General features: G+C 44.3%; 3 protein-coding genes across 6 annotated transcripts in view; 2 read left to right on the plus strand and 1 right to left on the minus strand.

The window, feature by feature from the left end:
* Positions 1-7486, plus strand: part of shroom1 (shroom family member 1) — a 30920-nt gene extending 23434 nt beyond the window's left edge. For all 3 annotated transcript variants that reach the window (XM_030362223.1, XM_030362224.1, XM_030362225.1), the window contains exons 5-9: positions 499-1155; positions 1338-1892; positions 2715-2811; positions 3515-3787; positions 6490-7486. In XM_030362223.1, the coding sequence (XP_030218083.1) occupies positions 499-1155; positions 1338-1892; positions 2715-2811; positions 3515-3787; positions 6490-6750 (1843 nt within the window). In that variant the 3' untranslated portion in view covers positions 6751-7486. The remainder of the gene's footprint in view (positions 1-498; positions 1156-1337; positions 1893-2714; positions 2812-3514; positions 3788-6489) is intronic.
* Positions 7487-11437: 3951 nt separating this feature from the next.
* On the minus strand, positions 11438-14546 carry sowahaa (sosondowah ankyrin repeat domain family member Aa). The gene is made up of 2 exons (XM_030362226.1): positions 12834-14546; positions 11438-12787 (listed from the first exon to the last, which is right to left on the minus strand). Exon 1 carries the CDS (start codon positions 14399-14401, stop codon positions 12857-12859), a length of 1545 nt encoding a protein of 514 aa, XP_030218086.1. The 5' UTR covers positions 14402-14546; the 3' UTR covers positions 11438-12787; positions 12834-12856.
* A 1081-nt stretch (positions 14547-15627) lies between these two features.
* Positions 15628-51856, plus strand: septin8a (septin 8a). Of its 2 annotated transcripts, none has more exons than XM_030362227.1 (10): positions 15628-15963; positions 21791-21905; positions 23924-24119; positions 25932-26118; positions 33882-34043; positions 36670-36766; positions 41312-41480; positions 42530-42662; positions 44112-44281; positions 50204-51856. In XM_030362227.1, exons 1-10 carry the CDS (start codon positions 15934-15936, stop codon positions 50367-50369), a joined length of 1425 nt encoding a protein of 474 aa, XP_030218087.1. In that variant the 5' UTR covers positions 15628-15933; the 3' UTR covers positions 50370-51856. The 2 variants fall into 2 exon arrangements, with proteins under 2 accessions (XP_030218087.1, XP_030218088.1); XM_030362228.1 differs by lacking the exon at positions 50204-51856 and adding an exon at positions 45177-46296 and having other exon boundaries at positions 15654-15963.
* The last annotated feature ends 20233 nt before the right edge of the window (positions 51857-72089 follow it).

Consider the following 72089-nt stretch of genomic DNA (forward strand, 5'->3'; position numbering starts at 1 on the left):
GCCAGTTCAGCCAGCATTCTTTTCTTCTAGATCGGAACCATAATTTAAAAGGAGAAGCTCTCCTCTCATTATAAGTTTAAATTGTCCAACAAACGTTTAACCAGTAGTGCAATTCATAGCATCTTCTGTGATAATTTATACAAAAATAATATACTAATACATTTGATTTTAATTGCTTTTCATGGTACGCAAAGACACATATATACATTAAAGACAATTTTTAATAGTTTTTCATGGTACGCAAAGACACATACATATATTAAAGACAAATTATGTGAGAAAATAAGTTAGAAATAGATGTATCTACACATGCTGTATAAAGTCATATACACAAAATTAATGAAACCAGCGGTGTAGTGGATAAAATAAGACATTAAAAAATAATAAATAAAATGCCTAAATTGAGTTGAATGATGATAGGTGGAAAGGGAGTAGTGGTCAGCTGTTGAATGCACCACCCTGGGTTCTAACCATTGACCTGTTGGGAATGAATGACAGAAGTGAGCCGGGGCTTGTGGCTGAGGATGCCAGGCCGGCAGCCCCGGAGGTCCAGCAGCGGGTCCGCGTGGTCGCCCAGAGGGGGAAGTCCATGGAGGAGCTGGGAACAATGAGGTGCTCCAGACCCCCGGTGCTGAGCAAGAGCACTGAACAGCTCGAGCAGTTCTGGGATCCCGCAGTGAGATCAGGAAGGGAGAACAGGAGCCTGCCTTCTGTCTTGGATGATGGACGGCTAGACAAGATGGCCCACCTTCAGGGTCTGGAGCAAGCAAGGCAGAGCATGGAGACCCTTGGCCTGGAAAGGGCCCGGCCACAAAAATGGACCCACAAGAGAACCCCGTCCAAGGCAAGTTCAAACTCACAGCTGGGGGCTGATGAGGAGAGCAGCCCTGCGGCACATGCAGAAGCCAAGAGCTTGAGTAGATCCGACTCCCCGGCCTCCGGCAACTGTTCTCGGTACAGAATTCCCTCGGGTACTCCTAGCTCGCATGGGTCTGTCTGGGATGAGGGAAGGCTCAGTGTACCTGGCAGTGAACCCTCTGACCCCCAGTCACCAAACGGACCGGAGAGCAGAGAAAGAGGCATCAAATCGACCCCGGCCAACCTATCTGTGCTCAGTCAGGCGAAGTCTTCAAAGGACAGCAAGCCTGGGTCCAGGTAATAATAACTCTAATAATAGTAATGACTATTCCTTTGCTAAGGATTTCTTTTCTATCTTCATCTTTATTCTAAACTTGAATGTTAGTTATTAAGTGAGTACCGGTATACGGGTGGGTCCGGTAAACTAAAATATATAAAAACATCAATCCTGGTCTCCTAATCAGCTTCTCTTTCCCCAGTGACAGAAAGTCGACCAGTGGGTCTGCGTCACACCAAGCGTGGCCATTGGATGAACCCCAAGTTATAGCCCCACCCCCTGATCCCAACCAGGAGGACGAGCTGCCGTCCCCACCTCTTCCTCCTCTTCCTCCTCGTGTGGTCAGCGATGAGAGCCACGACTCCCCACTCAGCGACGACGTATTTGAGTACCATTCCGAGTCCCCCAGCCCGGGTTCCCCTGCGCTGAATGCTGCACCATTTCAATCTCCCTCTCACGGCGTTTCCGACCCCTCACCCATTCCCGCTGTGGACGTGGAGGCCCGCACCGAGACCACGGGCACACCGGACCCGGAAGGAGAGCCGTCACCGGAGCAGCGCCCCCCCGCGGGTAAGCCGGGCTGGACGGAGCTGGTGGTGGCGGTGGTGAAGGCGGACCCGTTGCTGGCCAAGGCGCTGTACCCGCTGGCCGACCGCAAGACAGCGCTGATGCTGATGGAGCAGCTGCTGTCGGAGGACACCCTGCTGATGGAGGAGCACTACAAGAAGAAACAGGGGCAGAGGGGGCCGGCACAGAGGTAGGGGCTCACGCACACAAGCCCATCGGGATCGGGATCGTCATAGTGATGACAGAATCGACTCTTGTTTTTATTGCTGGGGTCGTTAAATCCATACATTTCCCATTATCTCTATAGATTCCCCATATCCAGGTCTCACAGAGACAGTAAATATATATTTTCCCCAATATAGATCTCCCGGTAATTCTTGAATCCCTCAATGTGGTGGTTACTAAATCAGTAGATTCTTTGTTTTGTTTTCTATACACAGTATTTAAACATTGTATACACATTTAGTGGATCCATGACGGACCGTAGAGTGTGGACATACCAGCTTGACTTTCCTCACAAAGAAAAGGTTTTGTTTTTATGACATGTATGACAACGTTTACGCACAGAGTAGGAGGCCTTTATTAATATTAAATGATACTGTCTACCAGCTGACTGTCTAAAGATGACCAAATGGCTAGCAGCAGAGCACCCCGATGTGTCTGTGCATCGTGTAACAAGCACAAGCATTGTGTTGAGCCCATAGCACACGGCACGGAATTCTGTTCATATTTGTAGTGTGGCCAAAAAAATATTATAATCATGTTGTTTTAATGGAGCAAAACACATAGTGTGCAAATGTGCAGACGCAAACATTCTATAACATTATTTTGTTTGTCCTGAAGCACTTCTAGAAGGAGTTTAGAGTTTGAATTATATGTCCCTGTATGTATTGTGTATAAATAATACAATTGTGTAAAAAAATTGAATAGCCATCCTGATGCAGCAGTGAATGTGATGATTGTGTTGAATCAGTGGTCGTTTTCACAACAGCATATTCCTCTCTGTTTCCAGTGCTGCGGATGTCCAGCCCTTATCTGCTTTTGACGAAGACGACAACCCTGTTCCAAGTTCAGATCCACAGGTCCAGGCGAACATCACTGAGAAGAAGGTGAACTATTAGAATATTATTTTCTTTCTTTCTTCGTCTCTTCAGCATTTGGATTAAGAAAATATGTTTACACTTTAGGCTTGGCTGTAAAGGTTGGCCATGCATTTATGAAAAAATAATTTCAGGGGTGTTTTCCGTATTCATACTGTCTTCTGTACTCTACTGTACGTCATAAATGTAATATTCACTCACAATTGGGTCCCTTCACCTAGCCGCCATCTTGGTTTCAAGTGCTAGCTAGCATCTAGAACCAAGATGGAGCTGGGAAGGCCACTAGGTGATTTAGGCCGAAACGCTGCCTCTTCCGGCCATCTCCTGGACATACTGAATGTATCTAATAAGCTATCAGGTTCACAGAGTAATCACCTAGAGACAGGCGGAATGTGTTGATCAACCAGACTATTCATGTCCAGTCATTTGTATTTTTATAGCCTGTGAATGAATGAATAGTCTGCATGTATGAAGTGCTTTCCTAACCATTGGCCACTCAAAGCACTTTATAATATTTCACCCATGCAAACATTCACCCACCAATGCACACATTCACACACCTAGCAACCTTCCAGTTACCAGCCTACCTGCTCTACCTCCTGTGGGATTCACAGGCCCACATTAAACAATCCCCCCTGATCCTCAGGGGAGACCTCCCACAGCTCCGACCCCAAATCTAACCCCCCCCCCCCCCCTGTGTGTGTGGTGGCAGCGCGTCCTGGTGTCCTACGCAGAGGAGCGCCTGCGGGGCCTGGAGGCGGAGCGCGGGCCCCTGCAGACGGAGGTCCAGGAGAACGCGGCGCGCGGCGAGGCGGTGCTGGCGCTGGTCCGGCAGCGCTGCCTGCCCTTGGAGGTGGAGCGCTACAGCCTCTTCGTCGGGGACCTGGAGCGAGTGGTCAGCCTGCTGCTCTGCCTCTCGGCCCGGCTGGCCCGCGTGCAGAACGCCCTGAGCACCGTGGACCAGCACACCGACGCAGAGGAGAAGGTAGGCCCCGGCACGCAGCGCAGGAGCAACACGCTGAGGGCATCCAACAGGCTGAAAGTATCCAACATGCTGAAGGCATCCAACAGGCTGAACAGCTCCAACATGCTAAAAGCTGAATACATCCAACATGCTAAATGCATCAAACAGGTTGAATGCATCCAACAGGTTGAATGCATCCAACAAGTTGAAGGCATCCAACAGGCTGAATGCATCCAACAGGCTGAATGCATCCAACAGGCTGAATGCATCCAACAGGCTGAACAGCTCCAACATGCTAAAAGCTGAATACATCCAACATGCTAAATGCATCAAACAGGTTGAATGCATCCAACAGGTTGAATGCATTCGACAAGTTGAATACATCCAACATGCTGAATCCATCCAACATGCTACATGTTGAATAGAACATCCGACATGCTGAATGCATCCAACATGCTACATGTTGAATAAAACATCCAACATGCTGAATGCATCCAACATCCTTAACACATCCAACATGCTGATTACATCCAACATACTGAACACATCCAACATGCTACTCGTTGAATACAACATCCAACATGCTGAACATCCAACTTAATTAACTTCGAGTCAATGTTTTTCTTTCCTTGTGTTGGCTTCAGTTTCAGCGTTGAAACTGTTGTGATTCTTTTCCCTTAAATTAAGAGATTAAATAGCACAAAGAGATTTCTCGCATTCTACCATCCTTTATTTTTTGCTTGTTATTTCAATTTTTTCTCCCAGTAATTAGAGCTGAGGGAAGATTTGCACACAATTAGTTTGACTATTCACCCCATATCACATTTCATTAATTAGTCAGAAAGCGTTATCTCTCTTCGATATCAATGGGAGCCACATTCTAAACTGTAAACATCACTGGCAAGTGTCCAATGCTTAAGTCGTAGGTCACTCAGAGTTAATCCCAGTAGTTCATTTAAATGAGACATCATGTTCATCTTCTTGCGTAAACTCTTGGCACACACTTTGATTCAGCACTCTTTACCCTTGAACGTATGTCTACAAACATCCATCCAGAGAGACGGATGTATGATCGGGAGTGGGTTTAGCTGAGCAAGAAGCTAAGAATATGATGGCTGAGTCTCTACTGCTCCAGACATAAAGCCCAGGCTGCCCGGGAGCAGCACACAGCATGTGTGTGTTTGTGTGTGTGTGTGCGTCTGCGTCTGCGCCTGCGGACGCGTGTGCACAAGTGCGTGGGCGCATGTGCGTGTGCTGATTTGCGTGTGTGCAGGTTGACCTACTGATCTGCAAACATCTGGGGGAGAAAAGAGCAGTGGAAGGATGACGTATCAGAGTGCGGTTCCTCCCCGACAGGAACGACCTGTGGTCTTATCTGTTTATCTATGTCGGTCGAGACCATCATGGCCTAATCTTTATTTGAGATTGAACGGCCATAAAACACTGTTTTTTTTTCCATAGTTTGGCGAAACAGTCTAAAAGTATCTGTAGACGGCCTGTGTTTCCAGGCCAGAGCGATCCAATAATCTTTCTGAATCTTAAATAAAGTTCAGGGCAACAGTGTTTCCTATAGTCAAATCTAAAGGAAATGACAACAATTATTAAAATGGAGATATTTGCAATCTGAGTTCTCTGTCATACTGCCCTGTTCACTTCTGAAACTCAATGGTGTTTAGCTTGGTGAGTTTCCCTTTATTGTTGATCCACAAACAAATGGGCACATGTTTTTCCACTTCCAAACATGTTTAGGAGCTCATTTGTCTCAGCGCTGTTATCAGTGACACTCTGTTGACACTGGCTCACCGAAACTGCCGCTGGGTTTCGATGACATTGGTGTCTCCCCTGCCCTCTGTTGCCGGAATCCAGTACTGCCTTCCCTCCTTCAGCACACATCTTCGATGACTCTTCCAAAAAATAAAATAAACTATGACATCTACCGCATGTCTAATTAAATTAATTCCCAATGAAGGTATTTACGCTCTCTGTCATCAGCAGTAGGCCAAAAAGTATGCTAACCCTCCACCTGCTTTGAACGTGTGAACAGTGTAGGAGGAGCCAACGGTTAAGGGTTCAGGTCATTCAAGGTAAATGGCTCAAACCTCCAAAAGGTCACATAAGGTCACACCGTAGTACCAACTACTTTGCCCGGGCTGAACCAACAACAAATACTTAAAGATCACCTATCATTCTTTTTTAGGGTTAATAATTGCATTTAGGGGTACTACTAGAATAGGGTTACATGCCTGTATGTTAGATATACCCCTTATTATTCTCACACTGTTAGATTTGTATCATGTTGCTTTAAGGCCCTGAGTAGCTCAGTCTGCTGTGATTGGTCAGCACGTCCTCTCTGTTACAATTGGTTGGCGAGCGCTTTGCGCGTGCGTCGGCTAATTCACCCCCCCCCCCCCCCCCCGAGAAGTTGTAAACGTTGCGTAGCCGGGAGGCGGGACTTCTGCACTTCAGCAGCGCCCACTGCACACAGCCTGACGTCACGCTGTTCCGGAAGTGAAGTTTGAGAACAAACAAGCTGTTTCACGCACTTAATGAGGGGCGTTCTCGGAGGGTGCGAATACTCCCCCTGGCTCGGACTTGGATTTTCCCAGCTTAGCAGACGTTAAACACATTTACATACTAACGTCATATAACAGTCTAAGGCAAAGGGAAAATCCCAAAAAAGCATAATGTCTTTAATTTCTCGTCTCTCTTTCCCCCCCTGCCAGGAGTCCCTGGACAGCCGCCACCGGCTGCTGTGCAAACAGCGCGAGGACGCCAAGGACCTGAAGGACAACCTGGACCGGCGGGAGAGCGTGGTCTCCGCCTTCCTGGCCCCCCATCTGAGTGGCGCCCAGCTGGGGGGCTACCGGCGCTTCGTCCAGACCACCGCCTCGCTGCTGATCCGGCAGAAGGACCTGGAGGAGCGGCGGCAGCTGGCCGAGGAGCAGGCCGAGGCCCTGAGGAGCAGCCTGCCGCCGGGCCCCTGAGGGCCCCGGAGGGCCCCGGAGGGAGGGAGGGAGGGAGGGGGAAGAGGACCTCTCCCAGTTCGTGGTACAGGTTGCTTCCCCATGTCGGAATCATTTTTCTTTTCGCCTGGTGCTGGTCGGTTGTATGTCGCCCCGACACATTGACAGCCCAAAGCGCCTTAAAACTATTCTATAAGGTTATTCTCCTCTGTCACCTCACTCAGCCATGATGGGCTTTTCTTCTTTCTGCGTTTTAACAAAACAAACAAAACATACATGAGCCCCCTCCACCCCCCATAAGGCTGCTCTCCCACACGGCGGGAGGTCCACTGGCTTTGTCTGGCCTAACTTATCCCACATTTTTCTCCTTGGCCCCATTGATAGTGAACTGCACGCCAGGCACACTGTCTTGTCCCCGCCCCCATCTGACCCCAAACTCTTTCTGGTGTATCGATTGTCGGCCCCGCCAAAACCACCAATTTGTCCCTCAGAAAGGGTGTCTGTTCGTCTTATTACGCGGCATGTTTGTGGCCGTTCAGACTTTCAGAAGAGCTTGCTGGACATTTCTGCGTGTCTTGATGGAGACGTGTGCTGAGGAAGCTTTTCCTTCAGGGCTGCCATGTTGATCAGCAGTTGCTTATTTTCTACTTGTTTGTACAAGAGTACAACCCCTGAAGTCCGTCACTGTGGAACTTAGAACAAATCACAATCACACACACGCACACACACACACGCACACGCACACACACACACACACGCACCAACACACACGCACGCACGCACGCACACACACACACACACACACACACACACGCACCAACACACACGCACGCACGCACGCACACACACACACACACACACACACACACACACACACACACACACACACACACACACACACACACACACACACACACACACACACACACACACACACACTAAAAGCTTTAAGAATGTATCTGGACTTTGAAGAGTGGTCAGTTAGCAGTAAGACAAGCCTGTGCAAGGGTGCTGTATGTAATTTCAGTTAGATGTAGTTAAGGTGTTGAGGATATCATCCTTTGTTAAAATGTAATTTTGTATTTTAAAATACAGTTCAGGTTATGGCACTAGGTATAAAAACCAAAAAAAGTTGAATGAAAAAAGCACTTTGTGATGATGAAAAAATGCACATTTCTTCAAATCGAGTTTGTTTTCAAAACACTATTTCAACTTTGAAGTCAATTTGTTCCCCATTTTATTTTATTTCCATGTACTGTTTTCCATAATGTTAATAGATTTTCAAATAGGAATGTTTCACATGAATTTGTATAGCCCATTATCACAATTACAGTCTCAACTGGCCCAATATTCAAAGGATGGATGGAAGACTCCCTTTACCATAAAACTTCAGGCGAGCAAGGACAAATACCTTTCAGATGGATGGACTAGGAGGAATCTTTGAGAAGGGGCTTTGAAAGAGGGACTCCCCTTCTTGAAGTCTATCAAGCTGGCGACTTTGTGTTCCTATTAGGACGATGACATCAGAAGAATGGACAGTTCATTGGACAATTATTGGGTCATTGGCGTTTTTGTATTGAAACTGATTCTAATCTTTTTCTTTAAATTATTTTTCATGAAACTGACATTACAACATCACCCATCATATCCCCTAGTGTTCTCCTATGGTACTTAAGATACTTGAATTTATTTTTTAATTCTTCCGTTAACATTGTTTTCAATACTACTCCTAGTTTCGCAATAACCCCTGGTTTCGTAAACATTGTAATTGGGGCACAAATTGGTTCAAAACTATCATTCCCTAATTATCCTCGAATGAAAAGAATCTATTCACAGTTTTCCCAAAACAAATCAGTGTGTTCTCCTTTAATATCCATTCTTTGTTTGGGTTGCATACACTTTCCAATGTTTTCTGCTAAACAGACCTCCCCCCCTCCCCCCTCCCTTCGCCACCGCTAAACATTTCTGTGGAGATTGACCTCCTTGTCCGGTGGAGTTGGCTAAACAAACACATGTTTGTTTTGGCCTTTGCACACATGCACTGCCACTCTTCGAGGGGGGAGTGGGGGCAGAGTAGGAGAGAGAAAGGGGGACTCTGCATTGTTTCCTATAGGGAACAGTTGGAATTCCTTATGCATGTGAAAGGCCAAATCTTTGGCCTCGCACTCAGAGTGAGAAGGAGGGGGGGGAGGAAGGAGGGAGGGAGAGAGAGGAGGTATAGAATGACTGAAATACACCAACAAAGAATGGAGCTCATTCTTATTCTGGAGCAATGGTACTTATCCGTTTTTTTTTTTTTTAACTTCTGCTATGTATGCATCCTAACTGACAATCGGCCACTTCCCAGGTGGTTTGAGTTTCTTTCCTTTTGTGGTTGAAACAGTGTTTGGTTGAAGTCGACGGAGCATGGGCCGGATTGGAAGTAGGATGGTAATGTTTGTGTAGCTGGGTGTTTGGTCTCCAGTAGTGGAGGGAACGTGACACATGGCCTTAACAGAAACTGCCCAAAGGCTAAGCAACACAGTCTTCCTCTCAAAGAAAAAAATCTCTTGCTGTACTATTTTTATTTGGTGTGCTTTCCCTGTTTGATATGGTAGTTTTGTACCCTCTGTTGGATTTATGAATTTCCTTACTGTTTATAATATTGTGAATAAATTAAGATACTTTCTCTCAAATGGCAGCATTGTTATTGTTTCATTCAATCATATTTGTTTGAAATAATTTGGAAATAAGTTTAGGAGAAGACTACAAACGATTAACGACGTCGTAATAACCTTTCTTCATATGGTCTTTTAGCTCTTTACTGCCCTCTTATGGCGTAAAAAGAAATGATCCAACCATAAGTCATTAGGTGGTGGGTTTTATTGAGCGTGGGAATTACAGAAAAAAAGAGCTGACATTCTTATTATAGCAGCAAAGGGAATGTGCAGTTTTTTGTGTGTTTCTCATAGTCAAGTGTAGTTAAACGTTAAAATAGGTAAAACAGATAAATAAAAAGAAGTGAAGGAAAGTGTAGAGAGTTTAGCTTCCTATAGCTAAGAATGCCTCCTTATATGGGGACATCGCATAGGACCCATCCCCATGGAGTACCCAGGAATGTGCTCTGTGTGATTGGGCCAGAACTTGGTGCTGCTCACACAGATTGTCCTCCTAATAGCTTTTTTGGAAGAAGATGGAATAGATTTCTTTCCTCTTATCAACTCCTCTCCTCAGCCTTTACTGTACGGTGAAGTTGTAAACATTCTCACTATAAATACAGAATACTAGGAGGCCCAGATGTGTATATGTTGGATTATCGTTGATAGAATGTGGAGATCTAGTCCTTAATATCTGTTTCATTTGGTCAGAACTTGGAATGCCCCCCAGATTGTTTGTATGCGTGTAAATAACCGTCTATTATTAGCTTCCAAGTGGCAAGTGTTTTTCTAAACATTTTTGTTGTGTTCGTGCTGATAGTGAATCCGTCTCATTTAGGGAAAATGAGAGACACAGGAAATGATCTATACTGAAGACCCCATAGAATAACTCCTTCTATTCTCATGCATTGTTCTGTATATGAGGGAGAAACACAACTGGTACACCAAATGTGTATAAAACCTGAAGTTGAACCGGCATATATTATACACCTAGTTCTATATCATTATCTCAATCTGATTCATTGCTCCATAATCCTCTTAATGGGAGGCACCAGAGTCAAAGCATTCAACCACTTAACTCAACAAAGAATATGCATGAAGGAAAATATATCAGACACTCTTTTTCCTCACAAGGACAACATAATAGTAACTCACCCTCATTGACAACAGATCTTTATTTACACTTAATGATTAAAAAGAAAGTGTGTCCATCTTTTCCCTTGACCTTATCATTCTGTCTGTCTCATGCATCAGACTGACTGGTCATTAGGGCCCATGGTGATGGGGTCATGTGACCTGAGACATCATTCATCGCTTCTCTGGATGGGACATTATGAGAGAAGGAGAGAGAGGGAGGGAGGGAGGGAGGCAGGCAGGGAGGGAGGGAGGGAAGGAGTGGAAAGGAGAACAGCTGTTACAGACAGTGAGCGTGACAGTTTGAGACAGAAAGACTGAAAACACACAGGAAATGTGAAAAAACGAGAAAGTAGCGTCATGAAATAAGAAAACACAGACAGTGGAAAAAGTGAAAGAGGAAACTCTTCTTGGAATGTATTCAACCCTGCCCTCTATTTCCCCTTTAATTTGTCTTTATGAAACCAACGTAATGGTATATGTCAATATATTTTTGTGGGCTAAATATAAAGAAAAGTCCAAGGCTAACTCACAGGAGGCTAAACAGATTCTAGTTTCTGGGGGACAAGAGGATGCCATGCATGCACCCGCATGACAAATGCACGACACAACAGAAACATGCACGCACATGCACACACACACCCACACGCACACATCCATCCATCCAGTTAGCCCATCAGTCACTATGATTCAGCAAAACCCAGACACAATTCCAGGAGTTGGGTGTGAGCCAGACGGCAGAGAAACCCTTTTGGCTCGCTCAGGAAGTCTGATGATTTTATAATCATCTTTAAAGAACGTGTGGAGGAGGACATCCTGCTAGGGATTAGCCATTTAAACCATTCTTTGAAAGAGGAATTCAAATCTCCAGAGTGCTTTATGACCTGGACCTGATAAATACCCCTCCCCCCCACCCTTCCAAAGGAAATGTTCAATGGTCACCAGTATGATACATTTATTTATATAAATATGCACACAAATGATTAAACAATGTACTTTTCTTTTCAGTCAAACGTCAGCGCATATTTCCAAGGATTACCACACATAAACGTACACAATGTATAAACAGGATATCCTCTGCAAACATGTGCACATTTGAAACCCTCCCTCATTAGTTGTAGTTTGTATTGACCTTATTTGCCACCAGATCCTTCATAGGAGTCTAGAAGTTAGCCTCCTGGTACTTTTCGCCGGCACCACCACTCCTGCCCTTGTACCACCAAACTGCAGATCAAAAGTAAATCTTCTTAATCTTCAGGAGATTTAGACAAATGCAGATTTGAGGAAGATGAAGAGGGACATGGAGGAAGAATCATTTCATTTTTAATCAATGGGCTATCGCCAAACCTAACCCTAGGAATATAGAAGGTTATGGACATGAATACAAATAAAACACCTAAATGTCTTAATGTAATACATAGATTCATGCATAATGTTAACATAGGGTCTATACTTGTTTAAGCAGCATATTTCTATCATCTGAAATGGCTAGGATAAAGACTTAAAAATTACACCTTTGGAAAAACAAGGTATACTTTGCCCCTCTGGTCAGCATTTCTGCATTCTTCATAAACTCCATAATGTAGCTTGTCTTGATCAAAGTCGCAGTCCAAAATAAATCAACCAAGGCAGCAATCCTGAACGAAAGACTTTGGGTCTTTGATTGTGGCTTTCCTTCCTCTTGAAAAAAAACTGACAACAGAAACCCCATATCTGATAAAAATTTTTCATAACTTCTCTCCCTGTTGAATGTTAACTGTGGAAACTATTTGATTGTTATTTAAGGCAATATTTATAAAAACCAGAAATCACACACTAAATCAGGCTTTGAAGGAGCACTGCGAAAAGATCAAAAATGTCCCTCAAATAGAACACATCAAAACAGAGACAAATAATCCCTTAAGATATCTTAGGGTGCTGTAGGTTAGATTCAAGATCCTTTATTTTAGTTTATTAGTTAGAATTGGCGCAGCCATATTTTAACCATTAAAGAGTGAAATGTTCAGTGATAATGCCTGTTTACAGTTTACGGCCCCTGACTCTGTATGAACCAGATTTGATTGAGGAATGCTCCCCACTAATTCCTGACCAACGAGGCCATTTGTTACCTGATCGGTTCAGGGAATCCATCTTGCCAGTTAATCACAGGTACGGGAAATGCAACGCTTCTCAATGGCGGAGAAACCTAGAAAGGTTCCTAAACCTTGCTATCCCCTGCCCCGTTCTCGTTGCCACATCTGACCTACAGCACCTTAACCCGGGCCCCTACTCGCTCTCCTCAATCTGACCTACAGCACCTTAACCCGGGCCCCTACTCGCTCTCCTCAATCTGACCTACAGCGCCTTAACCCGGGCCTCTACTCGCTCTCCTCACGGGGGTCCTCGCTCAGCGAGTAGATCTCCGACCGGTGCTTGTGCTTCTTTCTGTGCGTGCCGCTGACATGGGGCTGGAACAGGCGGCTGATGGTCTGCAGGCCCTTGAAGAGGTCCGCCTCCTCCCTGTCGGGTTGGCCCCGGGGCTCCTCCTGCTCCTCCGGGGCCAGTGTCGCCCTGGGCTCCCCAAGCAGATCCCTCACCGTCCCCGTCATCCCCCTGTGAAGGTAGTGGTACGCCCTCTTGCCGCAGTTGTCCCGGAGCCGGGCGTCGGCCCCGAACTCGCGCACCAGCATGCCCAGCACGAACTCCTGGTCGTGTAGCGCGGCGATGTGCAGCGGCGTGTAGCCCCCGTGCGTCCGGGCGTTGACGTCCACCTCAGCCCCCCTCTCCCGGGACACGCGGATCATCTTGGCCAGCATGTCGCTGTTGCCCCACTTTGCGGCCCAGTGGAGCGCGGTGAAGCCCGACATGAAGTCCCTCTTCTCCACCAGCTGGTTGTCCTGCAGCATGAGGCCGTACACCTGGCCCCACTGGCCCGCCGCCGACTTCACCAGCCACTCATGCTCCGTGGCCTCCAGGGGGACCGTGGAGGGGAAGCGGGGGTCCCGGACAGGTTCCTCCTGGGAGGGCTTGGTGATCTTCACCGCCCGCCCTAGCAGCGGCGAGCGGTGGCTTTGGGGGGTCCTCGGCTGCGGGCCCTTCAGGGCCTCTAGGGGGGCCGGGTTTTCTTCTTTGATGGGGTCATCTGAGATGCGATGGATCTCGGATTTTGTGTAGGTTGGGGGCGCCCTCAGAGGCAAGCCATATGATTTTCTGGGGTTGTGGCTTTGGGGGGTCTTCGGTGGGGTGCCCTTGAGGGCCTCTAGGGGGGGTGGGTTTCCTTCTTTGCTGGGGTCATCTGAGACGCATTCGAGGTTATGGATCTCGGTTGGGGGCGTCCTCAGAGGCAAGCCATAAGGCTTTCTGGGGTTGGGGACGTCAGTTTTTGAACCATGACCTATTTCGCAGTGAAAGGATTTTCGTAATTTCAAGTCTGAAAAGTTGGTCCTTTTCAACGCAAACTCTATGGCTGAGGCAGCAGAGTCTCTATCCAAGTGTAGTTCATTCTCTTCAGCGTTAGCAACAGCCGCAGGTGAGGTTGTTAATGGTTGTTGAGAAACAGAAGACGTCGAGCCGCCTCCTCCTACCTCGTCCCCGGGCTCCTCTGCTCTCTGGCGCCGCCCAGGTATGTGCACTCCTGCCTGGCGAGACTCGGAGCTTTCACTCTTTTCCACAGGATTTCCATGTTGATTCTCGGTTAATAAATGATGATACTTTGTTTTCAGCACGACGTACTTGACGTCATCGATCTCCTTCACCACGGCCAGGTGGTTGACGATGCGTTTGAAGAGATCCCTGTTGTGCTTCTTCGCCACGGGGTCGCTGGAGTCGAAGCAGCTCCTGAACCAGCCAAGTAAATCGGAGTTCTTCACTTTTCCATTACCCTCGATCAACAAGGACACCACCTTTTCCCGTGTAATCTCCATTATAGATGGTATAGGATACCATTAACAGGCGACAAGTGTTCAACTTTCTAGAAGTGCCAGCCTCACATACCTTGGTGGTGATTTAGGGATCGCTGGACTGCCCAGCCTACCTGGAGAGAGACCAGCCTACCTGATGTTTCCGGAAAGGTGCAGAGGTGGAAACTATTTGAATAAAATATGCGTGCATGGGCGTGTTGTGGTAATTAAAATGCAATAAATGTAAAATGTAATGTAAAAGTTGCCTTTATGACTTTATGATGATCCTTTATCTCGACCAATTCCTAGGCATTTTCTGCTCTCATATATGTTGTATCTAGTAGCCTATTTGTTCCCAATATTAAGACTTACCCTCACTTTCAATGTTAAACTTTTCAAATGTCAGAAAAGTCCAAAATTAGGCCTATATACTAAATGACTACATTGATATAATATGAAAGTTGTGTACACACATATATATAACATGTAATAGCCATTATGGATAATGAAAACACACCATCAAAGTCTTTAACAGTAGGCATGATAGGCCATATCATTTGATCCAAATTATTAAAATAAAAAAGTTAACAAAGTTAACTTCAGAGGTACGGGTGCAACATTTATTAAAGAGATGACCTTCTTCTCAAATCTCCCTAATATTGTATATTATCATGTTTCTCCAAAATAAACAGTAAACCAATGTATACGGATATAACCGTGTATATTGGGATGTTCTTAAAACAATACATTGTGTGTATGAGTAAAACAATTTATATTTTCCCTGGCGTTTGTTTTGCTCACTTTACTTATTGGCTTATAGGTGTATGGGGTTTAACGATGGTGACACAAAGCAGTTGCTGTGGTTAAAATTCAACTACAAATCCCAGCAGCGAGTAACAGGGACAGCCCAATTTTGGTTGGCTTTGGTTCCGGAAGTAAATTTCCCATTCATCTTTTCCTTCGACTTTTCTTAAAATCGTTATATAAAGAGTTCTAAGCCTGGAACCATGCCAATCAAGAAGTACAAGACTGTGTACATTATTTTTTCGAACGAGTGAAGGAACTGCTCATCACAAAAAGCATAGCATCGCAATGTTTACAATCCAGTAGTTTAGCGCGTTTCGTGCATCTTTTAACGTCAGCGCTCAGGTGTGCCGTCCGTAAATCTTGCCCCGGCCTGCAGAGGGAGGAGCGTGACATTCCTCCACCCGATGGGAATTTCCAGGAAGACGCCATGTTGGAGCCAGCGGCTGTACCCTTCTCCTCCCTGTCAGCAGCGAGACTCCTCTAGTAGTTCAGGAAGTCGCCATATTAGAGCCAGCAGCAGTACCCTCCTCCTCCTCCCTGTAAGCAGCGACCCGCCATATTGGAGCCAGTGGCCGTACCCTTCTCCTCCCTGTCAGCAGCGAGCCGCCATATTGGAGCCAGCGGCCGTACCCACCTACTCCCTGTCAGCAGCGAGCCTCCTCTAGTAGCTCTAGGAAACCCAGAGAGTGAGACGTGGGCTGCTCCCTTCGCCCTGTTCGGCTTAACAGCAACACAATACATTCCGCACCATGGCTGCCACGGACGTTGACATATTCTCAGTAAGTAATCATCACTGCGTGTTTCTCCTTTTTAAGGTCGTTTTCTGCGGCGTGATACGGTAGTACATTGGAATACCTGGTAGTTATTGATGAACGGTGTGGAAGAGGGGTTCGTAGCGCGGCTTAATCTGCTGTGAATGGAGTGAGCAGATCCTGTAATCATTGGTTTGTGCTCCTTCAGAAGAAGAATTTTCGTATTTTTGTTGGCAAATATCAGTCCCTCGCATCGCTGAGTCAATGTTCTGGATGCGTGGCAGATTTGCCATGCATTGTATGTTAACGCTGTGATCGTGGGAGCTTTACATACTGTGTGTATACTGTCCAGTAGCCTTTCCGTTCATGTTGCCATTCATGCTTTGAATGGCAATGCTCTCATCAGACACTTATTAGTTTGACTGTGAACACGCAAACGGTGTGAGGTTCTGTGGTTTTGTTACAACTTCCCGTAGAAGAGAAGGTGACATTTCATGGGCTCCATTTATCCCTTATAATGAATTGACAATACGTATGGTATTTAGCACGATCTACTGACATGAACAGCAAGCGTGCATGCCTGCACATCATTCAGTTGTCCCCACTTTACAAGTGGGGACATTGGGATATCCAGCTACTATGACATAATGAGGAACACGATATGATTGTGTGAATTAATATTCCGAAGCTTGTCGTTTGCTAGTTTGAATATCTCTCACACACGCACAGACATACATACATACATACATACATACATACATACATACATACATACATACATACATACATAGTTGTTTATGTATACATACTTGCATACATAATGTATCCTCAAAGGATTAAGCCGGTTTGCTTTGGCCCCAGGTTAATTGTTGACATTGTACAGAATTCTAACATTAACATCATACATTCTTACTATGTGCCTCAGTCTCTACGTTTTTGAGCATTCACAGTGGTGGGTGAACACAAAATCTAAACTTGTGGATTTGTTCGGCTGTGGGAACTGTTGGAGACAGGGTTGGTTGCAGTTTATATGCGCTCACCTGGTCGGGACAAAACAGATATACAGCTGTGGGTGTTGCTAAACACTCATCCACTGACACAAAAGGATTATGTGCAAACACCAGTAAACTACATCACTGGGTATAAGGAAGTCTCCCAGGACTGGGAATGTAGAAAGATCATACAATGGTAACGTATTGATGCAGGGATTGGTTACGTGCAGACTCGGAGAAGATTAGGAGTCTGCATGTGAAGTGGAATGTTGTGAATGAAGTGGAACCAGCTATACAGAGATCTGTGGAAACGGACCCTAATTTAACAAAATGGTGGTTTTCTCCTGATACTGCTTGCAAATATCTGTCTAGCATATGTTGACTTCAATACTTCAAGCCGTCAAGCTTTTTTTTGTTGTCTTGTTGTCTACTGCTTTAATCGTTGCATGAAAAACCTTCAACCAATATTTACATCAATGTAATTATTTCATTTAACGTTTTTTTCATGAAATACAGCTGAATGATGCATTTTGCAGACCTAAGGATGAAGAAAGAAAACAATGGGTGAAAAACCAAATGAGCCCTAGCTTCGTCCCTTCAGGGCACCGGTTGATTGTGTTGAGCAGTCAATGAGGATGTTCGGTTGGTTGAGTGCGGCCCCACGTCAATTATATCAGGTCATGGTTGTTGTCAGCCAGCGGGGCTTAGAGTAAATACTTTTGAGGCAGGACAGGAGAGAGACGGTCAATGTACACACAGTGGTTTACAAATAGAGAAAGATGGAGGCAGAGATACCTCAATGTTTACAGAGCGAGAGATGGGGGCTATGGTTATATAATTGCACAGCCAATGGCTCCTCTAGCATGTAACATGCTCAGTGACCCCTGAGAACATTGCATGCGCACCATAACGCCAGCCAAATTAGTAACATCAAACTGCTGGAAGGTGAGAAATTCAAACTATGAATATACGCTGAATATGCTACTTTTGTAAAGGTGATGCATTAAAAGTGATGTTCCTCTAATTAATTGAAACTGATTATAGGCCCAGGCCTGTGACATTGATCTATGAAGCATCAGAATATCTTTTTATTCCTGTATGCCTAACTGATGAACTGAAATTTCGACTTCTAATTTCATGTGTTTGGGTCAATATTTACTTGTTTCATTTACAAATTAGGCAAAGAATGTTTATGAAAGTTGATCATTAATCAGTGAGGGGACGGGGAGGGATGCAAAACAGACTTTATGTAGTTGCATCTCCTTCAAATCGAATTATTTTACCACAGAACAAAGATTTGCTCAAGAAAACCTACTTGGTATATTTAGAATATTCATTATTATGTTACGGTAGAATAATTGTTCCGCAATGTACTACAAAGCAAGGCCATGATGACACAATGGACATGCCCCTAGCATGACAATCATACATAGCATCAGGGTTCCTGTTCCTACGGCCTGGCTCTGTAAGGGCCAGGGTGTTTTAGTCAGTAGGTCAATGCTAAAGAACAAAACTATAATTATTATAAATAGACCTGAAGTGGGTGACTGTATTGACTTAATTTTCGACATTTATCTTTTAACTAACTATCTGTCTCTTTGACACTAAAATCACCCATTGGCTTTCCTTGTATCTAAGTTTTAAAAGCGGTGTTCCCACCAATACACATTAACTCAGGCCAAGTTCAGCTCAATATTATTGTATTGTCCCGTTCGGGAGTCGCAACGGGGTGAATGCGACCACACAGTAGCCCAACAGAAAAAAACACTACAGTAGCGCTAGGCAGTGATCATTACATGCTTGGCACCAGCTGACCTAGCCAAAGGCAGCTGATATTAATTCTTTATCATTTTTTGTTAACCTAGAAAGCTTTTTTTATCAGACCTTCTACCTCATGACATTTACGGTTTGAAGCCACACCTTATTGGCGTAAACAAGGCGTGTCCCTGTTGTGTCCTCAGGCGGTGAGTCGGCCTGCGTGCGGACTCCCTCCCTGTCCTCCCTGACTCAGGTGTAAAGGACGAGCTGTGTGTTTAGAAAGGCTCATGACGGATGAGTTCACTGCTGTTCTCTAGGGAAAAGCCGGGCGTCCTCTTCTGTTGATGACGGCTTTCTTGTTCTCCCGGTTTAGTTCGGGTGACGGATTGCACGAGTGTGTGTGTGTGCGTATGTGCATGCGCGTGTGTGTGTTTGATGTATAAATGGAGATGGATTTTTTTTTTTCATCTTTCGTCTCTTCATGGATGACTAAATAGCGACCATCTGCAATGCCAGTATCTATAATTCTGGCTAACTGCTGTCTGATGGGGAGATGGAGGGCTTATTTACCTTTGAGCTTTGGCGTAGTGTTATTGAGAACCTGTCACAACCTGTATTGTTTAATGTTCGAGGTAGTGTAAGAAGAATGATTTGCTCTCTGGATACAAAATATATTGGGTTGTTTTGCAGCCAAGCTGTTCCATGCAAAAACGTTTCATCTACCAGCAGCTTCACTCATTGGAAATGGCAAGTCATTGTACAACAAGGTTTTTTTTTTACTCTTATATGTTTGGCCATTTAAACATATAACATTTATTTAAGCCAATATGATGGTCAAGAGATACGAAGGACAACACAAAGCCATGAATGAAATGTAGTGGCAAATGAAAAGGGAGACGGTAGGGGAAGGACTGGCTCAACTCTTAGGCCTGTTTGCTGTTGTTATTGCTGCTCTTAATGTGCAATGTATTGCTGCGCTCAAGCAGCGCACTGGGCCCGCCATGTGGGGCTATTAACGCTCATTGACTTGAAGTGAATTGACACTGGGGCTGTGATGACGCTCGCACTAGATATGGATTTCTGCCTCTGGACAATGTCAGTTCATGTCACATTTAGACCGTGGCTTCAGACTCACCAGGCTCTGTTGCTGACTCACTCGTGTGTGGAACTCGATGGCTGTTATGTGAGCACGCCGGTTTGTTATCATGTCTTTACGACAAATTGTGTTGGCCTGTTTTTGGATGTGGGACTGTCCCTATTTAAGGGCTAGGTATATTTGCCATCAAAATTAATTGTCACATTATACCAAATACCAATAGATGTAGAATAGAGTTTTGTTTGTTTGTCCCTCTCTGCTCCAAATGGCTTAATAAGACCATAAGACTGTGATGAAAACCGAACAACCAGGAAATGCTTTGTTCAGCCATATAACACTAGAAGCACAGTTCATAGGTTAGGAAGGAACTGAAAGGCCAGCAGCTGGATAGATGGATGGATATTAAAACAGGAAGAAATGTATCTGTGCTTGTTTATATTTATAATGTGTGTGTGTATGGGTGTGGATGTGTTTGTGTGTGTGCGCAGTAATGTCTGATCCATAAGGATAACAAGGGCAGCTAGGTTTAGACTGCCTGGCCTTTCTATAGCCCTACACATATTTATCAACATCTCACAATTATTTTGGATGGTTACAGTGATGCATCAATCAGGTCCTTGATTGTGTCATAGTCACAACAAGATGTCGGTGGGTCTTATATATAGAATAGTCGATTTTACAAGGATAAAATCTATTGTCTGAACAGAAGCTGCTGGTGTTTCGTGTGTCATTTCACTGCCGGGGTGCTTTCCACAGTCGACCGTGACCCTTTGACCACGACTACACTGTGTAGGGTTTGCTGGCCTGCTAAGATCCCGTGTCAAACGATCGAAGAACGTGTGAAAATGAATGTCATGCGAGAAGAAACTATGCTGGTTTCACGTAATGTTCACTTCAACGTGCCTCTAACAGAGGAAGTGGATTATCACTCGAATGGCTCAGACTCTGCTACCAACATCCATGCAGATGTTTTCAGAGTACTGTTCATTCAGTATTTATTCCAAAAGATCTGTTATTGGTGCCCGGTGATCTGCTGAAGTAAAAAAAAAAAAAGTAGTCTGCTTAATGGCCATTGTCTCCAAGTTGTCTGCCTTATGACCATTCTAACAACTTTAGCCAGAAATATACCAAAAGTTTGGACGGAAATGCATGTAAAACGTCCCCTAAAAAGTGCATCAGCTGGAAAAAATGATCCATTTAATTGTATTCCTCTGCTTACACTTCAAAAGAGACTGGGGAACGCTAGCTCGTGTCTGTCTAGCCATTGCTCTCTAATGCAGCTCTGGGGCGGCCTGCCTCCACTGACATCAGCCTTCAGGTATGCAGCAGCACCCTCACAGGCAATGGCTGCAGCAGCTGCTGCTTCACACTCGGCCTCTCTTCCTGCTCCCCGGTGTCTGAGCTCATCTCTCCCTCCAGTCATGGATCATCAGATAAGGGAACCAAGTTTGTGAAGAACAAAAAGAGGATCCTTGAGTTTTTTTATTGGTTTTTAAGAGCAGCTCAGTGTTTCAGGGTGGAATGTGGTCGGCTGTAGTATTATATTATGTATGTATTTTGACAAAGTAGTCCATACTAAAAATATTTCCACGTTTCATTCTCTGAAGCAGCTCAATGTGGGGAACACCCCCGGCCACATTCCACTGGTGAAACAGGAAGAGACCTAGAGTCAAACTCGCACACGATCAGGTTAATTTGTTATGTTGAAGCATTACACTTGAAGCCAGCATAAACCCACTAAGACTATTTTGGAAACCTGTTAATACTCTGATGAATCAGAAGCACGCAGGGTTGGGCGGAGGTGTTCAACATGTGTGGGATATGTGTGAGTGCTTTGACGTGCGTTAGCGTTGGAATGTCAATGTTTGGGCCGCGATGCTCGTGGCTCCATCTCCCCCAGTCAGGCCCCCCAGCACCTCTAGCACCCAATCCAACAACAGGATGGGTGAAGGTTTGTTATGCTTCAACCTGATCTAACAGCTGTCCTCTGTCTGTCTTCTCCACCTAGAATGAGGAGAAGCGCAACCTCAACCTGGGGGGCCATGTTGGGTTCGACAGCCTGCCCGACCAGCTGGTCAGTAAATCGGTCACACAGGGTTTCTGCTTCAACATCCTGTGCGTAGGTAAGTGACCACGGTAAAACAAGGTGTCTGTAATAAGATCATAAGACTGATGGAAACCCAATAACCAGGAAATGCTTTGTTAAGCCATATGACACTAGAATCAAGTGTGTGTGTGTGTGTGTGTGTGTGTGTGTGTGTGTGTGTGTGTGTGTGTGTGTGTGTGTGTGTGTGTGTGTGTGTGTGTGTGTGTGTGTGTGTGTGTGTGTGTGTGTGTGTGTGTGTGTGTGTGTGTGTGTGATTACCTCCCCGCTAAGAGATATCCTATACCCTTCAATGGATGCAAAATGTATTTTTGATTCAATGATGATCAGATATGTATCATCTGTCAGTGATGGGGACACGCCCTGTGTAATCTGAATAACACGGCCTGTACTATGTACTGTGCTGTAGTGATTGCTCAAAAGGAATGTCACGCTAAACATCAACAAAGGCTGGTCTGAACCTCATGACTATAAATACCTCCATGGCGCTTCTCCCTTCAAACCGTCATTAGCGAGCCCCCCCAGAAGTGCAGCGTTGTTTTGTACGACGTCGACATGAAACAAACGTGTGCTGCAGGCCCTCCAGTGCTGTTGGAGCAATAAACACACTTGTCTATAAATTGATGAATGACCCCCCCCCCCCCCCCCCCCCCCCCCCCTTCCCGATCCAGTGACTAGCTCGCTCGCTTCCCCTCCTGAACATCATCCCTCATACTTCCTCATTCTATCTGTTTCGTATCCCTCTCTCATCTGTCTTGTTCTTTCATTTTTTATTTGTCTGTCTTTAAATTCAATGGGGTAGCTCTGGCACTTGCATAACAGACATAATTAAAATCCATAACCATGAGGGATCAATGATGCAGAACACTGTGTAGATCAATGAGCAGTGGCTCTGATAAACAAAGGTAGATAAAACCGCCTTGTTCTTATACATTGTCATTTGGAATTTAAATTTCAAAGTGGAAAATGTTGGATTGAAGTATAATAGGTTTTTAATCATCCTAACCGATTGCAGAAATCGATGTATATTGACGGAGGTGAATCTCTAAGTAATTAAGATACTTCAGGCCTTGACATTAAGCTATTTAAGGCACTTGCCGAAAGGGCCTGCAAAGCTGTCAAACCAGCTAGTCCAACAGAAGAAACTAGGGCCTCAAAATTAATTAATTAATATATTCATATAGGGCCTACTACAGCAATCAGAACGACAACATTTATTTTTATTGATTTTTGGTGTATGTTTCAAACTATTAATTGCATCCCGATTCGCTATAATCCAAAATTATTAACAAATAATCACCTGCAGTAAGTAACAGCCCACCATCGGCAACTACTACAGCAATCAGAATGACAAAATGTATTTTTATTGATTTGTGGTGATTTCTTTCCAGAAACAATTCCACGTGAAGTCTGTAGGCTGTAGTTTCTAGACCCTAAAACAGATAGCAGCCGGAACCTGTTCTCGCACAGCTACGATAGCAACATGTTGTTGTGATTTTTGACGATGCAGTGTCCTAAACTGTCCTCAACAGACTACACCTGTAATGTAGTGAAATTGTATTGATGAATCCGTGCGGGGCAGCCAAAACCGCAATCGGTTAACTTTTACCCACTGTCAAGACGGACCCACGGAAACTTCCTTCATTTATTTATTTCCGTTACATTAACCTTGCACTTGGCCAGTTTTCGGAGGTTGAAGGAATATAAAGAAAGGGACTTTTTCTTCTATTCCGTATGTGGCGGTTGGCTGTACGGAAGTGACTGAACACAAATTATTGTTATGATTCTTATTCTGCTGTTTTACCGAAAACCGATGCACAGCGCTGTAGGAAGTTCCGCTCCCGCGATGATGGAGGACGTTTATTTTGTAGGCCTATTTAGTGTATTTTCAAAAAAAAACTACATGTCACATTTAAGCTGCCCGATCACAGAGTTCACCTGCCACGGCAACCGTTAATGTCGAGGCCTGTACTTCATCGAAGTACACTTGTTGCATAAATAACCCCCTAATCCTGCGTTTCCCACTCTGGTACACAGGCGAGACGGGCATCGGCAAGTCCACGCTGATGAACACGCTGTTCAACACCATGTTCGAGAACGAGGAGGCCAGCCACTACCAGAACAGCGTCTACCTCCGGCCGCGAACCTACGACCTGCAGGAGAGCAACGTGCACCTCAAGCTCACCATTGTAGACACGGTGGGCTTCGGTGACCAGATCAACAAAGAGGACAGGTGAGGACCCTGCCTTGAATACCATTATTATAATGGGTTATGATGATGCTGTTGACTGTTTCCAATCACTATTCTGCCATTAGGTTGATCGCTTTCCATCCAAAGCTCATTATGTGGGCTGTGGACAACGGGGATCGAACCCCGTAACCCATTGCACTATCCTGCACTGAAGAGAAGCTGATTCAAAGTGCCTGGGAGCTTAGATCTGAGAGTTGTAGAGAGCGAGAGCAGTAGAGAGCAGGATTTTGAATCTTTTTCAATCATTTGAATCAACCAAAACATGTTCCCTCCTTCTCAACTCCGTCCCTCCCTACGTTTCCCGCCATTGAGAAGTGTAGCATTTCATGCATCTGTGATACAAATTAACTAATCAGGGAACTGAGGCCATTATTGGTCAGAAATGAGCGGGGAGCGGCCAGAAAGACTGCAGGCGCAGTCAACCAGAGCAGATATTCTCACAGCTTATCTCGCATAGCTGTCGGATGGCTATGGGATTTCTTAGAAATTAGACTCAAATAGCATCTCTTAAATCTGACACACAGCACCTTTTAATTGTATCGTCTTGTGAAAAGACCCGGCCGGCACCATTGTGGTGATTCCCAATGCAATTGGGAATTCGAAAGCCAAACATGGACTCCAGTGGTAAGGCCGTGGGGAGGTGTGTCTTTCTTCATTCCTTCATTATTCTATCTCTCTAAATGGGATGGATGAGGCGCTGTGGTGTCCCAGGCTCCGGGCTGGAATGCTTGGCCTGAGCTGAAGGCCTGGGACTGTCTCTGAATGTTCTCAGCTCTCTCGGGGCGACCCAGCTGGTCTCTCACGCCCTCTCGTCGCCCTGTGCCTCAGCCTCCAGCCTCCAGCGCAGACGCTCATAAGTCATTACGAGAAAAGGGGGACAAAAGGGCTACCGGTTTGTAAAGTAATCCTGAAATTCCCCTCGAAAGGTTGGGCAAAAAATTGTGTTCCAATGCAAAGATTTGCACTTCAGTTTATAGTGAAAACTGTAATAGTTGGCCTAGAATTGTCTGAAAATACCAATATTCCCACATATATAACATTAATGGCTAGATGTTAAAGTTTATAAATGTTTTATTATTGTGTGCCTTTTGTTAATGAACAGCCACGAGTCCAAATAAACATGCATTTCGGACAAGAGACTTTAAAGTCTTTAAAGTCAAAAGCTTGCCGCAAGTTTAGTTAGGTTATGAAATAGGAATTAAAACTCATTTAATATTACCGTTTTTTTTTTTTTTACTGGTTGCTGTGGGCCTGTGGAATGTGTGCAGAGTCTCTGGGGGAGAGAAAGGATCAGGAAACGTCCCTCAACAAAAACAAACGGGCTGTGGTGTCTCTGCATCAACTCAAATACAACTCCCCTTTTAAAGCATCACTCTCCTCACTCATCATTTGTTGTCGTTTCTCTCGTGCTCCATTATGCGTTCATTCCTCCCAACCGCGTGTTCAACAACACAGAGGAAAGACCAGTCAAACGACATGGCTTTGCGGCCTATGTGTTCCCCAACGCTACATCCTCACTCTTGGGCGGCACGTGGCTCAGGAGGTAGAGTAGGTTGGCTCGATACCCGTAAGGTTGCTAGAGTGTCGAGGTGTCCCTGAGCAAGACGCCTCACCCTGACTGCTCCGGATGAGCTCGCTGTCGCCCTGCGTGGTTGACTGTGTGAATGAGTGCAAGAACGGGTGGGAAATATTGTAAAGTGCTTTGAGTGGCCACTGGTTAGAAAAGCGCTGTATAAATGCAGTCCATTTATCTTTCACACTTTGACCGACCGAGCGCCTGCTTCTCGCACACAGCTACAAGCCCATCGTGGACTACATCGACACCCAGTTCGAGAACTACCTGCAGGAGGAGCTGAAGATCAAGCGATCGCTCTTCAACTACCACGACACGCGCATCCACATCTGCCTGTACTTCATCGCCCCCACGGGCCACTCCCTCAAGTCCCTGGACCTGGTCACCATGAAGAAGCTGGACAGCAAGGTACACACACACAGACACACGGACACAGACACACACAGTGTGTGTGTCTGTGCGCTTTGAACTCCCGGCGTTTCCTCAGAGCAGCCGTGTGAAAACGTCCCATCGGGTTGAACTCTTGGTTATTGAAGCTCTCACAGGTCCAATCTTATGCCTTGTGTTTTCCTAGAAACAACCAAAGATGTCTATGGAAAATCCTGTATATTTTGGTAGCCTAGCAACCGAATGCGCTCTCCTTTGCTACTCGGGCTGTACGGTTTGATCTGTGTCCTGTACTAGGCGAGTACACCTCCCGGGGTCCAGTCTGTGTGTCTTCTCACACATGCATACATACATTACATTACATTACACACACGCACATGGATGCATAACATTATACACACACATGCATTCATTACACACATGCACGCATGTACACACATTACACATGCATACACACATTACATTACACACACAAACACATTACATTACATAAATATAAACACATTTCACCATATACATTACACAAATGTTATTCCCATTGTCTGGGAAGGGCGGTTTTAACGTTGATGAAAGCTCCCTCCACTCTCTCACTGCAGACCGTGTGTGTTTCACTTGGAGCTGTGATGCGGGCTGATCTGTTTGCCAGGATGTGGATGGTGGATAGTGTGTCCCCAAAGAATATATATAAAAAAAAAAGATAAAGAAAAATAGATAAAAAGGGGGGTCTGGAGAATGTAGGAATTTGTCAGGATCCCTTTGTTATGGGTTTCATGAAGGTTTAATAACACTTGTTTGCCAGGATTAACAACCGACTGGAATGTATGTATGTATGTATATGTATGTGTGTGTGTGTGTGTGTGTGTATATATATATATATATATATATATATATATATAAAAAATATGTTTTTTTTGCTTATTTTGGCTTTGTATTCATGGTCAAATGTATAACTTTTAACTATGCGTGAAGAGACTTTTGGATTCGGGTTTTAGAGTGCGGAGGGTTTTGAATAGCTCTTACCGGCCATGTGCATGTTTGGTTTTGTAGCGGAGAGAGAGAAGCCACGTCCAGAAACGTATGGTACAATAATCCAGGAACATTGTTTGCCGTCAGCTGTGTGGCTGGAGGGCGTCCTTATAGTATTTTTTCTTGACGGCAATAGTACTTCATTCAAATGTGGACTTTGTGCATTATCATCACTGATGATAATGCATGGATAGCATTGACAATACAGGGTACTACCCGCAGAGATGTGGCCCTCGAAAATGATAAGTTAAAGCCTTCAAAGGCATTAAAAAGTATTCTAAATGCATTTTATTTTCATTGGTCTTATATTTTTTAGGGCTTTGGTCTTTTGTTTTTCAGAGCTGTCGCGAGAGGAAAATAATAAACCTCAAAGCACAAAATGTCAAACTTTCTAAGTAGATATTTATTTGCTGTGTTGACCACAGGCATAGCTTGGTACGCATGCTGGATACTTTAGTTGGCAGACAAGGAGCACTGCTGAGTTAAGGTTGAGAACTGTCGTTTACCGTTATGCCATTGGTCCGTGAAGTTGGTACTAGATGTTGTTTTAAGATGTATTAACACATCTTAAATTGAACTAGTTGAAACCTACAGATGCCCTGGCCTGTAGTAAAAATGATAAACGGTACTATTGACAAATGTATACTAACAGTACATTTCCCCTGGTGTTGATGTATGGAAGAGAGAGAGAGAGAGAGAGAGAGAGAGAGAGAGAGAGAGAGAGAGAGAGAGAGAGAGAGAGAGAGAGAGAGAGAGAGAGAGAGAGAGAGAGAGAGAGAGAGAGAGAGAGAGAGAGAGAGAGAGAGAGAGAGAGAGAGAGAGAGAGAGAGAGAGAGAGAGAGAGAGAGAGAGAGAGAGAGAGAGAGAGAAGGTCATCGTTTGGCTGTTTGTTGCCTCTCCTACGTCCTGCTGCACAGTGGGCTACAATGGTGCACAGACGCTGTTTGTTGCTCAGCATTCTTGTGTGGTGGCACATTTGTTTTTGCTCAACATGGCCAATAATCAGCACAAGGTCCACAGTTTTAGAGTTACGTTTATTTTACATTAAGTTGCTTCAGGTGTTAATAATTTAATTGGTTAGAAATGCCATAACCCTCCGTCAGCTTTTAGTGAATGGAATACTCTTTGAACATACCTGTTCTGGTTGGCTGAGCCTACGCCGTGACAACCAGACCTTCGGACCATTTCTGACCAATCAGGGTATCTCAACCCTGAGTGATTTATGGGAATTCAATTCTCTTTACAACTTTCAAATCGCGCCTTTAGTGACTAGCCAGCCAACAGTTCAGCTTGTGACTTCTGATGCAGTGAGTGATGTCAAAGAGACCGCAGCAGATGGCCAGGTCACCAGCCAAGTTTCAGAACCACGGGCGGCCCGCTGTCCCTGAATGTCTCAGGGACCCGGCCAACAAAAATAACTAAACCTCAGTAACTGGGCTGTCGGCTAATAACTGCACTACTCTTCCGCTTCCGATTTCAAAGTTTCCTCCACTAAATCGTATGTTTGAAATGGTATGCAGCGTATCCTGAGGCTTTTTAATCTGCCATTTATTTTCATTACTTAAGCCAGCCTTGTTCAGCAACCATTACTGTACTGTACTTACTGTACGTCCACACCAGAAGCGAATTGAGCGTCCAAATCGCCGGAAGTCATTCACTTTCTATGGGCAAGAGCGACCAAAGCGACCAACGCTACCAGCGGCCAAAGTTCAGCGACCAGAGCATGGACCAGAGCGTCAAAAGAAAGTTGAAAACTTTTTAACTTTATGCAAATGACTATGACGCGCTTCAGCGGCCAAACACTGACAGCCAATCGGAATGTAGACGCTCTTCGCTTGCGTGGATCCCAGGGAACACCGGCAGGCACTTTGGTTCCTACCTACCTTTATTCACTCACTGAACAAATTGTCGGCTGATATATTAATCGCGGCTGTAACTGGGCACCCGGTGTTGTACGACCCAACCCTTTTTCAGTTCAGAGATCGAAACGCCGTAGTGGTTTGGATACCAAGTGATGATAAGCGGGAGTATTTATACATCTAGAACGTTCGTATTTAAGCGGGAATCATTTTCATTTGCTCTCCATGCCACCAATCTAACCAACCAATCGCGTGTAGCATGCTTTAAACAAAACCAAAAAAGTTTTTGAAATCGTCACATAAACAAACTAATCGACAAGACGAGGGATAGGCTACATGACAAGGGATATATCTCTTGTCTTTTTTTTTTTTTTTGTCCCTCTATTCCCCACTATTCACGGAGCCTGAAGTGAATAATTGTTAATTAAATAGTCTAGATAGATAGATAGCCTCGTCAAGTCTTTATTAATACCAAACGACACAAATCGTCGGGAATCCATTTAGGTGGTTCGGCCCACACAGGACAGTAGCCTACAAGACCACACAGAACAAGTCTCACTGGACATACACACAATACATCACATTAAAACTAGACACGCGTTGATAGATAGATAGATAGACAGATAGGCCTAGATAGATAGATATGTTTCATTATTTGCCTTGCAGAGCCAACCAGTCCTGTGCTCGTATGCAAATTAGCCATGTGCGCCAATGTCTATTTGTTTTGAGTGCGACGAATGAGTGCAGATCATGATTTGCAGATCAGTGAAACATATTTTAATTAGCCTACTACAGCACGCAGGGTTTTTTGTTCTCGGTTGTAATTAGCCTACATTTTAGGAGTTGTTTTATATTGGGGGAATCACTGTCCTACTTGTTGTCGAAGCACTTTATCCAACAAGCAAAACCGTCTCGGCAATATGGCCAAAGTGTATGGGAGTTCACTCTTTGATATGGCTGTCTATACTAAAAGCATACGGCTCCTTTAGATGCGTCTGCATAATTTAATTGTACATCATGAGCGACTTGAGCGACCAAAGCGAACAGAAATATTCGCAGCGAAAATTTGTGAGCGACTCCTGGTGTGGACGTACAGACTCACTAGGGCAGATCTCTTTAAACCTATACGTTAAGGAGTGTTTACTCCAGCTAAGCACGTTTAATTTGTGCAAAGCTGTTGCCTCAGCAAATTCCTTCTAGCCTGGCTCCGCACGCCTAAGTACTTCCGCTCAATTTAGATTTCCCTTCAGTACTTGGTTTTCTCCTTCCAAATTTTCTGGATCCAATCAGTGTACAGAGGGAGTGGCTGAGAACAATGACGTAAAAGTCAGCTCTCGTTGACGGACATCTTCACGCACGGTGTTTCGTTTGTTTACAGCCTGCGTCCAACGTGATTCCCGGCCAAACGTTAGCGATTGGTTATGGCAGATCCAGAGTGGCACTTGGCAGATCCAATAGTTTTAAACTTCAACAGACACACGCCTTCAAGTGAGTTAACGTTTGTCAATTGAGAAGGTCCAGACTCTCTGTGCAAATGAAATGAAGTACGAGAGTCTGGTTAGGACCAGGCTAAATTCCTTCATCTCCCAACAAGAAATTAGCTTTTTCCTTCGCTTTGTCTCTGTCTCTCTTTCCCTGTGTATCTCACTCTCTCCGTCTCGGTGACTCTCTCTCATTTACCGGCGAGGGTTTGTGTTAGCGACCCTCATAGGTCTCATTTAGCTGTCAGCTGTGGCAGATAGCACAATCAGGGCTGTAAGTGATGTCAGCCTCTTCCTCTGCAGGCTTCCACGCTGAAAAAACTGCGATACGGCGGGGTTCACCTCTGGCTGCATTGTGGAGGCCAGTTGTTTAGGGCAAAATCTGGGAAAAACAGCCGTCTGTTTTGTCTCCAGCTAGACCTGTGCTGATCGCAAACTGAAACTTCACATGATCTTGAATGTGAAGGTGTTTTGTGTCCATTGTTTTTTTATTTGATTTGGCTTGCAGACTTGCAGACCCACTTAAATGGAGAACCACTCACTTGAATAGCCTCATTACAAGATGCCACAGAAGTAAACATTAGATCCTTTTTTAAATATGTGAGGAGTCAGAGAAAAAGAGGCTTGCTTTTAAAATATTATAAAAGTCGCAGGCAGGTGCTGCAACGAATGGAAAGTTTTGAGCCAATGCACCGGCCAAATAGTTTTTTATTTCAAGCTGCCATCTGTCTAAACAATCGATGCAAACCAATCCGTCAGTTCTCTAGCTTTTTTCCACGCTAAATACAAATGTTTCACACTGGAGTAAACCTTCTTTATCGAGGGGTGTAACAGAGGGTGGGTCCACATTTAGAATTATTTATGCATTTAGATTTTGTTTTTCATACATCAACAAGAATTCTCCAATCTCCTCTTGGCACAGGAACCGCATTCAGCGGTAGACCAAAAACACTTGGGCTCTATGTGTCAAGGCTAAACAATGTTGTGTCTAATCTTCTTCATGGGCCTCAGCAACTAGAACATTTCTTTTAAGCTAAAGTCAAAGGCCACAACAGAAAGAGAAGTACAATTATGTCGCATGTTGGTGTGACAGCTAGCTAGGGGGTTGAGCCTGGGAGACAGCTAGGAGGCCAAGCAGAAGGTGCTTTTTTAAAAGTAATAAAAATGTCTCTACAAATTATGTTTCAGGTCTTGACTGATGCGGAATGTGGAACATTTAAAGGGCTCATGTTTTACCATCAGGTGTCATGTTGCTCAGCCCTTATGAGCCATTTCTAAATATATTATCTTGTACCCCAATGTGAAGTGTTCAAGTCTACTGGCTTGAAGCAGTTGATTTGTCCATGATGTGATGTCTTAAAGACCTTTTAAATCTGTAATGTGTTGAAGTGAGTAACGTTTAGCAGAACAGACTTGGCAGGAATGGAATATAATATTGTTTTAGTTGGTGTGTGATCCCATGAAAATAAGAATCATTGTATTTTCGTAACTGTAGAGAGAGCCCTATATCTATTACCTACACAGGGAGGGGATCCTCTTTCACAGAGCCCGCCATGGTGCATGTTTCTACACTAAGCCAGAATGGACAAACAGATCTAGAGTCTAAAATGCTAACACAATGCGTATCTAATCAACAATGATAATTGCTTATCCATGATAACCTTACTTGTTAGTTTTAATCTATAGTTCAACGGAGTTAATAACCTAATACAGTTCAATAGCCTTCAATAAACCTTATTATGAGTTGGCTAACCTCATTAGGTGATTAAGTAGTTGGCTACCTAATGCTGTTGTAGACTAATATATATGTTTTACATATTTTTGGAAGTACACAAACTTACCGAGTGCAGGCCACTGGAGCCTCTCCGATCGTCGTAGGAAAGGACCAAGGGAGGATGGGGGTGGGGGGAATGGTCAGTTGGTAAAATGGCAATCTCTCACTTCACCGCTCGATGACTTTGTTGGTTTTCTGGCCCAATATTCTAACATTTAGACATATTAAATAATACAACAGTTTGTCTGAGCTCATTTGATTGGGCATTGCAATGATCCGAATTCCAAATCGATCATTTCTTAGAAAACAATGACACCTCATGCATACGTGGATATGAGGACAGTTTTAACTTGCGGAATATTTACTAGAAGTAGTAGAAACACAAATATGGGACTAATTTCCTAAATGCTAAATCACAAAATATATTTACCATATTGTGTCCCTCTCCGTTTCGTAACAACGCACTATTTACCGCTGCGTTATAGCCGCTTGACACCGGCTGGGAACCCCGTCGCAGCGAGAGATAAAGGATCCGGTGGGCTGCGATGAGGCTGTAATTGGCCCCCCCCGTCACACTCATTACTCTCCCAGTGCCCAGGGATGGGATTAATGGGGCAAAGCTACCCCCGAATAAAGCCCTGGCTCAGTCCCTCAGCTAGCTGTCGCTGCGTCCAGTGTTCAACCTCATTCGTAGTCGCCATGCATCCAATGGTGTCATCGCCATTGCACGCGGCCCCGTGTGAACCCTTGCGGTGACATCAGTGTTTCTGGTTCACGCCGGTTTGCACATGTTGCTCACAGCGACTCTAAATGAGTTCTTCGTCATCCTCCGCCCGTAGGAAGAGCTTGTGAACTCTCCATCTGCCCTTGAGTGGATGTTCATCTCCCCCTCCATACCACCCTCCCACCCCTCCACTTATTGTATGTTGTACGTCCTGGCACTTAATGTATGCACTTATTATGTGTCTTACTTAATTATAGTACTTAGATGTGTAGCATCTTAGCCTAGCTATCATCGTTGTATACGGGGACTGGGTTAACCGAGCGATAGTAAGTGCTGCTATCGATATATTGTTACACCTTCTCATGACAAATTGCTTTGGCTAAAAGCGTCTTGGGACCCGTTATGAGCATTATGGGACCCGTTGTATCCTAACCTTCCCTGGGAGTGGTTGTCCCTATCCTGCGTTCCGTCTCATGTTTCTTCCTTGATAATTAGGGGAGGTTTTCCCTGCTCTTTGGGGGTCTCAGGTCAGTGGATGTGGCCTTAGAAGACCCTTATAGACTAACTTTGATCAAGGGCTGAACAAATGGAGTGGACATGAGTTGAAAGTCGGTATACTTAATCGTGAAATAGCCACGAGAGGTCTTCACGCGTATGTCTCAACACCAGCGCTTGCATTTATGGCTGGCTATTGAATATTCTGAGCATAGTCCGTCTTTTATAGTAAAGAGGAACAAATGTACAAAGGAACAGCTATGCAAACTAGTCTTATCGCAAACTAGTCTTATTTTACCAGAAGAAACGAGGGAGAAGGAGGAAGAAGGGCAGTCTGTTGCCACCCACGTTGTTACACTGTTACGTGGAGTGGTGCGTGTAATCTATCATCCCTCCTGTACCCCCCCCCCCCCCCCCCCCTCCAGGTCAACATCATCCCCATCATCGCCAAGGCGGACACCATCTCCAAAAGCGAGCTCCACAAGTTCAAGATCAAGATCATGAGCGAGCTGGTGAGCAACGGGGTGCAGATCTACCAGTTCCCCACGGACGACGAGGCCGTCACCGAGATCAACGCCTCCATGAACGTGAGTGAGCACCGTCACTTCGAGGTGTGTGTGTGTGTGTGTGTGTGTGTGTGTGTGTGTGTGTGTGTGTGTGTGTGTGTGTGTGTGTGTGTGTGTGTGTGTGTGTGTGTGTGTGTGTGTGTGTGTGTGTGTGTGTGTGTGTGTGTCAACAGAATGTGCTTAAGGAGTGGATTAAGGTAGGCGGGAGACAACGAGGGTGCTTGCTTTTGTTTGAAAAGTCGGGCATGGTAAAAGCGTCATTGGGGACCTTCCGTGAGAGTTACGCCACGGCACGAGTGCGATGTCCGAGCCCGACACCCGACGCCAGGAATTGTGCCGAAATGGAATCCCCGTCCGAAATCGTAGCCCCTCTCCACGTTATAGCAGTGTTTATATCATATAGTCACAAGATGAGCAACTTATCATAGAAAGCGATATGTAAGATTTCCTCTTCTGACGAAAAGAAGGTTTATAGTTTATAGCAGTGTTTATATCATATCATCGCAAGATGAGCATCTTGTCAAAGAAGGGATGGACATTATATAGGCGACACACAACATAAGATAATTAACTACCAGGGCACTAGAATACATAATAGTTTACATGTCATACATATATGCATGATGTGACCCTAGAAAGCACAGACGAAAGTGAAGTGAGGGGGTGTGACTTCAGACGGGGATTCCATTTTTGGCACGACGCCGGCATCTTCAATGACTAGCATCAGCTCTCAGACAACAATAGCTATCCATTATTGAACACCGCAGGAACAGCTCGCAAGAACACGCCGTGGACCTTGATGGAGGTGGAGGCGCTCCTGTGTGTAGCCCTGTCTGTTTGTGTTGCGTGGATAAGCATGCATAAGCCCGCCCACGTTGAAGAGGTACTATTCCAGATGGAAACACGACGTGCGGCTGGACCCAAACTAAGTCGTGCCACGCCAAGTCGTGGCTCGTTGAGCTGGTATTGTCGGTGAAAAAGAGGCATAAGAACTCTTGAGTTGAGGCAGCATCTTATTTTTTCTTTCCTACTTCTATCCCCAGTTCTGACATATAATTAAACACAGGATACTACTGCTCATTTTGGATGGAGCTGAACACCCCGACACAAACGCACAATGCTGGAATCCTTCACGACCAAGTCAGCACCTATAAGGGGTGCCCTCACAAGTGTAGCTTACTTTGGAGTGGGTGGTGTGAAGAGAAATGCTCAGTTTTTCTTTTAATAGAGCTGAAATGCGACTCTCGCTGTATAACATTTACCCATATGTATTTCTGAAGTGCAGCGATGTATTATGAGAGAATCTGTTGTGTGTGTGTGTTGATTTTGTGTAGGGCCTTCTTTAAAGTTCAGAGGCCCCGGGGCCTTCAGTAAAAGGCTGTGTTCAGCGTGTCAACAGACCTTAATGTGTGGGATAGTTTTAACCCCCCAACCCCACTTCTCCAAAGATTCCAGAGGGATTTATAGCTGGGGTCAGTGGTCATCTTAAATGGGTGCACTAGATGGGGTCAAGCAAGCCTCCATTATCTATGACGGAAGCACGGTTGAAACACTGTCATGAAGCCATAACTCTACTAACCGTAGAGGGGGAGACGAGTCGTGCTACTTAAATAACAATGCCCAGAGATGAGGCCGGCTGCACTTTGTAGGACGTGCCCCCCTCCCCTGTTTGTTTGGTTGTTCTTTGAGATTTGGCGACAGTCTCCTCTGTGGCTTTGCTAGGCGTGGAAGTGATTCCCCCAGCAATTAGGAACCATTTAGGGTTAATTGCGGAAACAACAGAATTCCCTCCTCCCCCTCGTGGCCTGGGTCGTTCAGTTTTCATTCTACGGTGGTCTGGTCGCAGGGGCAGAAATAAATATGAAAGTGTTGCATCCATCCTCCTACCAAACCAACCGAATCAGCCAAACCAGTTGGTTTTGCGACCCAATGTAAGACAACGTGTGGGCTATTGTGTGTGTGTGTGTGTGTGTGCAGGGTTAGGCTACTACACCGTCAATAGTGCCTCGTTTCCACAGAGCTGTGCGGTTCAGTGCAGCACGGGTCGCTTATATTGGCTTTTCCATTGCCAAAAGCTGGCCAAGGTCCCAAAATAAGCGCACTGAGCCGTGCCTATTTTTTGGGTAATCTTCCGTTGGGGTACCAACCAAAAAGGTGGAACTACACAAGCCGAATCCGTGCGACGGGGATCAAAACCAACAAACGCAGTACCTGCGAGGTATTTCTGGACAACGGCGAAAGCCTCGTTTATTGAAGAAAATGTTGCGCAAAAGCTTGACATCCTTCTTGGACATCCTGCATTGTTGATCTTTTATGTGTCATGTTCTTCTTTTTCAATGTATTCATTAGCAGGCCACACTGTGTCAGGCTGCTATGAGGTCACGATGCTTACTTAGCTGCCGCGGCTATCGCCATCCCGCTTAAACCCCGCCCCACCATAAGGGTACTGTCGGTGGTGGAAACGCGAGCCTGATTTTGCGTAACCGAGCTGTCCTGCTCCGAGCTGCACCGTACGGCACCGCTTGGTGGAAACGAGGCATAAACGTTCCGTGAGGAACTCACCGTGTCTTTGGTTATCGGGGAAGTTCGAGAACCAGGAAGTAACCATGGTGGAAAAGGGTTTTGACCCTTTGACCCTTTGACACAGGCCCATCTTCCCTTCGCCGTGGTGGGCAGCGTGGACGAGGTGAAGGTGGGGAACAAGACGGTGCGGGCCAGACAGTACCCCTGGGGCGTGGTGCAAGGTGAGTGACCTGTGTGTGTGTGTGTGTGTGTGTGTGTGCGTGCTGTTTACACAGAGGCATTGTTTATGACATGGAAGTGTGTGTGTTCTCCATAACACAACCATGCTGCGTATGTGTGTGTGAAACAGAGTAGAAAGTGATGTAACATGTAGAGTTGAACTGTGGGAACATCACAGCTCAGTAGGGAGTCACCCTCGCTCTATCTCTCGCTTGCTCTCTCTCTCGCTCTCTTTCTGGCTCGCTCTCGTTCTCTCTCTCGCACGCTCTCATTCTCGCTTGCTCTCGGTCTCGCTTGTTCTCGCTCTCGCTCTCGCTCTCTCCCTTGCTGTCGCTTGCTCTCTCACTCTCACTCGTGCGCGCTTGCTCTCTCTTGCTTGCTCTAGCCATCTCTCTCTCTCTCACTCTCACTCGTGCGCGCTTGCTCTCTCTTGCTTGCTCTAGCCATCTCTCTCTCTCTCTCTCTCACTCTCACTCTCACTCTGACTCTCCGACTATCCTCCATTTGGCCTATCCCACTCTGTCAATCTTGGTTTCTCTCTCATATTGACATCCTAAGCCCCAGTGGACACTGCCTGGTTATTTATAAAAGCCCACTGTATCTCCTTGGGGGTGAAATCTACTGGACCCCAGCAGGGCAAACACATGCACACGCGCACGTAGCCCATGGATTGCGATAAAAAAACTAAATTGCTATCTAGTTTCAGTGTCCCTTCACTTGTGGATGCGTAGCACAGTGAATTTTTTGTTGCTCTTCATTCTGGGACGGGAGGAGGACAATACAATTGCAAGTCATATTACCCACTGCGGCCTCCGTGGGATCCCTTGGATCCAGCATAGCGGAGGCTTTGTCTCGGTGGCCGGCGGAGGAGAGCCGGGAGGATAATGCGGCCTATTGACCGCTCTCTGGCCGCTCATGAAAGCACTCTGGAGATGTGAGACGGCGACGTTATGGTCACCAGCCTGGGAAACACGCACACGCGCACGCGCACGCGCGATCGCTTTTCTGTCTCCCTAAATGTCAGAGTGTGCGTGCACACGCGTGCTTGGTAGTCTTGTCTCTTAAATGTGTGTAGATGTCATCTACACACATTTAGTTGATGGTATTATTCTACTAGAACACGACTAATAGAATAACGCAATCCACAATAAGAAACCAGGAATAAGGCTTGGAACCCGCCACATGGGTTGACATTTACGTTGAACTTATAATGAAGGCACTAAAATAGATAATACTCCTATTGTGAACAACGCTATGATATAAAGTATCACATTTCTACATGCAAAATTGTCCCTTCACAATGTTACTGAATACGACACAGGCAACTTCCACGTCTAAAAAGGGACAAAAACACAGTCCACTAGTGTTTGTGGATGCTATGTCATCCGTCTCGGAGAGCATGACGGTGCTGTCTTTACACAATGATGACATCTGCCCTGTGTTTTGACCGGGACCTGGATCAACGTCCCCATGTACGAGCAACGTTCTCTTCAAACCCTCCCAGCTCCTCCCAGCTCTCACTGGGCCAGAGCTCCCAACATATCACGTGGTTCACTAGGGTCAGAGGGCTGGCTATAAGTAGGCTTGCTAACCTCCAGCTACACGCCAATTGGCTCTGAGCAGTGGATGTGTCTTCAGCCTCGAACTCCCGGTTAATACGGACGTGGGAAAGTGTGTCGCGAATCCTGTTCAGAATTATTATTTTTAAAGAAAAAGATAATGATGTTATAAGATTTAATTTGGACGCAGAATCTGATAAAAACGTTTATTTACCATTTGCCTCACACGTGTGCTTTGGGCTTAATGTGCCATGAAGCTATATACAAATATGTATCAAGCAGTGGAGGCTTCTCCAGTGAGGAGAGGGAGGAAGATCCTCCTGAACATTTTTGAGAATAAAAAATGTAGATTGCCCTACTGACGACTGTAATTAATTAATGCCCTTAAATATTAATTTTTAATGCATTTGTATATGTAATTTTTGTTTCCCTGGGTAAAGGGACAATAGCACCCCCTATCGCCTATTGAAAATAACTGCTTTGGGACGTTCCTCCCTCAGCCTCCTACTGACTCCTATTCATTTCCCACGGCAGTGTTGGCGGCCGGTGAATAACATGGGGTTCAATGCAAGAGAAGAGGAAATTCCTTCTCTGAGTAGGAGTGACTGACTAGGGGTCTGAATCCCGCCAAAATCGATTCACGAATAGGCTGGAGCCCGGGCTACGCTATGAACCAACAAGCAGGAGCCCTTGCTGCGCTATGAACCAATAAGCTCAGTCGTGTTTCTACAGAGATACATTTTATTCACTTAATTATCCCCCTGCTATTTTGTATTTCACCAAAACACCCTGAAATGACTTGAGTCTAACAATCTTATGCCACCATACACCACTGACGGTGCAAGCAGGCCATTGGCAACCAAGCGCACAGTCCTTCCTCCATCACTTTAAAAACCACAAGCCGCCACTGGTATCAACTCTCCCACACACACTCCCATCGGCTGAGGAGAGGAACAATGGTGGAGCACTATTTAGTTTTTAGTTGTCTGTAATAAGTATGCTACAATACCTGTAGTGGATGAGTCATAAACGGACAATGGGGCTGGAGTAGACTGTGAGAGTGCCATAAAGATAAACAATTCAAATACATTTTACGATTTACTGTTTCGTCCCATTTCAGAACATTATCCTAAGAATAAATGTCAAACTATTATATTTGGAGTCCCTGTATGTACATGTGTATGCATGTACGTTTCTTCTTTTGATTTCCTCGACAACCTCCTCTGAACCCGACTCCACTGTCGGCGGGGGTCGCTCGGGACTAAAGGAAGTCTAGCGTCGTGTGTGTGCTGGTTTCGGATGAGTGGTGTCACTCTCACAGTGTCGGCTGTGGGCAGAGGGGGAATCACCCCCACCACATGGTTTCCTGCCATTGAAACACAGATCAGCCACTCTGAACCGTCGGGGTGGAGCAACAAATGTTTCAACAAGATACAGATCATTTTGCTTCCACAATACTTACCAGAGAAACCAATGTCTTCTTATTGGAAGCAAATGAATGATGCTGTCCTGCAGAATGTGCTTTGGTGTATTTGCCAGGGGGCAGTAGCTCAGGAGATGCATTCGGTTGACTCGTAACCGGTGTCGAGGTGTTCCTGAGCAAGACGCCTCACCCTGACTGCTCCCGACGAGCTGGCTGTGCCCCTGTGTAATTGGCTCCGCCGTCGGGAGGTGAATGGTTCTAAGTCGCTTCGGATAAAAGCGGCAGCAAAACCCCAAAAAGACATCACTCCCTCTGCTTACACCTTAAACCACAGAGCAATGAAATTGCAGAAACACCACAATACTGTATGGCAGAAGTTAAAAGCGAACGGTTCATATTTTATCGGAACTCAAATCGGTGCAACATCGTATCGTGAGTTTGCCGTGCCGATTCCTGTCTGAATGAACACGCACCATATGTTCCCCCTCTCACACATGTTGATGGACCCTGTTCACACGGCAGGAAATGGTTCCTGCACTCTCTTCCCATGATGCACCAGGTCAACTGGGAAAATTCCTTAAAATAGCCCATTTTAATCAACTCTCTTTATCTGTTGCCAACACATCATTATGACAAATGTGGTCCTAAATAGGGGGATAATTGCAGCCATATGGGATTTATCATGATTTTAGACATATTTTGTGTCGAGAAATGCACACACACACACACACACACACACACACACACACACACACACACACACACACACACACACACACACACACACACACACACACACACACACACACACACACACACGTGGGAGGGGTAGACGGACATGTCAGAGGGTGAAACGGGTTATCAGTGGGGAGTGTGTTGGCAGCTAGCCAGAGGGAATGTTGGTGAACAAAGCGAGGAAGTCTCTGGATGTAGGACTGAAATCAGGGCTCTGACAGGGCCGCTCTGTTCGACTCAGACGTGCGACGAGGTAATGAGTGTGTTTATCTCCTCCCCAAAAAGCATGCGCCTTAGCAACGAGCATTTTTACCCTCAATGCATTTCAAAATACTTACTATTACTTAAGAATATTTAAGAATTGTTATTACAATGGATATGAGACCAAAAATTTAGTAAGAATAAGATGCATAATGTCGAAGTCTTTTTAATCTTTTTTTATTTAAATGTTCTTTTATGCTAATATCAATGAGCACTGTATTGGTTGATAGCAAATGGTTAGTGTTTACAAAAAAAAGTGCTTACAGTGACAGGCACTTACCACAGCTACAACCACTCTCGTTGTTGCTTGTGGGAGGTGAACCACTTGGTCAATGGTTTCAACCAGAACATTTAATTCAGCGTCCGTCTGGTCCGCCAGCACTCACTGAAACAGCCCTCAGCACTCAGCGCCATTGTCCAATCACACAGCCCAACGAGCACTGCACTACGCTCTCAACGGCGTAAAGTTAGTTGAAGTCCAGTTTAGCATGGCGGGGGGGTAACATGGTCTCCGGTCTAGCATGGGGGTAACGGGGTGCTCACTGTTGCTGTTGTCTGTGTGTCTGCAGTGGAGAACGAGAGCCACTGTGACTTCGTGAAGCTGCGGGAGATGCTGATCCGGGTGAACATGGAGGACCTGCGGGAGCAGACGCACGCCCGCCACTACGAGCTGTACCGCCGCTGCAAGCTGGAGGAGATGGGCTTCAAGGACACGGACCCCGACTGCCAGCCCTTCAGGTGGGCATTGAGGGTGCAGGGGGGGGGGGGGGGGGGGGGGGGGGGCTCTGAGGGCGGAGGGGGTCCCACCCATTGGCAGCCATGACGGCTGTGAGGCTCGGGCAGAAGAGACTCTGATGGCCTTTAGGTGGAGGTAGAATGCCCCAATTCTAAGTTAGCGGGAAGAAATAGGGATTGAATTCTCGTTCTACAAAGCAAATCTATTTGGCCTTAGTTCAGATCCCAATTGCTAGTTTATCTCTGTATAGAGATAGGCTTAGGCAGAGCCAAGAGAAAGACGCCTCACCCAACTTACCCGCTCGTTGATGGGTTTATCTGAATTCACTATAACCCTCTTCTGGATTAAAGCACCTCCTTAGTGAGATGGTAAAAAAATTGACCTTAGCCAGGGGTCACCAACCATTTTGTACCTGAGAGCAACTTCATGGGTGCTGAGTCATACGAGGGCGCCCAGTTTGATACTCTTCTGATATAACAAATTTGCTTAGTTTGCCTTTAGTTATACATTATTATTAATGATTAATGATACTCATCTATGTGAAGACACTGATCATGTTAATGATTTCTCACAATAATTATCAACAATGACTTAAAAAAGGTGGGAAAGAGTTGTTCAAGAATGAGTTGTGCTATTTTTAGAACCGGCCCGCGGGCGCCTCATATGGTCCTTGCCGGCGCCCGCGGGCACTGTGTTGGTGACCCCTGACCTAAGCTAACCGAATTGCTGGATGTGGTCAAAGTCTCGAACGCATGCAGAAATAAAAGGATAGATGCATGAATGCATGCAGACACAAAGGTGGACCTTTTGAGTTATAAAGCCCATGTCCTCTCAGAATAACAAGCCCAGAACAGGTCATAAATGGTAAGCTAGCAGCCTTCTGGTTACCAGCAAACCCCCTGTACTTCCTGAGCCACATGCCGCCGTAGAGTTTGATACACGTGAACGTGTTTTATGGTCAAAGAGTGTTCTGTCTATCAGCTAACGGCCAAACCAAAATCGATTGACTAAACCTCTAACCTAGTGCTTGTTGATACGGTGCCTCCTGCAGCCTCCAGGAGACGTACGAGGCCAAGAGAAAGGAGTTCCTGGGTGACCTGCAGCACAAGGAGGAGGGCATGAGGCAGATGTTCGTCAGCAAGGTCAAGGAGACGGAGGCGGAGCTGAAGGAGAAGGAGCGCGAGGTGGGTCTCATTTACATTTAGGGCATTTAGCAGACGCTTTTATCTGAAGCGACTTACAATAAGTACATTTGTCAGAAGTAAGGGAAACAAAAGATCGCTGTCGGTACAGTAAGTGCCAAGCACTAGCAATCACTAGGTTGATCCATCCCTGTATACAGCAAAGATAGCTAAGATAAGCTACACAGCTAAATACTATTTTTGAGTGCCAGGACGTACAACACACAATAAGCGCATACATTATGTGCCAGGACATACGACACATTATTATTACTATTGTATCCTTTATTCAACCAGGTTTGAGATTAAAATCTATTTTACAAGAGAGGCATGGCCGAGATGGACAGCATTACACAACGACAACATAAAACACAAGGCAAACTACAAGTTCAATACTAAGTGCAATTGTGAAAATACGTTAGGATTATTTACTAAAACATTTCCAATTTCTAATGGAGTCCGACGTCAAACACTTAACAGCTTTAAATTCATTGATAGTCACTAGGTCCTGGAGCTTGAGCTGCTTCTGTAGGTTATTCCAGGAAGACGGTGCAAGAAACATAAAGGCCTTTTTACTCATTTCTGTCCAAGCTTTAGCAACAGTCATAAGCACCATGTCCTGAGACCGTAACCAATGGGAGACACATTTCCGGAACATACGCAATAACAAATAAAAGGGGAGTTTACGTAAAATCACCTTGTAGATAAAAACATACCAGTGACTAAGTCGTCGTATAAAAAAAAAGACGGCCAGTTAAGTACAATGTACATAGCACATACATAAGTGCGTACATTATGTGACAACATACAATCTCCATTCTGTCTCCAATCAAGCCTCTTGTCAGTTTGTTTGTTTTGTTATCCCTCATTGATTCTGTTGCAACGATCATGGCACAGCTAAAGGCCGAACTGGGGAAGTTTGGGGCCAGTGGTCACTGATTGGTTGAGCAGGGAACGGACGTAGTGTTTTGTTGTGTTTTACGATAGCAGGACACGAGAGAGTAAAAAAGTATATATATTTTGATCATTTTGAATGATCTTGCAACACCTTCGTCAGATGGCTATATTCTGTATTTTTTTTAATCGTATTTATAGTATAGTTTTGCTGTTTCCAGATGTACTCATTGGTTCATGTACATCTGGGGTCAGTTACACTATAGTGCCCCCTTGAGTCCACATTTACGTGACATGGAATGCAAGCAGTCCTTTGAAGATATACAGAGAACACATTGGAAAGCTTGACCCATTTTGAATCCCCTTGAGTCTTTTCTCGATATGTTGAACCTGTCTGGGAGTACTAGGTGGGGGGTGGGGGGCTCTCTGCCTCAGAGAGGAAAGCCAAGGACGATGTAGCCCAGAGAACAAGCTGGATATAAGAATATCTGTTACAGCAGTCAACCCCCGTCTGTCTGCCTGTTTGTCCATCCCTGTCTCGACCCCCCCCCACTTCAGCTACACGACAAGTTTGAGCAGCTGAAGCGGCTGCATCAGGAGGAGAAGAGGAAGGTGGAGGAGAAGAGGAGAGACCTGGAGGAGGAGATGAACGCCCACAACAGGAAGAAGGTGGCGGCGGAGACGCTGGCCCTCGCCCAGCCGCTGAAGAAAGACAAGGACCGGAGGAAGTGAGTTCTCTCTCTCTCCTGCTCACTCTCTGTGTTTGGCTCTTTTTTCTTTGACTCTTAGTGGTCGTCTTCTATTTCTTTATTTCCTTTCCGAAAGCTTTCCTAGATACCCCAACGTTGCTATTGGGTATCTCATTATTTCTTGTGTGCGTGCGTGTTTGTGTGCGCGTGCGTGCGTGCGTGCGTGCGCTCTGAGTTGGCTTTTCTCTTTAAACAGTATATGTTAATTGAGGTGAGGAAAGAAAGCAGCCTCCATTTAATAAGATAATAATGAGGGGTTGATGGTGGTGACGGCTGAGCGCACGCTGGGTTTATCTCTTAGCTCACGCTACGGTGCTGCTGCTCATTCCTGGCCTCCGTTTCTCTGCTGTATTAGTCAGAGAGTGAAATACCACATCTAAAGTCGGATGATTAGGGCTAGGTGTGTTTTGTAAATTGGTCTTTAAAGTGCCCTTTTAGTTTTTTGATGGCTAACTAGCATCACCGTGTGGATGCTATGTGTATTGTTTTGCCAGAGCCAGTTAGTGTTGTTGTTTTAACTAAACTTTAACCAGGTGTCTTGGGTAAAGACTATACCATTGCTGTAGCTCATTGAAGGTTAATTTGCAAATATCTGTCAGTGGACCTTCCTATTGTGTTATTAATGTTGTATGAGGTTATTAATTATATAGTCATGAACACTGGAACACTTTATGGTGAAATAAGACATTTCTGTGACTTGGACAATCTCCTTCTCTTTCCACCTGTTGAAACGTCCACTTCCATGATTCCTTTTGACATTTCTACGTGTGTTGCATGTTTTTATCTTCAATCATTTTCCATAGAACAATGATTTGAACCTTTCCATATTCTTCATTCATTCAGTTTATTTATTTATTGTGTTGTTTTTTCACAGTTAATTTATGGGCCAAGCGGGACCATGGACCCTGTCACCTCCATACCACCGACGTTTGTTTGTTTGTTTGTTTGTGTTTTTCTGTTTTTGTTTCTCTTCACATTCCATGACGACATTGTGAACACGGACCAAAGACCCTGAGGGATGAGGCTGAACGTGCAATGAGAAAAAGAGTGAAAGAGTTTGAAAAGGAAATTGTTAAACCTTAACCACCAGCGGCCATGCCATTCATTAGTGTACCGTCTCTCTAGTTCAGGGACCTATTTTTTATATTTACATATATCTCGTTTGGTTTATTTTGTTCCTTCTTTTTTTTAATATAGTTGTGACTTAGTTTTACTGTTATTGTATAACTATTATTATTATTCAATAATATATTTTTCCCCATACACAACTCACTGTGGACCTGTCCCTGGTCTTCCCACCTCAGACCTTCGCTGTCTGTAGCCTCTCGGTGCTAAAGTGTAGCAGCAGGGCACGCCCCATTTCAAACGGTTTGGTCTGTTTGGAAGATAGACGATTTGAGGTGCAGTTGATTTAACAGTTGTGGCATTATTGGGACTGGTTCGCTATGCAAGAATAAACCCCTCCTCCAGGCTGTAAGGCATCCTTAATCTCCAAAGAACTTCTTAATGTGTTTTCGCTCGTCCCTTTGAACTGCAAATAGTCGCCTCGTCAGACCATGTGATTGTTGATGAATCAACAATTTACACTCACGCGCACACAGGCACGCGTGTGCGTGCTAGTTCTGAGGCCTAATGATAGCTTATTCTGTTCATTCATATTCTGGTGCTGCGTTTGCTAAGGAACACAAATGTATTTTAATAGTTTGACTCCTGACTTCGTAATATTGCCAACATTATTGTTACATTTTAAAAAAACTGGTGCACATGTTTAGAAATTATGCAAAACATAAAAACATGTGTGTTGCTCAAGAGTGCCACTGGATACGCACAGATGAGTAGCTTTTTTGTAAATGATTGAGTACGTTAGTTGTGTGGCAGTTCGAATCCCATTTTTTTATATAGAAGTTATTCAAAGAGAAAGCTGCAGCTTGTTGTGGACCCAGAGTTTGAATGGAGAGCAGCTGTATATGTCAATAAAAACCAAAACACGTACACCTGGTGTGGATGTCCCGTCACTCATCAGCTGAATGATATTCAATTGACAGACGGAAGTAAAGAAAATTGCTAAATGAACCCAAGTTGCGATGGTGATTAGTTATTGCAAACCAATAAAAAGATTGAGGCGCTTGTGGTACAAGTGGGCCTATCCCATCAGCCAGAATGGAGAGAGGAACCGCCCCCAGACACGATACAAATGGGCGTGTCCAACCAGACAGAATGGAGAGAGGAACCGCCCCCAGACACGATACAAATGGGCGTGTCCAACCACAGAATGGAGAGAAACCGACCCCAGATGGCACGCAGACGTCTCGTGGCCACACCCATTTGTTGTGATATAGATATTAAGGACAACCTCCAAAGATACTTATTTTTTACCAGTAGTCTAAACCCAATGTCAACCTAAACACAGAAACATGTCTGTGTATTCACCTAGGGTCCAAATTTATTGTTCAACCAAACTAATTTCAGCAGCCCCACGCGCACACGGCTGCTAGCCAGTCGCCAGCGGTTCATTTCCTGCATTCTAAAACCGTGGCATTTCCTGAAGTCTAACAAGTCACCTACCAGCAGACAGATAACCATGCAGATCTGCACTACCAGAAATCCCATAATACTAAAAATGTACTCTGACTACTACTGTATACAAAATAACATTTAAATAATGCTTCTGACTTCAGTTGTCTGACTAAAATACGAACTGCATTTACTTTAATTTTGAAGCAGTTCAAGTCTCGAGATTAGGTTTCTTTTGTGTGGAAGGAATTGACACAAGCCCATGTGCTGACCATGAACTACAGGAGAAAATATTGCATCTATAAAAACATGAGGTTTTTTTGCAGACTAAAAGGAAAGTGAAATCGACAAAACATGTTTTTAACCCACAAAATGTTCATGGCATTTGGACAAAGTGTTTCAACTCCGGTTTATTTGGAAGTGAACATTTTTATAATTTTAAATAGTATATAGCTGCCTTATTTCTGTAATCACATGGAAATAAAAAACTTGACAGCCGTTTGTTATTGTACACCTCCAGCAGCAGGAGTCAGGTAACAAAAAAGCATGGATTCACAGAGACAACATGGCTGAGGTCGAAGCTCTGGGTTCCAATCCTTGGACAGAATTGCAGTCCTAAAAAATAGATTTTTGCCAATTACTTATGGCAATGGAGTCAGCACGTTAGCACTGTTAGCATTCAGGGATCAGTGAAACCAGTCTAGTGTTGACCGACTTGTAGACACCATACAATATTTCAGCCCAGGTTGGGAAGTATCTCTTAAGGTGCACTTTGAAAATGTGAACACAACATAACCTTTTAACTGGTTTGCCGTTTGTGATATGATACAGGGATATACAAGGAAAGAAGATCACAGCGTTTGTTTATACTCATAAAACATTAAAGAGCTTATTACAGTTTGTTACAGTAGATACGTTGAGAACACTACAAAAATAAAGAAATCAAATAAAAGTTTTTAAAAAAATATTTCTTTTCTTAATCATTCGTTTATATAGATATATCGAAAAGCTTGTCTTACCAAAGTGCTGAATAGCTCTGGAAAGAAAGAGTAGCACAATCTCTTCCCTCATGTTTTCCAACAACAAAAAAATCTTCCAACTGCGCATCTCATTCTCCAAAAATTTAAGAAAAGAGTCTCCTCACACATGTAAAAAAGGAAATGCTACGTGTGGAAGGAACTGTAGCATTGAAACACCCACACACATACAAACAGACACACACAGTTAGATAAATATACATTAAAAAGGTTATAGGAACAGAAAAGTTTGAAATAGTACCCCTACTGGCTTCAATACACCTTCAATTTGACCATCTTAAATAAAAACAATACAAAGAACAAAGGGCACCCGCAAAACTGGCGAGTGGGGGAGATGGTGTGTGTGTGTGGGCCCAGGCACTACTGGTTGACCGGGGACTGGAGTGGGGGGCAGGGCGATTGGCGGGCCCCGGCCTCGTCGTACAAACACCCAAAGCCGTCGTAATACTCGTCAGGGTCGCCCGCGTCTTTCGGGCCCTTCGAAGTCTGGAAGTAAAAGAAATATAATCCGTCAGCACTTTATGCATCTCTTTATACCTGTGGATATAGTCTAAGTTTAGCACACATATTGACCATAAGGCATTAAAGGTAGTGCTTATTTTGGGGAAAAGAAAGAACTGGGAATTTTAGCTGGCATTTATTGAGGATTAAAATTCAACTAACTAAATTCAATGTATGCTAATTGTCCTTCATTAATTCTGCCTTATACAGCAAGTTTTCCAACCTTAATCGTATTCTTTTTTCAATGTCTGCAATCGTATTTTAAGTCGTTTAGAGACGGGGGGCTTTCACTTTAGTTTTTACTACCGCAGGCGCTGTGATAACCCTGGTCACCATTTTAGCGCCGTTGTCATGCCAAATTTGTACCGCCTGGCAAATTTGTACCGGGCACGTCAACAGTTGTCCGTTGCCAGGCAACGGACAACTGATTACGTAAGGGTTGTCCGTTGCCGGGCAGGTTTCAAAAAACATTCGCGCTCATGTTGCCAAAGACGAAATAACATAATACAGATAACGGATCTTTAGATAACACTTGTTTTTACTTGTATTGTATTTAATTGTTTAATCAAATTTAGCTAGTAAACTGAGTGTTTAAAGCGGGTTTCAAAAAACATTCGCGCTCATGTTGCCAAAACATAACACAGAAAACGGATCGCTAGATAACACTTGTTTTTACTTTATATTTGTATTGTATTCAATTGTTTGATCAAATTTAGCAAGTAAACTGAGTGTTTAAAGCAGGTCAAGGACGAAATAGCACAATACAGATAACGGACAAGTGCGAATGAACGAGCTTGAAGGTTCGCGAATGTTCGTGAACCTTTCACGTCATTCGACGCGATCGTCCGTTGCCAGGCAACGGACGACGCGATCATCTGTTGCCAGGCAGGTTTGGAATGGATTACGTATGGATGACGCGCCCGGTACAAATTTGGCAGCCGGTACAAATTTGGCATGACGCGGTCACTATCAGAGCCCCGTGCACAAGCCCCTCCCCCTGAAATCAGATCAAATTACCACAGCGGACTTTAAGCACCTTCCAAGATCCGTGGCAGTTGGAGAAATTAGAGAATACGTAAAAAAATATTGAAATTATGTAACTACCGCTTATGAAAAGAGACATGTTGTGAGACGGTATAGATATGGACACAGTTATACATTTTTATACAACAGTGATTTACCGCTCTATGGGGACAGCGCTGTCCCCTACTCCCCTCCACCGACACCACCCCCTCCGGCGGCCCGACCGCTGAAGAGTCGAAGATGTAGATGGCGTTGGCCGGTAGGGAGAACTCTAGGCTGCTCAGGTACTGATCCGTCATCTCTTTACACTGAATGAACTCTGAGCTCTCCACCTGCGGAGCAAGATCACAGATGGAAAAACGAAACAAAAACAAAGCCGATGCAAATGTTAAGATTGTGCCAATAGCCAAATAAATAAAGAAATACTTGCATCAAGATCCTCGGACAAAGCTCGGCCAGATCTTTAGACAATTTTTTATTATGTAAGCGTACATGTTCAGGTCGACACATTGTCTTAATATTGCAAAGTAACTGCAGTTGGTCACTGAATTAAATGATCTTTGGTCAACAATGCTCAGAATTCCTTACACAAAAGGGTGCATGCAGCATAGATATTTTATACAGTCTATGATAAAGCACGATGGTGGCGATAATTTAGACGTAACAAAGCAGCGCTACAGAAACAAACTCCATTACAGGAGCTGCAATATCTCAATCAAGGTCCATAGGTAATAGATCTGGTCCCTAACCTCGCAGTCCCCGCACGCAGAACTGTAAATTCAGCTTTACAACCCGATCCCTCCCTTACCTGCGCTTTCCTCAACAGGCCGCTGAACACAGAGAACCAGTCCGGAGTGAGCGCCTCCAACTCCAAGGTGATGATGGCCAAGGCCAGCGTGGAGCCCTTGAACTGCCACAGCTGGTGGCACGCCATACAGTGCTGCACCTGCCTGGTCCACAACGCCACCTGGAAGCCCGGGGGTCTCTTCTGATGCGGACCCCGACCCGGGTCAATGGACAGGACGAACTGGGGGTGTTCGGCGACCAGCAGGGCGTGGAACTGAAGGGCGAGGTAGAGAGCGAGAAAGAGAGAGCGAGCAGTGAATACATGTTAGACTGAGACAACAAAGAGAGACCAAAGTATCTAAGAGTTCACATCGTCCCCATCGTCGACCAGTCATCCATTACCCACAAAACCTTCCCTTTGATTTCTATGTTTGCCACTTTCGTGAGACAAATCTCAATAAGGCTTAAACGCAGTAGTATTGAAAAGTTCTGCTTTGACCTCGTATTGGTAGCCCCTATTCTGCAGCCCTTCTTCCAGTCCTCCCCGGGGTCTGACCTCAGAGACGATGCATGGCAGCCAGGCGCGAGGACTGGACCCCGTATAGCTCGACAAGCCGTCAGGAGTCATTTTCACACCCAACATTAAATAGGTTTCCTGCCGTTTCTCTCGCATGGGCAAATTACATCCATTAAGTACTATACGATTGGTTTGTACGTAGAGCAGGTTTATATGTAGATCAATATCTTACCATAACTTTTGTACAAAAATGGTCTGTCTTGGTGTTAAGTACGTCTCAATGTAAGTGGTATGAGGCGAGTCTGACCGGTGGATGTGAGATGACTATTCAGTAATACTCTTTTGAACGGCCCCTCCTCAGAGGTTAGGTGTAAGCTGAATTGATGTACGTGCAGTGAATATAATTGTTTGCTGTAATGTAATCGTGACATCAAAGGCAACTAAATGTTATATGGATACGTTGACATTTTTAATTTTTCGTGAGCCTTGTTAGATCAAGGCGCATCGAGGATTGACAGAAAGAGGAGGCCAGTATTATGGTCATTTGAATCCAGAAACCATGGTCACGATCCGGTTAATAGCCTTAAGCAGACCATGAACAGAAAGAGTCCTGCAAAAGGACTTGGCGGGCTATGTCTCTGGTGGAAGTAGCAATGGGACCCATATGGTCGATTTGATATCATATGTACTTGGTTTCAGCCCATTCATTCACTATGGCTTTCCCTGTTGTAAAAATGTAACAAATTAATCCAGATTATTCTGGAAGGCAGATACAACAGATTTGATGAAATGTGGGTTACACTTTTACCCTTTTACAAAAATCTATTATAAAAGTGACCCTGATCTGCGTGCCAGTCTCAGATGGTCGGGTATTAGACCTTCCCTTATTTTTTCAAATAATTGATTCCTCCCTTCTAAAACAATCCAGATTGCGTCGTGAAGTGAGTGGGAAATGCATGGGTCAACGTGTTTGATTCATTTCAAATCGGTGTACCATTGTGGATTTAGGGTGACAAATATTGGTTTTATGGATTGCTGTTTTGAAAGACAACATAAAATATGACTATTTATATACATGGTAATGCAAAGAAGTAATTTTTCCAGAGGCAATGTAATGAGTATTTACAATAGTCAAGAAGCACTATTTAAATAAATATGCTTATAAATGTACCTTTATTTTACTAGAAGTTTGAAATGAGTTATATTTATTTACTTTGAAGAGAGGGTTTTGTAATGACTATAGTGAAGTGCTTTAAGAACCCATGGGTTCGATGTATATTTAAGAGCACATTTACCAGATACCCTTTCTACAGATCCTACAAAAACCGCAACCCATCAATTCCAAGTATGCGAGTTTACTGAATCACACCAATCAACATCTGCAAGTTGTCAGGAATGATAGTGGTCCTCAAAACTTTTCTCTTGGTGGTTAAGACTATAAATTTGCATCCACCAACCACCATATAACATTCAAACTGGTTGTTCACACACACACATGAACAACCCAAAGCCTAAAGCAGTGCTCAACCTTATTATCAAACATGATATGTTTTTCACATCATCTTTTAGCGTTGAAACTGGCGTTTGGTGTTTGTGTCCCTGTACTTAAAACTGACAGGTTTCAGTGTGATCCAGGGGATAAGAAGAACTAGTATATGATGACGGGTCTGCCCCCGCAGCAAAGAAACAAAATTAGAAAAAGAAAGGGTTTGCCCAAAGCAAAATTCAAGTTAAAAGGGGTTGGAGGACGGTTACTGTCACAGACAAACTTGTTCTGACTAAATATTCAGCAATTAGAATGCAAATCGTGGTTCCACCAAACAGGAGGTTCAAAACCAGACAGACTGCCTACTGAACTCGGGCTGTCAAACACGGATAAAGAACAAAACAAAACAAACGTTGCAATAGCCATAAATAACTCAAAGTGAAGAATAATTCAGGGGTCGAGTTCTCCTCTATGTCCATGTGTTTTAAAATACAGCACTTCATATTCTTTAAAATCCTCACATTAAATATTCTTTGGAAGGATCAAACCTAAAGATCATCAATTGCACAGGCTTAGATTTGAATATTGCTCCCAGCCAAACGAGTGTTGAAGGAGAAAAGGGGAACTAGAAGACGAGGAGAATAAAAGCATTATGAAGTGCGGTCCCAGTTGGGATGGCAAGTTGAGGTGATTTGTGGGCATTCTTATGAAAAGCATTAATACGTTATTGTTTAACAGTTTCACATTGTGTACAACAGAGTTGCCATAAACATAATCTATAACTAGACAGGGAGCTTAAGGCCTTTTTGTTTGTAACAAATACACCTTCACTGGTCACAAAAGTGTATCATTCCCACTGTAGTGAAAGGTCTTTTGAGGTTGTCAGAAAAGTGCCTGAAATATAATGTTATTGCCATTGATTTATTTCTATTTCTTTGGTTTGACAGAAACCATGTGACAGATTATATGTTGTATTTGATGTCACAAGCGCACGTTGGCATGTTTCCCCCATACTCTCCAAAAGTAAAATATCACAACAATTGTATTTTGAGTTATTTTAAATCAACTGAGTTAGATGTATGTATGTTTTGTTGTGTGCGACATGGCCTCCGGCCGTTCCTTCTCCTTACCTGGAGGAGCCTCTGTTGCATCACATGCCACTTTCTCACAGTACTTTTGATATAACTGGTGAACTAAATATTATGCATTTGGGCTCTCTACGGACGGTGCCCATATTTCCGTTAAAACATCCACTTTCTATTTGTTTAAATACGGTTCACTGTGATGGCAAGTGTTTTTTCTTTCTCTTTCTTTTCTGGCACTAACTGTAGCATCCTCGTGTGACCGTCAGCAAAACAAAAAAAAGCATTGTTTGACCAATCAGGTTGACGTCCAAAAATAAGATAATAAGATATAAGATAAGACTGGCGCTTGTGCTTCTCTGCGTCTGGCGAGCAGATATGCTGCAGACATCCTGACTTACTATGTGAATGAAATCCACCGGTGTCGCTGTGTACAGATCCCAGTGCAGCTTGTCGAGAATGATCCGCTCCATGCGAAGGATCTCGGCGATGGAGAAATGGCAGCCGCTGCGTTCCACCAGGTCCTTAACAGAGCCTATCACCTGTTAGTACAAGATAAGACCAGAAACATGAATAAAAACCCTTTTCTCAAGTAACTTTATCCTCATCTTTTGTTACTGCCAAAAACTTGACGTCTTCATCGCTAAACTGCGATGTACGGTGTTTCTTAGTTATACTAGTAGTCTTAGTAGAAGTTGTAGTAGCAATATAAGTAATGTTAAAGGACATTTTGAAAAAGTTGGCGATACTGAGATTGAACAAGTTGTATCAGTGGATGAGAAGTCAAGAGAAACTGCTAATCTTAAGAGTCAGTCGGAGTGGCTCAGCAATCCATTTTAAAACACAGATCAGCCTCCTCTCTTCTGCTGTGATTTGGCCACCTTTAAAAGACATTAAGTTGGTCAAATTACACATAGACCATCTGTATTTACTGGGTATGTCTACTGACATTCCAGGTTACCTAGAATGAGTAGATAAAAGTGTGTCTTTATTCCAAGGGAAGCTTATACCCATCAGACTATCAGACTGTTAAAATTGCTACCTGCGTTTGACATCAAATAAATGAAATCGATCGATTGATCAAAGCTCACCTCGTCCTCCTCATTGATTTTAGCTGCCAGGATCAGGGAGGTGAGGGCGATGCACTTGAGGTACTTGGGCTGAGCCTGAAACAGGGGAGGAGGCACATGGTTTGTAAAGATGAACTATGGTAGCCCAGCGCCAGCGGTCAGGTTGCTGGACTGTCAGCACCAAGAGGTTCAGGGTTCGAATTCGAACCCCAATGTCTATAGCCTGCCTGTAGGCATGTTTGAGCAAGATGCTCATTTATCTGAATGTAAAAATATAAATGTGTTCCAATTCACCGGCGGTTTGTCTTTGGATAAAATAACCTAAAAATGAAGTGCTAAAATTGACACGTGCCTACATGTCAAAATGGTATATAAATGGTATGTGGTAAATGAACTGCATTTATACAGAAGCCACTCAAAATCACTTTACAATATTGCCTAACAATCACCCATCAATGCACGCATTCACACACCGATGGAGGAGTCAACCAAGGCGACAGCGAGAGAGGCAACATTGCAGGCAACATTGCAACAATGCAATGTTGCCTTTCTCAGCGACATCTCGATACTCAGCAAGGAGGCGCCGGGGTGCGAACTAGCAACCTTCCAGTTAGCAGCCAACCTACTCTACCTCCTGAGCCACATGCCACCTACACATATGTGTTTTGAGGATCCTACGGAACAGCCACCTACCTTGACTTTGGACAGAAGGCGGTTGAGGACACACACGCCCAGGGCGAAGGTCTCTGGGAGAAAGTGGAACAGGCGACCCATCTCTCCCAGCCACAGCACCAGGTCACGGTACTCAGGCAGGCTGATGTCTGTACCCTACAGGGCGTAGTGAGGAGACGAGGAAGAACGACCAGTCAACATATGCATCTCAGCGCTGGAGCAGGCGACCATGGGATCACCATGATGTCCTGACCAAAACCCCCAGGTGTGTTCGGACGACTAACAGATGGTGCATAGCTGTGCTAAACCTTGCCTGTCTGTCTGTCTGTCTGTCGAACGCAACCACAATTTTAATCAGCATGTCAGTGACTGGTGGTTTTAATAAGTATCATCCAATGAAAATAAGAATAAATGTTGTGGTTAACTTCGGTTTGGGATGGGTCCTCTTCAATGGAGCCCACCATGTCTCTACAGTAGCCCAGGACAAACTAAACACTCTATCACAATGTAGAATAATCCAATAATCTAAGAATAAATTAATTAAATCCTAATTGCTAACTACTTGTAAATTGTGACCTAGTATTACGGACTATATACAATTGATTAAACTCAACGCTTAACCCCTGGCTACTGATGCTGTTACAGACAATGACATCATTCTGGGAAGTACCTACTGCCTCTTAACCGGCCAGTACATGCCCAAGTAGCTACTCCTTTGTTTTGGAAGGGGAGGAAATGGTAAATGAACTGCATCTATATTGTGCTATTCTAACCAGTGAGCAGTCAAAGAGCTTTACAATATTGCCTAACATTCACCCAATCATTAAAAAATTCACACAGCAACACCGGTGTCAGCCAGAAAAGGCGACAGCCAGCTTGTCGGGAGCAGCCAGGTTAAGGTGTCTTGCTCAAGGACACCTCGACACTCTGGTGGATTTGGGGATCGAACTAGCAACCTTCCGGTTACCAGCCAACCCTATCTACCTCCTGAGCCCCATGCCGCCCCAGAGGAGGGAAGAGGGGGTGATTTCAGTGGGTTGCAATATGCAATCTTACCGCTAGATGCCACTAAATCCTAAAGACTGCCCCTTTAAACTCTGCATAGTCCTTAAAGTCACCTGGACGCGGTCGCCTGGTTGGAGCGGGACGTTCCAGTGCCGCGCCTCCACGTTCAGAGCGTCGTCCAACTGGAGGGCCAGCCGGCGGCCCCCTGGGGCACCTGGGCTCTTCATCTCGGCAGCACCGCAGACCAGGCTACGTGCAGAGAGTATGGTAGACAAACGTAAACAAAAAAATAGGAAAACACAACCAAACACGTAGACTAAATGTGTGAACATAGAAAAAGTAACAGCAAGCCCAAGCACGAAAACAAAACAATATTCGATGACGCAACTACGATGTAACACATTTAAATTCAACGACGGTATGGAAACCAAACGTTTGCATAACTTCATACACAACAATGCTGTGCAAACAAAACTCTCCGAGCAGGGGAACTTTGTTTTAATCGGTGTCCTATTCAGACTTAAGAGCGTCATCTGATTCGGTCCACAAAACATCAACTCTTGCTTGTAGAGACCGCTCTGTAACAGGAACTCTTGAGATTACAAACAGCGTTTCGTTTGGTAAACAACGTCCCCATTACCTGTATGTTCAACTATGCGCGGATACGAATTTTTTGTATTGTGATATTCGAATATATTGAATTGACAACAAACTCCAGTGCAATGATCGAGAGCATAGTCCGAGCACACTGGGCGGGACAATGGACCGCAGCTGCCCCTGAACACATAAACAAACACACACTACCCTTACTTCTTTCCTATAGCCTATTTTCCTTGCCGTATTCTTACCTTTTTCGATTTCTAAATCCAGACGGATGTTGATTGAAGTCGCATTTATGCGGCTTTTATTGCAAGTCCATCTTGTTCGAGGGCGCTGGAAGACCGCTGCTGGAGTTAATGAAACAATGTAGCAGAAAGGAAGAGGCGGTTCTCTCTGGATGGAACACAGAAAGAAACATCCTATGACGCAATAAAACTAAAATCAAAGATTCGTGATCAAATTGATGATCGTGATCAAAGAATTGTAGCGATTAGAAGCGCAAAACAGGAAAGGAAACCAAATGTGACGCCGCAGACGGAGGACGGATGGAGTGTTTTCAACACACACTCCGCCCCCTGGAGAATGACGCCTATAAAGTGTGTTAGTGGGTCATACATACGGGGCCCACAACACAAAATGGTTGAGCTGGCTGAAATGGCTGTATGGATGTATGGTTGCGATCTCCTCTGCCTGTCAACGTTGTGTTTCTGAAACATATTCCACAAGCTTTTTTAGAGCAGCTCTCCCTATCTGACGGGGTGGGAGGCACATCAATAATTTGCAGTATAACATGGCCATTATGTTTTCTTATGACATGATAATCTCTGTGGTAAAAAAGTAATAACTAACTAATTGATAATGAAAGAGAAAGTACCCTATATTAATAAATATGCAAGGGCAGCAGGTGAAACATTGGAGGTCCCGAAGAACCAGGCGTCAGTCTTTCAGTCTGGGTTCAAGTAAATTCTTAAAATTGTACACTAAACCTATTTTATACCTTTCAGACACCAGTTTTGCTACAATTTGAACCAAATCAAGCAACCGCTGATACACAAAATCGGGTATCCATGGCAAAATACATTGTCATTGAAAATGACATTTGAGCTAGATCTAACAGCCTTTTACACCATTGCAGCTGTTGCCATAAGAGGACAAAGCAGAGATAACAGAGAAGGCGTGAGGTGAAGGCTACAAGGATGTAATCCGATGTTTGTACCTCATCACGTTCAAGACCGCAATGTTGTGTGTCAAGGAGATCCTTCTCTGCCTCCATTTACAGAAAATATTTAAATTAAATGAATTGATCATTTAGGCTCAACTGTCAAATATAAAGATATAAAAATAAAAAAAATTCCTGCCAACCTTGAAGAACATGTTTACTGTATCTTGTACTTTAACCTAACATACAGTGTTGTTGTTTTTACGATTTGCTGAGCTGGGAAATAAACTGTGCCATAGCTTTTGGACTAATAAAGTCAAGCCAAATTGTTTTATTATCAAATAATATGCAGTATAATATGACCATTATGTTTTATTAGGACGTGATAACCTCTGTTGTAAAAACAAAATTGATTGATAATGAAAAATGTAATAAAATGTGACAGCAGGTGAGACAGTGGAGGTCCAGAAGAACCAGGCTGCGCGGTCATTCCGTCTTGGTTCAAGTCAATTCTTACCATTTTATCCTACACCTATTTATACCTTCCAGCCACAGGCATTTTCTTCCATTTTTGCTATAACTTAAACCAAATCAAGCAACCACTGATACACACAATCGGGTATCCGTGGCATAATATGTTGTCCTACTACACTAGATAGACCCACCAATAACCATGTTTAAGTCCTACACTAAGATAGACATACCAATAATAATGTGTAGGGCCTACATTAAGATGGACTTACCATAACCATGTGTACGTCCTACATTACGATAGACCCACAAATAATTATGTGTATGTCTGATATTAAGATAGACCTACCAATTAGGCAACATTAGAGCTAGATTAAACACCTTTAACACCATTACAGCTGTTGCTATAAGAGGAATAAGTAGAGATAACAGAGAAGAGAGATGAGAACCTTTGGACGATGAGCTTATAGTCGTGTTCATGTACAGTGTCAGAGGATGAAATAAACAATCAATAGTAAATACTGTTGTAATGATAATGACTTACTTCATATAACATTTTCCTGCATGAAAAATTTTGTTGGTTCTGTTGGCTGAGATCTATTACGAAGCAAAAAGGAACATCTAACAACCCCATGCAAACGTTCAAGGGCCCGACTAGTTGCTCCATTCTTTAAATGCGAAAGCATCGGGGAAAAACCCCTGAAACTTCAAAATAAGGAAGAATGCAACCGTCCACCAGTGAGTGCTTGCATAATGGTTCTGACGTCATAACATAGAGAAATATGGAAATGCCAATTGCGGGCATTTCCATATTTTAGATAGCGAAATCTAGACATTTAAATGCATCTCATAGACCCATGCATAGTGCATGCCTAAATATGGAGACTAACTTCCAGTTGTATGCCAAGGACGTTTGTGTGTGTGTGTGTGTGTGTGTGTGTGTGTGTGTGTGTGTGTGTGTGTGTGTGTGTGTGTGTGTGTGTGTGTGTGTGAGTTGCAGAGTCCTTGACGTGGGAATGATGTGCCACCATGATTATTAAGGCTTTTTCACATGCACACAAACTCAGTCACACACACACACGCACATGCACTCCCTATTCATCCCTTCTTAGTTCCTGCTTTCCGTATCTTCTGTCCTGCTTATCTCAGTGTTTCTTTCGTTAATCTTAGGTCATGACCATCGTGTACATTGTGTCCCTGACTGTCTATCCCTGACTGTCGGGCTATCTCCACTGCTGAAGGGATTCGCCTCCATCACCCTCAGAGTTCATACACAGAAAACCAGACATAAACCCATTATATATACATGTATGGACAGATTATGTTGTAGCAAATGTGTTTTGTCTTATCCATTATGCAAATGTTGACACACGTCAAGGACAGTACACGTTACAGACACATTGAAAGCAATAATCAATTTACCACAATGTGAGAAAAACACATCATAGGACTGGACTGGAGGAATATTCGGCATGAAGCAAGTTCTCATTAGTTCACCGGCAAGTCTTACGATGTGTTTTCTGTGGACCCCGTTCAACTCTTGTGACATTCCGCTGAGGAATTTAATCTCCCCACCATAACTCAGCCACCAGCGATGACCAAAAGAAAACACTCTGGCTCTCCCCTTGTCGGTTCAGATCGGTGCACTTGAATGGTTGCATTGTGTTCCTAGATGTACATTTGGGCCCCGTGTTTGATCTCAGCCCACTGAACAAACTGATATTTGATATAAAAACTTGAACGCCATGAAGCAAGGCTTTCAAGTTTGAAGCATACGAGTTGTATTTCTTCCACAAGCATGTTTATTTCAATAGCACTTAAAGCAAACGGCTAATTTGATGACAATATATCAGCCTACCTTCCCATAGTTTCAGTTAAAATAAATACATATTTTAAAATCTCACACTATATTGAAAAAATACTGAGAAACAGAATTATCGTTTTTTCTGGATACTTTTCTGGAAATATTCAGCCGTTAATAAGCCTCCTGGATTGATCCGTGTTTCAGGATTTTTTCTCAATGAAGGAAGAGAAGGGTTCCCTGGACATCCGATAATAACACGTTGTCATGACGATGATAAGGAACGTAGTGTTGGACCTACACATGGTTACTGGTAGGTCTATCTTAATGTAGGACCTACAAATGGTTATTGGTCTATCTTAATGTAGGACCTACACATTATTATTGGTATGTCTATCTTAGTGTAGGACCTAAATATGGTTGGTGGGTCTATCTAGTGTAGTAGGACAACATATTTTGCCATGGATACCCAAATGTGTGCATCAGTGGTTGCTTGATTTGGTTCAAGTTATAGCAAAAATGGTAGAAAATGCCTGTGGCTGGAAGGTATAAATAGGTGTAGTATAAAATGGTAAGAATTGACTGAACCCAGATTGAATGACCGCGCAGATGGTTATTGGTATACGTCCATCTTAATGTAGGACCTAAATATTGTTATGTTGGGGCTTAATGCAGCGCAATGTAGTCTCATGTATTTGGCCATGGGAACTTTATGTCAAAGGTAAACTTGTATCACTGGTTGCTTATAAGTTTGAGAAAATTATAAGGGGAAAGCTATGCATAAAATATTCATGAGGGATCACCATAACTTTCACTTTTGTTATCACTCATCCATGTTAAAGCATCTTATATTGTAGTAGGGCATATGACAAGACTACTACTACTAAGGTCAGCAAATCTCAAGAAACAGCAGTGTGTTGTTCTTAATTTAAAGTGCAGACTTAAAGGTGACATATTATGGTGTTTTCCCCAACAAGTAAACATAGTATTTGAGTTCCAGAAAAAATGTTTTTGATGCAGTTTGCTGGAAATAGCTTTTAGGAAAAAAATATTGTCTACTGCTATTCCCCCTCTGTTTCAGTCCCTTCAGAATGCGCTGTTTCTGGTGTTTGTAGCTTTGATGCAAATTAGCTTCTGCCCATTGACCAATGAGCTGTCAGACTGAACCACAGCGTGGAGGAGAAGGGGTTGTTGCCGTTAGCTGACTCCTGGAGCTCTATATCTATATTTTATAATATCACATAATAATAATATTATATACGGGTATTTATATAATCTATCTAATATCGCGTCCAAAAGCTATGTGCGCCTCGGATGATATTATGAATAATAAAGACTGTGTCTGACGTCTCTGGTACTTCCACAAGTAAAGACTCGTAGTGGGGGATATCTCGGCCATGGTTGAGAAGAATTGGGGGGAAGGAACTTTGGCATTGACTCTCTGAAGTCCATGAACCGCGACATTGAGAAGAATAGGATTGAGCTGCCGGACTGCGGCCGGGCAGTGTACTCCGGGAGCTGAACTGGCGCCGAAGCTAGGTGGCAGCTCCAGCGGACTAGCAGCTCCGGCGGACGAGCATCTCCGGCTGGGGTAGCTCGGCGGCAGTCCGGCAGCTCAGCTCCGGGAGTACAATCCCTTTCTACTCCATGTGTCTCCTCCTCCCGAATTCCCTTCGGCGGCAGCTCCGGCGGGGTGAGCTCGGCGCCCCCCGCCGGAGTTGCTCGTCCGCTGGTCCGCACAATCTTAGCGATGCTCTGATTTGAGGGGAGTGGGGAAGTGGGAGGTAATATTCAAATGTGCCCCCTTCCTACGTAGGAGGGGGCGCCGAAACTAACACGCTCGTTTGGTAGCTCGAGGCGGGCTGCTTCCAGAAATGCGTTTCTTACTCAAAAAATCATGTACAGACTTATTTCAAAGTTTGTATGCGTGTGGGAGCACCATCTACCCACAACAGCACCCCAAATCCCAGGAAAAGTGCTGTTTATATCCAGCATCCGGCTGGATGCTGTAAGTAGAGCAGTGAGGGGTACTGTTATTTTCTTTAGGGCACATAATTTAGGCTTCATAGGGTTAGACACACATTGTACAGAAGACAAGGCAGACAACTGTGTTTGGTATAGGCAAGATGTATTCCCCAAACCAATTGCGAAGAGATTAAATTAGAAATTTTGCCGGTAATGGTCTGAAATCCAAATCGCCTAAAATGATTGCCCTTACATCTTTCCCATCACACATTTATTGTAGGCCGACATCATTCTACGGTATTGGGCAAGGCCCTCACCTCGCCCGACAACAAGAAAAAACATGTAATGTTACAGGAAGTGATGCAACCCGTAACAAAGCCACATGCCGAGAGAAGAGCCAAGGAGAGTGATGAGTTGCTGAGTGGTGACTCAGGGGGAGTTCAGGGTGGCTTCCAGGTATGTCTGGTATGAAGCCAAGCAGTAAGGTTCTTTCCTCTGCCACAGCCTTTCCTCATTAGTGCGGCCAGACTTTACGATGTGGATGCCGACCGCTGCCATGCTCCTACTGCTGGAGGATTCCAGCGCCACACAGTGAATCAATGCTACTGAGTAATGCTAACAAGCATACAGCTAATTTGATGAAACTACATCAGCCCACCGTCCCATAAAATATAGTTAAAATATAGAAATATGGTTAGTGAATATATTTCACAATCACACATTACATTTTATACATTTTTTCTGGATACTTGTCGCCACGATTCAGCAGTGGATGCCGGCCTCTGCCTTGCTCCTACTGCTGGAGGATTCCAGTGGCAGGCAGTGAATCAATGCTTACAGTAAGGAAAATAAAACGCATGCAGAAATGTGTCAGTAAAGCTTTGTGCACTTGGTTAAACCCATTATCGGCCTAAGACCATGTCCGACCTCCCGACATTGGTCTCAGCCCGCTTTGCCAGTGTGATGTTTCTCTTTCCCTTTGTTCTCTGAGGCCTTCTCATCGCTGGGTCTGTACTGGATAAGCTGCCGGTGAAACAGCGGTCGGGGTTACACCAAGGACTGAATGCAGGGTTAATGAAATGAGCTTTATTCAGCCATTACTTTTCAGTTTAAGGGTAAAGTTCATTCAGTTGCTATTTATTATTTAAGATAGGGAGCACAACGTCAGAGATGGTCAAGGGTTCACACACACACACACACACACACACACACACACACACACACACACACACACACACACACACACACACACACACACACACACACACACACACACACACACACACACACACACACACACACACACACACGCCCACACACCCACACACACACACCCAGACACAGAGTTATGTAGAGATATGTATTTAACAGATTATTGAGTTACTTTTCCTTTTTGTATAATTTATTATACCCTTATGTGCTTTTTCCTTATTGTATGATTCTTACTATGTACCATGCCCTTCACTGCACTTTTGACCATACCGCACTCTCAGTAAATTCTATGGGACATAAGTGTCGAACTGGTATCACCTGTGACATCAGCAGCCGAGAGCTCAATTAAAACCAGGTGATCAGCATGCTTTGTGTTTCGCGTCAACAAAGGTGAAACTATCCACCCGAAAGTCGACAGGCATTCACCTCGCCTACTATTTTGCAACGTATAGCCTTACCTTTTTCCTGATACTTTGTTAAACCAAGACTAGGTTACGAATTCAAAAACGAAATTTCTAATGGCCTTAGTGTTCAAAACAATGAAAAACAAACGTTGACTCCTTCATATTTTGTCATGTGTTTATAGTTCATAAGCATAAACATATGAGTCCACAAAGGAATCTCTATAATCACAATCAATTTCCTATTAATACTGATATAGAAATACATTGGATCATTGACTAGAAATACAAAGTATTTCGAGTCCATTATCCGTGTTTGGCAATTAAAATAGGTGTAACATATTTCGGTCCACTAGAGGGAACCAAATGCCGCAAAACATTGAGCGGAGAAGTAGCGATTTGGATAATGTAATGTAATGTGTGTTTTGTATCTCTCACATCACCTCAGTGATACTCATGAGACAATTTACATACAGGGAGAACACTGCAAAACTGATATCATCAAACATCGATAGACATTGATGACGTTCATTTTCAGATACAGTTCATGCAGTGTACTGCAATGACGAGCCCTGTAACCGTCTCTCTCTCTCTCTCTCTCTCTCTCTCTCTCTCTCTCTCTCTCTCTCTCTCTCTCTCTCTCTCTCTCTCTCTCTCTCTCTCTCTCTCTCTCTCTCTCTCTCTCTCTCTCTCTCTCTCTCTCTCTCTCTCTCTCTCTCTCTCTCTCTCTCTCCCTCAAAAGGTAGCCTAGTGAGCCTAGATCTGCTGCTTGACAGATCCCAGAGGCCCTAAACATAGTTGTGTTCCTGATCAAGGGCGTAACCATGGTTTAGACATTGGGGGGGTCCAATTTTTTATTATTATTTGTTAAGTGCATTGCCTACAATTCTATATTTATACATGAAAATGTGGACATTTAGAACATAATTTCGAGGACTACATTGACCATTTGAATTCACATCTAAAGGAATAGTGTAATAATGTAATGTCTGCCCCGCCCCTTTCAGCATGCCTGTCTCTCTCCCTGTCTCTCTGTGATGCCTGCATTGTGACCACACGTCATTTTATCAGAAAAAACAGCGACTCATATTTTAATTAGGCTACTCGTTTTATTTGCTCACACATTTAACTCGGTATCAAGCTACTAATTGTCTGGAGAAAAAAAAAACGTGTACGCTCGGCTGCTGGCCCAGTTTTATCCGCTTTTTAAGTAACCTTAAATTGTCCGTTACCTCCTCTCCAACACGTTAAATAACGTTACCTACATTCAAATGACTCACCTGATCACCTGCGTGTTCAGAGCATGTCCCTGTCTGGCCACTGCTTTCAGCATGCCTGTCTCTCTCCTTCTCCCTCTGTGCTGCCTGCATCGTAACCATGTCATTTTATCAAAAGAACAGCGACTGACCTTCATGAGCTATATTTAATATTCTGCTTTTACGAGGCTACTCGTTTTATTTGCTTACTCAAAGCTCGGTATCAAGCTACTTACTGTCTGAAAAAAACTGCGTATGCTTGGCTGTTGGTCCAGTTTCTTCTGCTTTTTAGGTAACCTCAAATCCTCCATTACTCAACTTTACTTTCTTGGCTCTCACTGAAGAATAAGTGTGGGGTAACCATGACAACGCAGAAAGTCGCGAGGTGGTTTCAAACTAAATCGCACTAGTGTACAATTATGAGGGGGGATTCACACACTTAACAAACGGAAATAAATTGAAAATAAATAAGACATAACGAGAGACCGATCCATTGAAAGGGTTCATAAAAAGAGAACATATATTTTACATTTTATCCTGCTGTATATTGGGGGGGACAGGTTAGTATTTTCTCAACATTGGGGGGGGGCACGACCCCCCCAAAGAATGCGTGGTTACGCCCTTGTTCCTGATCATCTGTTTCAAACTGTTTTCAAGGACTTGAAAGCCTGACTGGAATAACAGATGAACAGATCTAGGGCTAGTTTTTTTAATACTTGTTTAATTTTTTGGAGATCATCATCACATCCATTAAACGTTAGGGATTCTAGCCATGGTCGCCTGTAGGCCTCAATCCTCAATCTGCTGCAGTATTTATGTCTATACAATGACACAATAGCATTCTTTGTTTTATTGACTTATTCTACCTCAAAAGGTTAATGTATACTTTGTTTGACAGAAGATGTTTGAAACAATTGATCACTGATACATACAGAATAGATCAGCCCCGGCCTACTCGGTCACCCTCCTTTTTTCCTGGAGGGCCCCACTCACCAATGTGTGTCCTCTCCCAGTATCTGCGCTTGTATCTTCCTGACAAAAAAATAAATAGATATTTGGTTAGTATCCAATCATGATGCAATGTGATGAGACGCCTGCATGTTGTGATTCGGCGTTGATCATGTAGCAGGCCATCAGATGCTGCTAGTGTTAGCTACAACTACAGCAACATCCATGAAGAAAATAGAGACTTAAGCTGCTGTGTGTCAATGTTATTTTGTAAAAATAGAAAAAATATATTTTTTGCCAAAAACCTTTCTTTTGCAATCCGGTCTTTCTGCTTATTTTGGTGATTAATAACTTCTGCTTGTTTTTTTCTCTGAGGGCGACCCATTAACCCCTTCTGGTGGTTTTGGTAAACCTCTCTAGTTCTGAGGGCTGGAGGTCGGAGGCGTTAGCCTCGGGCAGTGGGGAATGTACGTTACACCAGTCACAGAAAAATCATGAAAAGACGAGCGAAACAAAAAAACGGAATGAGCGCCAGCTGGCGTCAACACATTGTTGTTCTGTTTGAAACCAACAGGTGGCAGTATTGTTACATTAGAAAACCCTTGGATTGAGCATGTTCAGTATAACAAAAAAATACCATTACATACAAAGAAACCATTACATAACCTAATCACCATGGATACAGAGGAGCAGGCGTTGAGAGAATGTTCTCGAAAACTCATTTTTTTTATTGTCTCAGTTACAGCTTCAACCCCCTTAATATACCTCCTCACTCTTGTTGGATTTCTAAAATTAAAATTGTCATATTCCAACTCCTGCTTTTGTTCTGATGACGCATCACTCTTTTTTCTTAATACCTGACAACTGTGGAAAAAAATACCCATCAACAACAAACAACCCTTTCCCTTTGAGAAATGATTGGGTTTAGACTGGGACCCTGCCCGTCTCTAGTCTTTTGGATTCTGTAATTAGGAATCAGACCTTCAGCATTTAGCTGCTGTCTTTCTGTGACCTTTCACTGGAGACTAATGCCCTGCATGCAGGCATGCACTAGGATTTGTTAACAGCCAAATCCCTGCAATAGCCCTTCATTTAAATGCCCTAAATACTACAAGAGATAGCAAAACATTGAAACATGCTTTATCTTCAACTATTTAACCTCATTTGACTTGTAATAAAGGTCCCTGGGGCACCCCTATGACATAAGAAATATCCCAAACTGTATTAATTAATGCATGTGTTACGGACATGTAATCAGTTGCATACACATGCAGGTATTTGAAATATAACTAAAAAACTCTTTGTTTCCAAGGCCAAGCTAAGCTTCAGTTCTGTCCATCCTCATCTCATTTCTTTTTAATCTGTTGATTCTAATGGCCTAATTTTTTCATCAATTATTACACCTGTAACTTGTGTACAGGGCTTGTACAGAGAATATTAGATTGTTTATCCAAATTTTTTTTAAGATTCACATAAAGTTGTTATGCTTGGCTATTCTTCTAAGAATGGGCCAGTGGGGAATATGGCTGATTTATCAGACTGCGGAACATGATATAGTTGTATTTTAAAGATCCCATCCCATGGCATGAAAATGTCACTTTCTGAGGTTTTCTAACATTAATATGAGTAACCCTAGCCTACCTATGCTCCCCCAGTAGCTAGAAATTTTGTTTGGTGTAAAACAAGCACTATGCATTCTTCTTGCCAGCCCAGAGAATTTGGCCCGCCAATGAGATACGACCATGCGAGCGCCACGTGTGTGTGTGTGTATGTGTGTGCATGTGTGAGTGTGTGTGTGTGTGTGTGTATGCAGTGTTGTGCCTGAACGCGTTCATTGAACGATAGTTCATGAACTCGTTTATATTTTTGGCGAACGTGAACTGAACGTACTGTATTACTGCCTGATGAACGTTACTGCAAACTCGTTCATTCCCCCCCTTTCCGTTTCCGGCCAACGAGCAAGTCTTCCAACAGAAATCCATGGGATTTACAAAATGCGCTAAATGTGCAATAAAACACGATAGAAACTATATTTCGCTACGATACTTGATTCAACCACTCTATTCCTAGACAAACCACAAAGGGGGCTCAATGCTCAAAATAACGTAAAAAAATAATAGCTCACAGCAACCTATGGAAAAAAAGTACTATGAACTAGTTCATTTTTTGGAACTGTGAACTTAGTTCAAAATTATAAATAATAATAATAATTCATTATATTTATATAGCACTTTTCAATGACCCAAAGACGCTTACAGAAGGGGGGGACCTAACTCACCACCACCAGTGTGTAGCACCCACTTGGGTGATGCACGGCAGCCAATCTGCGCCACAACGCTCACCACACACCAGCTTGAGGTGTGAAAATTATGAATTATGAACGTTAACTGAACAGGTTAACTGAACATTTTAAAATTTGTGAACTGAGCTTTGAACTAGTAGTGAAGTTTTCAAACACTGTGTGTGTGTGTGTGTGTGTGTGTGTGTGTGTGTGTGTGTGATTACACACACTGTAACGCAAGTGTGTGTAACTTTGTGTGTGTAACTTAGTCATTTGGATAACCATTCTGCTGTTGGTGTTATGCCGCATAACACGTCAGACTCTCGTCTCTGGTATTTCTACAACGAGACTCGTAGTGGGGTTATCTCAGCCATGGTTGAGAAGGTATTGGGGGAAAGGAACTTTGGCTTTGACTCCCTGAAGAACGTGAACCACGACCTGGAGGAGAAAGGGATTGTTGGCAGCGAATGTCTCCCGCGAGCCCCGCTTTCCGCTGCCAAGGGACCACCGCCTCGGCGCTGCCCGCTGCAGGAGACGGTGGTGCCTTAGCGCTGCCCGCTGCCGAGGCGGTGGTCCCTCGGCAGCGTGGCTCCGGCGGGAGACAACCGTGGTCAACAATCCCTTTCTCCTCCATGTCGTGGATCAGTCTACTTCAGATTGATGTGGACGTGGAAGAACCAGAGACATCGGAGTACCCGACGCAGTCGTTTACGATTCATAATATCGTCTGGAGGCTCAAACAGCTTTTTCCGTGATAATATATATTATACGATATAGATATCTATGTAAAATATGATATTATTCAGACATAGAGCTCCAGGACTCCCGCCGGAGCACCCGGACTGTTCTAAAATATTTACAGAACACGGCGAAAGGCTGTGTGCGCCTCGCCATTGTGATACATCCACTGTAAACAGAGCTCATGGTACCGTGGCAGCAAGCTGCTCAGGGCCTCACCCCCACCCTCCTCCTTGACCCGCCTCTCTCCTCCTCATTTGCTTTAAAGCTACAGACACCGAAACGGTGCGTTTGGGGAAAGCTCAATGTGCGACTGGCTCGTAGTGGCTGTAATTCTGCACCACGGCTGAATTTCGGGAACATCTTCAAATACTGTGTTTTGGGCCCACTAATATCTATATTAAAGCACCCACAAAGTAGCATGCCATGGGACCTTTAAGATTATTTTTTATAAAAATGATAATGCAGTAGCATAATGCAAATGCGCCCTTTCAAAGAAGGTTTGACTTTAAATTCTTCAGAATAATCAGACACTGGAATTTGACTATGGAAGAGGAATGACAATTTTTACTTGCCAGAAATGGAAACTTTTTGGCTGAAATCCTGCAGTTCAAATCAAATCCCCTTCATCACACATCAGCCTCGGCTAACACCGTGTCCTCACTGTGTGTGTGGAGGAGCGGCCTAAGTCCTCCTCCTCCTTTCTCCCCCCCCCTCCCTCCTCCTCCCCCCTCCCTCCTCCTCCTGAGTGCTCCTCCTTCCTACTCCTCCTGAGTGCTCCTCCCTCCTCCTCCTCCCCCACTCCCTCCTCCTCGTCCTTCCTCCTCCTCCTCCTCCCTGCTCCTTCCTCCTCCTCCTCTCTCCTCCCTCCTCCTTCCTCCTCCTCCTCTTGAGTTCTCCTCCTTTGTCCTTCTCCTGATTCCTCCTCCTGAGTCCCCCTCCTCCTCCTGACTCCTCTTCCCTCCTCCTCCTCCTTCTGAGTCCTCCTCCTCCTCCTCCCTCCGCCTCCTCCTGAGTCCCCCTCCTCCTGAGTCCCCCTCCTCCCTCCACTTACTCCTCCCTCCTCCTCCAAGGTCCTCCTCTTACCCACAGAGAGCAGACCAGACGACAGCTCCGCAGCGACTGGTGCAGATGTTGGTGACGTTCTTTCTTAAGGTCCATTTACATCAGGCACGTAAAGAATAAACGCCTCGAAAAAGAAATCCAAACAATAAGGTTCAAGTCCACATGTTTACATGAGTGGCCGACACGACAACTCAGCATTTTCCAATGAGAGTCTGGCCAGTGATGTAGAGAGATGGATTCCACCCTCATCCTCACGGAGCCACATGAAGAGCAGCCCATACTCCGGAATACCAGAATATGCTCTGCCTTTAGAGGACTCAATTATCATGGTGTGTAAGTGTAGAGAAGCATAGTGGATGGCAGACCTCAGATGAATGGGTCCCTAAGCCGGTTGGTCTCTGTGTGAGTTTGGAGACGTTATTTCATTTATATGGATGTAATAGAGGACTGTGTTGAGAACCGTCAACAGACATTTACCTCGACAATTTGACAGTGGATATAGTGACCATGACTAAGACACCTGATGGTGATTGGTTAACCTGATTTATTAGCCGGCGAGAGCCGTCCAAATTCGACCTGGGTGTGATTATAATTGATTAAGCTTTTTTAATGGTGCGATTGTTTGAACAAACATGTTCAATTGTTAAATGAACCGTATCTAAATAAACAAATGTAAACATAATGGGCAATATCGAGGTCACCAAAAATGATCGAGGTCTTGTTGATAAATATATTGTTTCGACTAGTCAATAAGGTATTTTACATGACAGGCCTAGGTTTACTAACAAATGGCAACTGGAGGATTTACCTCTGTCTGAATATCTGTTTCCTCACCAACAGATACATCAGATACAACCGATAGGCCTGTAACTATTCCCATGAATTGCATGGCTGATGCCCTCTCGACGTGAGAGTGGGCTGAACGATTGGGCTTTGTCATTGTAACGGGCCTCAAACAGACAAATCCTCTTGTCTTGGAAAAATGCGAGGTGAACAAAAAAGGTGTGGGGAACACGTGTTGTCAGACTGTCCTGTATGTAATTCATTCTCCTTGATCGTCATTGACTTTCCCAACATCTTCAAGGCGCTCCCTTCCGCACAGATACACGGCCTACAAGAAAAACACCAACAACTTTTAGTTTAAAACAGAGCGAAGCCAGCAGCAACTCCGTGCCTCGCTTTCACATTCCTTCACATTCCACATTTCACATTTTTTCACATTCCACCAACCGTGAAACCACCCTGCGTTCCGCCAGCGATACCATCTATTCCTGGCCAAAGCCTCTCTAAGAACCACACAAGACCGTGGAGGGGGTGAGGCGGGGGGAGTGGGAAGGGGGGCGGGGGGGGGGTGCATGTGCCACATTGGGAACTAGCTGTCATCGTTTTCCTCTGCTTCATTCTTTTTTTTTTTCGGCAAAACTTGGAACCCAAAATAACAGGCAGCAGCGCTGAGGGGGAGATATGAGGGCCGGTTTTGGTTTGTTAGTCACACATGATAATTATACTTGGCCTGCCTTCATCATTTTCAGTCTGCTGTTGAAAAGTGCCGTGGCTCTCGCTCTCCACACACACACACAGAGACCTGCCTGCAAGGTGCTCATTAATGATGAGATGGACCTGCACACCACACACACACACACCAATAGACACACACACACACACACACACACACACACACACACACACACACACACACACACACACACACACACACACACACACACACACACACACACACACACACACACACACACACACACACACACACACATGCACAGACACACACACACAGACACAGGCACATACTCACCACCACTTCATCACTTTATTCACAGTTACAGTTCCCCTCGAGAGGAGAGGTTCCCGGTAAACAATATTCCAACCCAGAATATAACACAGACGTGCGATTAATGGGAAAAAGTAAAGGACATAGCTAATTCATAGCTGACAGGCAAAGACCAACTTTAATTATAGACCTATATTTACATACATATAAACAGTCCTTGCATTTCTACAGCTCAGCGAAACTCTTACCTGTACATAAGGTATAAAGCCAGGGGATTTGGAAAAGCAATGGCAGTACTACATCATTTTGAAACATAAATGTATTCAGTTATGCCAACATGACTTTGCTGTCCATACAGCAGGCATTGCTCTGAATTTTAGGGTTTAAGGACCTACCCATGAGACTTGT

This window comes from Gadus morhua, chromosome 7, assembly GCF_902167405.1.
Source record: "Gadus morhua chromosome 7, gadMor3.0, whole genome shotgun sequence".
Classification (NCBI taxonomy): Eukaryota; Metazoa; Chordata; class Actinopteri; order Gadiformes; family Gadidae; genus Gadus; species Gadus morhua.

Excerpts from the sequence above, each read along its gene's own strand:
- sowahaa (XM_030362226.1), bottom strand. The coding sequence starts at position 14,401 with ATGGAGATTACACGGGAAAAGGTGGTGTCCTTGTTGATCGAGGGTAAT.
- septin8a (XM_030362227.1), top strand. The coding sequence starts at position 15,934 with ATGGCTGCCACGGACGTTGACATATTCTCA. Across the intron at positions 15,964-21,790 it reads CGGACGTTGACATATTCTCA|AATGAGGAGAAGCGCAACCT; the intron begins GTAAGTAATCAT and ends TTCTCCACCTAG. Across the intron at positions 21,906-23,923 it reads CTTCAACATCCTGTGCGTAG|GCGAGACGGGCATCGGCAAG; the intron begins GTAAGTGACCAC and ends TCTGGTACACAG.